This window comes from Bidens hawaiensis, unplaced genomic scaffold (assembly GCF_021521415.1).
Source record: "Bidens hawaiensis isolate Kalapana, Puna unplaced genomic scaffold, B.hawaiensis_p1.1 tig00072367_1, whole genome shotgun sequence".
Classification (NCBI taxonomy): domain Eukaryota; kingdom Viridiplantae; phylum Streptophyta; class Magnoliopsida; order Asterales; family Asteraceae; genus Bidens; species Bidens hawaiensis.
The window spans coordinates 1-58,075 of record NW_027502661.1 but is presented as its reverse complement, the minus strand read 5'-3'; the positions used below and the strand labels follow the sequence as shown (position 1 = coordinate 58,075).

General features: G+C 35.8%; 1 protein-coding gene and 5 pseudogenes across 1 annotated transcript; all 6 read left to right on the top strand.

Moving 5' to 3' along the window:
* Positions 1-4,296: 4,296 nt before the first annotated feature.
* On the top strand, positions 4,297-6,251 carry LOC143605991 (uncharacterized). Its single transcript, XM_077081912.1, has 4 exons — positions 4,297-4,812; positions 5,612-5,734; positions 5,827-5,973; positions 6,056-6,251. The coding sequence occupies exons 1-4, from the start codon at positions 4,300-4,302 to the stop codon at positions 6,206-6,208; spliced, it is 936 nt and encodes a 311-aa protein (XP_076938027.1). The 5' UTR covers positions 4,297-4,299; the 3' UTR covers positions 6,209-6,251.
* Positions 6,252-15,567: 9,316 nt separating this feature from the next.
* On the top strand, positions 15,568-17,139 carry LOC143605986 (cytochrome P450 89A2-like; annotated as a pseudogene).
* A 19,721-nt stretch (positions 17,140-36,860) lies between these two features.
* On the top strand, positions 36,861-38,464 carry LOC143605987 (cytochrome P450 89A2 pseudogene; annotated as a pseudogene).
* A 5,326-nt stretch (positions 38,465-43,790) lies between these two features.
* LOC143605990 (cytochrome P450 89A2 pseudogene) lies at positions 43,791-45,663 on the top strand (annotated as a pseudogene).
* A 3,275-nt stretch (positions 45,664-48,938) lies between these two features.
* LOC143605988 (cytochrome P450 89A9-like) lies at positions 48,939-49,975 on the top strand (annotated as a pseudogene).
* A 2,887-nt stretch (positions 49,976-52,862) lies between these two features.
* LOC143605989 (cytochrome P450 89A2 pseudogene) lies at positions 52,863-54,564 on the top strand (annotated as a pseudogene).
* Positions 54,565-58,075: the final 3,511 nt, after the last annotated feature.

Genomic DNA, 58,075 nt, shown 5'->3' with positions numbered 1-58,075 from the left:
GTTCAATCCATGCCATGTGCCATCCTCATGCTAGTTCTTTGGTCTGATCACCTGCGTGCATACTAAAAGTCAGCTACGCTGAGTGAGTTCTAGTTAATCAAGCAACTTATCATACGACCACTACATGCATCATATACGTATCCGCAGACACGTAGTCCACTATCTAACCTGCTTACCTTATCACTTAGCCTCTTATTTACACCTACCACCTTGCCACTTTGCCACTTTAATAACGTATAACGTTATGCCACTTTGCCACTTTAATAACGTAAAACGTTATGCCACTTTGCCACTTTAATAACGTATAACGTTATGCCACTTTGCCACTTTAATAACGTAAAACGTTATGCCACTTTGCCACTTTAATAACGAAGGCACGTATAGGCTTACCCTACCACGTACTATCGTTATGCCACTAACACTCTTACTAGACTCTTGCCACTTCTAACACGCTCTACCTCTACTTGTCTACAACACGCTTCATATCATTTACATAATAAGCAAGTCACATCAACAATCATACACACATAATAACGATGGCACGTACAGGCTTTCCCTATCACGCGCTCACGTTATGCCACTAACACCCTTACTAGACTCTTGCCACTTCTAACACACTCTACCTCTACCTGCCTATATCACACTTCATATCAGTTCAGTATTTACGTAATAAACAAGTCACATCATAACATTCATACACACTATCAACCACTTGGAATTTACTATCCTTGGCGATACGTGCAATATCCGAAGATCGTTCACGTACCGACAAGCATTATAAAATATATACCTCGTATAACATCTATAGCATACACTTACCACTTAAGGTAAGTGTATTCACACTTCACAACGAGTATGCACACAGCCCCGAAAACATAACAAGGAAATGGGGCTAGAAACTCACCTGAACACTGTTACGTTCACCGTTAATCGTAATCCCTTTCTTCAGTTGTGCACGGCTGACTGTATAATAATTACACGTATCAATTAACTACTACTACTCATGTTGTATTTCTATCTTTATATGACCCACAACGAACGGGGATCCGGGGGCAGCGCCCCTGGCAGCGGGGTCTAGGGGCGGCAGCTCCTAGCAGGGTCCAAGGGCAGAGCCCTTGACTGGGGTCGAGCTGCCAGGTCAGCTTGGAAAAATTTTATTTCCATTAACTGTCTTAACACGTTTTTCATTAGGTTTTTAATTTATTTTCTAAGCGAACTTAGCTTTAGGCGAAGTTAAACCTTAGGCGAACTTAGCTTTAGGCGAAGTTAAACCTTAGGCGAACTTAGTTTTAGGCGAAGTTGTCATCAGGCGAACTTAGCTTTAGGCGAAGTTGTCATCAGGCGAACTTAGCTTTGCAGGCGAAGTTCATCAGGCGAACTTAGCTTGCAGGCGAAGTTGTCGGCTGCAGCTACTGTTCGTCCTTAATCGTCTTCGTTTCTTAACCAAATAACTCGATTTAGGTATCCACGGAATCGTCTGACCAGCGCCTACAAACCCCAACCATCAAATCGACCTAACATCGATGTTTAAAGGGTGCGATTTAGGCATATAGGTTACGGGTTCTTTTATCAATCGATTAACCCATCAAATCGTAACCATTTTCAGTAAGTTTAGCTTTGTTGGATTCGTTTTTACCATACAAACACAGATCTGTCATTTCTATACTTATCCAAACCTAAACGAACAAGTTCTCGATATAAACGTACCGTAAATGAGTCGAACTAAGAACACGAGTTGGTCTTGTTGCTTTGGTTCGTCACGACGATCTAGCACCAACGAGCTCGGGTCCTCGCCTTTGGATCTTGGTTCGGGTTGTGTGTGTTTTGGAGTGTGTAGAGATTAGGATGGATAAATGGATGGAATGGAAATGATTGGGGTTTAAGGGGGTATTTATACTCCCTTAAGCCCATGGACCGAAGGCCCATATTTCCTTTTGGTCCATATCTAATCCCATCTAATTAATCCTACTAAGTCTTCATATTTTGCTATTATTATTATCGTTCCACTAACTCGTTTATTTCACTCGACAAAATAATATAATAAATATTACTTTAGAAATTTCGGGATGTTACACGGTGAGAGGTGGTGGTGGCCGACGGTTGTGGTGATGGCGGATGGTGGGTGGTAGTGGTGGTGGTGGTGGATGGTAGCCGACAGTGGGTGGTGGTGATGGTGGACATTGGATGTGGGTAGGATGTTAATAAATGTGAATATGATGGATATTAGTTTGTTTTTAAGGTCATATAAGCAATTTTCAGATCTTTTTATTTTATTTAAACAAACAGTCTTCAGAAGCTTATGTCTGCACGCTCGCAAACATAAGCCTCTTACAGATGTTTGAAGCAAAAACAAACACAACCTAAAACTAAAACTAAAAGAGTTGTCAAGTTTACGTAAAATTAACACTATACCCATCATGATTATATAAACGGAATAAAATAATAAGAATTAAAGATAATACGACCGTATAAAAATGAAGATTTAACAAGATCCATCCCACCATAATTTAACCCCAAAAGTTTTGGGGGTGCAAACGGCACGTTTAACTTATACAAAGCTCAAGCTCGCCTCGTTTCGAGCTCTATTTTTAAAGCTCGAGTTCGGCTTGGGCTTGGCTCGTTTACTATTTATCAGTTCTTTTTTATATAATTATTACTTTTTTTATATATTTTTTTTATTATATTATTTTATGTATAAAATAATATATATTATTTAGTTATTTTTATTTATATTTCATAATATTATATATATTAACTAATAGTTCTTATATATATATATTAAAAAAATATATAAATGACAGACTTTTTTAGGCTCGCGAGCACGCTCGAGTTCGATAAGTGAAGCTCGGGCTTGTTTAGTAAACGAGCATACTTTTAGGCTCGAGCTTAAGCTCGATTTAGCTCGGATCGATCGAGCTTTTTGACAAGCCGATATCGAGCAACTCGGCTCGTTTGCAACCCTAAAAATGTTTTTTATTATTATACATGTATTTTTTAAATCTATTTCGCAAATGCAATCCAAAATTTTCAAATTATAAAATCAAAACATTTCCCGCTCCCTCCAAAATGATATTAACATTTCAAAAACACATAAAAACCGTGTACGAAAATCTTTCGATGACGCAGACACAAAATCCATTTTGTATGCAAGTAATTTTTAATTATATTTCTACTACTTATTATTATTATTATTATTATTATTATTATTATTATCATTATTACTTATGTTATAATTACCGTTCAATTTCTCATTGTACGATGCAAGTTTCAGTAGAAAATTGTGTTTCTAAATCTGGGTTTTCGTACGATTTAAATTGTAAGCAGTATTCGTTAATTAGCAGCTGTTATTGTATTTGTTAGATAATGGGTTCATATAGATTTGTGGGTTTTGATTTGATTTTGATGATTTGTTTGTTTGAATGGTGTATGATATTGTTGATTGAAGAATTGACAGTAATTTTATAAGGGGATTTGTAGAATTGTAGTTAATTTTAACGTGTATTTTATTAATGTGATTTAGCTGAGTAATTTGTTTTGTTAAGTGGAATTTAAGTGGTTTTGTTAGTATATTAGTCAAATAGTTAATGAATCCACTTTAGTTTTTAGTAGGGGTGTAAACGAGCCGAGCCCGAGCTTGACATGCTTAACTAATAGAGAACTCGAACAGTCGAACTCTACTTTTAAAGCTATAGCTCAGCTTGTGAGGAGTGTTTCAACTTCGAGCTCAGCTCGGGCTCGACTTGTTATTAATTAACTAATTTTTATTTATAATTTACATCTCACCCTCGCCACACGCTGGGGTTTTTACTTTGGATGATTGATTGATATATTATTTAGTAAACTTTATTATAATTTTATATGTAACAATATTTTTTATATAAATATATATTAAATAGTCTCGTTTGGACGTGTTTGTTAAACAAGTTTATTTTTAGGCTTGAGCTCATTTTAGCTCAACTCGATTCGAGCTTTTTGCGAGCTAATCTCGATTAGTTTGTGAGCAACTTGGCTCGCTTACACGGTTACACCTCTAGTTTTTAGGAATGTGTCTTATGAACCAGCTTTTGAATCTGTTTACTAGCTTTATGATGCATATCACAACTTGGACCTCTGAATTAACTTGATAGAGACTGTATTTGTGTTATATACGTGTTAACCTTTGTGTTTAACTTGATAGGTCTTATTGACTTATTACTGTAATTAGTAGGTTGTATTTACTATTCTCACATATTAAAAATGTGACTTTTGCAGTGATAAACTAAAAGAGTGAGTCACGTTTTTCGTGCACATTTTTCTGAGATGACAACCACAAAAGGGTGCAAGAGTAACATGGAAGCGGAAAATGCGGTCATAATAGATGTGGACAATTACAGTTCCAGTAACATAAACACGAACAAACCTAAAAGCCGAGCAAAGAAACCACAAGGCTCAAAACGTCTAAAAAGTGACATGAGTTTTCCTATGAAAGCATACATATTCATCGATGATGATGATGTTGACAGCCCTGTGAATCACAGTTCTGTGACTCCGATGAGCTTATCAAAAAACAAAAGAATGTACCCCGGAAGAGGTCCCACCAGTCTTGATTTCAACATTCAGTTAGACGATGATGACGATGATAATAATAATTATAACAATAATAATAAAAGTGTTGTCGATGAGAATGAAGGTCAACAACACACTGATGCCACTGATGGGCCTCATGTTGAAAGCACGATAGTTGTTGAACGAGAGAAGATTAAGGAAACCGTTGAGTACAAGCAAGCACAAAAAGAAGAATTGGAAGCTAGACAGTTAGCCTTAAAACTTCAGGTACATTTCAGCTAGACAATTGTTAACAGACTTTTAAACGGAAGTTTGTTTTAGACCCTAAACTTGAACCATTTGTGCAATCATCTGTAGATTATAGTAGGGGTGGCATATGTGACCCATGGGTTGAATGGGTTGTATTAAAATATATATAATGGGTCAGAATGGGTCAAACTAAAAAATGAAAATGATTAAAACGGGTCAAAACGGGTTGACATATCTCGAGTTTATATTTTTTCATATAACGAGAAAAACGGAGGAAACTTTTTAGTATTTTTACTTTTTGATTTATATTTCGAGTTATAATTCTTTAATTATTTTTTTGAATTATTTAATGAGAGGTTTTTGAAATCTCAATCCATTTTGACCCATTTCAAAAATCCCTCATTAACAAAAAAAAAAGTTAAAAAGTCATAACTCGAAATATAAATCAAAAACTAAAAAAAATAAAAAAAATACTAAAAGGTTTCCTTCGTTTTCTCGTTCCATAAAAAAAAACCTTCAAAAATGTCAACCCATTTCAATCATTTTCATTAGTTTGACCCATTGTATACACTTTAATACAACCCATTCAACCCAATGGGTCACATTTGCCACCCCTAGATTATAGTATTACTTGTAATCATATTTATTACATGAATTGTTTTCAACTTTCAAGAAGTTTTTTTTTTAAAAAGACAACAAAAACTGAAAATTTGTGTTAACTCGAACCCATTTTGGCCCGTTAGCTAACCTGTTATGACCGGTTACTTGAAATTGAGTTAAAGGCGTAAACTTTTTATCTTTTTATTTACTTTTGCAGGCTGAAGAAGCTAAGGAGCAGCGACGTTTACTGAAAAGAAAAAAAGCTGAAGACTTACGTTTATTAGACATTCAAAAACGACAGCAACAACGCGTAGAAGAAATCAGGGAATCTCAAAAGCAGGTTCGCATAATTCTTGTCACGCTTTTATTTTTTCTTTACCATTTTTCAAGATTGTTCATTTTACATAAAATTTTGTTTTTGATGTTTAACAGGACGAGGAAAACATGAACATGAAAGAAATGTATCGTTTTGAAGTCCAACAAGACCTTAAGAAGCTGGAAATGACATGCCACGATATGGCTTCGTTGTTGCGTGGTTTAGGAATCCTCGTCAACAGCCTGTATGCCACATCAGACGAGGTTTGTTGTGTCTGATTATGTAGAACATATTTAAAAGGCTAATTTAAAGATCTAGATAGTAATAATATTGTTTTTGTTGCAGGTTCATGCAGCTTATAAACGAGCATTGCTAAGGTTTCATCCCGATCGAGCAAGCACTGGATCTGATATGCGCCAACAAGTCGAGGCTGAAGAAAAGTTCAAACTCATAGCGCGTATGAAGAAGAAAGTCGGTGACATTCCAAGCTTAAAGTAGCAAGACTACTGATATATTTCATATTTTTGTGGAAATTACTAGTGATAGATCCTAAACTTAAGACATATTAAGGTAAATTTGTGTTGGTTAATCTAATACGTTTGAAGTTACTTTATAATCTTGTTTTTTAAATTTTGTTATGTTACATGGTTAAAGAGTTGGTAACTAGATTATTTCTACTGTTTAAAGGATTTTGTAAAAAAAAAAAAAAATGCTAGCATGTGTAACCTTTTTCAAACTTTAAAAGTAAAAGCTAAAAAGTTTATAAAACCAAATTGGTCAAAATAGCTAAAAGAAATAAAAGTAACAAACTGACTTTGGATTTTGGCACAAGCAGTTCCTCAAGTTTCATCATCCCATCACTTAGCCAAAGTTTAAGTGTTAAAAACTTAAACGCGTGCTTATGACATCTTTAAGAAATGACAAAAAGATCCCTGAAACTTTGTTGGCCGCGTTGACTTATAATTTTGACTGTAACCACTAACATATCCTATTAACAATTTGATTAATTTTACATGCCTTTTTCATTTTAACATTTTTCTCTCTCTCATACATTTTGTTCATGACTTAATCTAGCAACCCATGAATCCTCAAGTATCTGTTATTAGGGGTGCTTAGATAACCGAAACTTTCAGATATTGAACTTTAATATCCGAATCAGAAAATTCAGATGTCTGTATTTTCATATATAAATAATTCGGATTTGGGCGCGGATTCAGATTATTTTAAACACCTTTATTCGGAATTTCAGATAACATGAGCTTTATTTTGAAACAACATGCCTAGAGATGTTCAAAACGGTTTGGGACTAGGAACCGGAACCGGTTCCTAACCGGTTCCTATATTCAAAACCCCCTTTTAAACCGGTTCCAGGCTTGAACCGGTTAGGGAACCGAACCGGTTCTCCCACCCTCGGACCCCTAACCTATCTAACCGGTTCTTACCGGTTCCTAACCCGGTTCCTGTACCGTAACCGGTCAAAAAACGGCTATTTTTGACCCCAACGGTCAAAAAACGGCCAAAGAAACGGTAAAGGAACCGGTTCCGGATGGTTCGGTTCCAAAACCGGTTCCGGTTCCTACCCGCCCCCACTCAGAAATGCAAGAACCGGTCACGGATCATCGGGTTGAATCAGATAGGGTCCGGTTCCTACAAAAAACGGGTAGGAACCGGTTCGGGTCCACCGGTTCGGTTCCAGGAACCGGTTTCGTTGAACATCTCTAAACATGCCTAACAAGAGCCAAGCCCAAGTATTATCGGGCTCGGGTTTGGTTTGTTTACGAAAAAATAATCAGAATATCAAACAAAGAGAGACTACCAAACACTCGACATAGATATATATATATGTGCAATGGTCAGACTAGTCCCATATCCTAAACAAAAGGTTTAGATATTCTAGATTCTATACCAGTAAGTAGTAAATGACTTTAGTTTGGCAATAAGTAATTTGAAAGTTACATGCTTATACAGCTACAGAAAATCTGGTTTCCGAACCCGAACCAACTTTTAACCAAAACCGGTTTCGGTTACTAACCAATACAAAAAAAAATCGGTCCCAACCCGATACTAACCTCAGGTTCGTAATTGTTTTTTTCTTTTTGGCCTACTGTAACCCTCCCCCTACTAGTATAAATAAGTATGTGTCTGGTTACACGAGCTATAAAAAACACAAAAAGTGCTCACAAATTATGTGAAGTTACAAGAAAAACAATTTACCTAAAAAACCAAAGAACGTCCAATATAAATGCATCTTTGGGGTCGGTATATCCTAGACGTGTGCAGTTGTCATTCTATTTTTTACGTTTACTAGTTTTTTTTTGTGTGATCAAATTAGATATTTTACTGATTCTATTTTATGGTAAGTTGGTAACTAGATGATGGTAAGAGCGGACGGGGCGGTGCGTGGTGGCCTCCCCGTCACGCGTTATGGGGTTGGCAACACCGCCGCCGGTCCTATGGTCACGCGCAAAAATCAAATTTGCGTGATGGCCATCACGCTTGGTGGGGGTGTTTTCCAAGAAAGAAAGAGCCGTTGGGGTGGGGGGGGGGTCTTTTAGCCGTTGGAATTGAATAAATAAAAAAAAACATTAAAACCAAACATTATAAATATATCTTCAAAACATACTCAAATCCAACTCAAAATCTTCTATTACACACACCATTTTTAACATATCAAATGGAGGGTTCTAAGAAATGTGGGTCGGTTCAAAGAAAACCCAAACCCGACCAAAGGTTCGACAAAATCTAGGCGAACCGACGAGATTTCGCTTACAAGACGAACCCGACACAAACCAACCTCCCGAACAACAACCTTATTATCCCTAACCTTTTCAACCGTCCCAAAACCAACAACAACCTTCCCAACAACAACGTTATTATCAACCGTCCCAAAACCAATCGTATGAAAACCGACCTTTTAATCCCCCTTTTTCTACCCAAAATTGCCCAAATAATGCTTTTCAAACTTTTGGATCTCAACCGTCTCAAATGTTTGGCTCTCAACCGTCTCAATTGTTTGGCTCTCAATCGTCTCAAATGTCCGTCGATCCCCTAGACAATAACGATGTTATACATCAATTTGCAAGTGCTTTTCGTCACGATGTGCAAACTTTGGATGAAGATGAATCCGAGGATGAGGAGCCGCATCAAAGAGGTGCTCGGCGTTGGTTGCCCGATGAGGAGGTCGCCTTGACCAAGGCTTATTTACATTGCTCCGAATAAAAAAAAACGTTCAAACTAACAAAAAAAGACGCGTTATGGAAACGTATTAAAGAACATTTCTCGCAACTTCCCGGCGCAACCGAACGAAACAAGGATCAAATGATTGGCAAGTGGGGAGATTTGAATCGAAAAATGTCAAAATTTAACGCTTGTTACGTCCAAGAGGTAACTATTTTAGTTTATTTATTTTATAATCTTGTACTTTATTTTTACAATTTGTTTTAAATATATTTTTTCTAAATGTTTTGTAGACCCGAACTCCACAAAGCGGAGCGAGCGAGGCGATTATGATAACGAACGCTTTGCGCGAATATGTCTCAGTTTACAAATGTAAGGATTTTCCCCACTTGGATGCGTGGCAGGTTGCGAGACGTCACGCGAAGTGGGTACCGATTCCGTTGGTCGATTTGAACGGACCAACGGCTCCAAGGAAGAAAGGATCTTGTTCAAAAAGATAAAAACTTCTGAGTCCGGGGACTACACGACGTCAACCGGCGGCCTGTCATGCAACATGCCGAACATGAACTTGACGAAGACATACCCAAACCCACACGGCTGAATTGCAAGAAAAGCGGGGAACCGTCAAGACTTGGAAAGGAAGCGGTGACCGAAAACTTCGCCGAATACAAGTCGGCTAGGATGGGGGAAATGGCCGAGAAGAAGGAGTTTAGGAAAGAGGCTCATATGTTAAAAATGAAGCGTGAGGAGGCGTATATCACTCATTTGAATGAAAAACAAAAAAACGCCGATCTACAAATCCTCCTACAACCGCACGACCATCTTGATGAACTCGTTAAATCGCTCATACTTCAACGAAAACGCGAGATATGTGACAAGTGGGGTTGGGAAGGGCCGTAGGTTTTTTTTGTCATTTTTTTTAATTTAGTTGTCTTTGTTTAATGTAATTTTGTTTTATTTTTTAGTTAATGTAAAATATTGTTTTCTTTTTATTTAATTTAGTATTTATTAAAAAAAACCATCACACACCATCACACCACACCACCACCCCTAGTAAAAAACCATCACATGTGATGGATTTAGGGTTGATGATGTGGCACCATTTGATTGGGTGGGGTGTGTGATGAGTGATCACACCAAATCCACCACCCCTCCTCCCTAATACTAATAAACATGTAGCACAGTAATTATAAATAAATTAATCCAAATTAATGCTAAGTACTAACACACACTACAAAGTGTTGTCGAAAATGATTTACAAATTTATTAAAAGAATGCCCATAAAAATGTACACATCAATAGTTCATTGTTCGTTGAGTTTTAGTTACATTTCATATTACTAGCTTTTGTTTGATATATGCTTTGTTAGTTTATCATGAGTTTGATTATTTGAAACATATTTCAATAAAAACATAATATCAATTATATTTATATCTCAATTTCATTTACAAATTTAATGTATGTAATACCCTTTTGAGTACTTTGACATGACGTTTGTAATCGCAAGTTCATAAAAGTACCACCAACAAAAAGGTTTTGGAGCTGAACACATGTTTTGACATTTTATTCAATTATAGTAAAAAGTAGTACCACCAACAAAAAAGGATTTCTAGAATAAAGGTTATTTTGCTAAAAAGTTTGTTACAAAACTATTTTGTTGATTGATTGATTTATTTAGTAAGGTTGTGTTGTAGATGCGTCATTCATGTCGCGTGCTGGTATGATGACGCCCTCCACACCGTTATGAGATATTCATCAAATGGCGCCATGGCCTATAACCACTTGAAACTTCCACCCCCGGTCCCCTGGTTATGAATTAATTGTATGCACAAATCAATAAAATATGTATCACCTTACGAAACTGCTTTTTTTTTTCTTATTTTAATATAGTTTAATTATATTTGAATAGGGTAGTGGTGGATGGTTAACCTAGGATCATCTTCAAGAATCCTTAAATTTTGGGGCCCCCGAACGAGCATAAAAACGAGTCTCTAAAATCACATTTTTAATTATGTGTTAAATAATTTGATAACTTTACCAATTGAGTTGCATTTCAAAAGTTCAATACAGGCCAAAGCAAAAAAGAAAAAAAAAAGAATGAATAAAAAGTTACTAAATAGCCAATAGAAAACGCAAAAGAAAAATATTTTCTATATAAATTAAAACACTACTAATAGGAATTAAATTTATGACAAGTTATCAGTGGCGAAGCTTGAACACGAATGTCGGGGGGGGGGGGGGGGCTCAAAATATACTTAAAAAATCATAAACGAGGGAGCCGTGCTCATTTTTTTTGGTCGAAAACGGTAAATTTAGACCACGCATAAAAAAATTTGGACAAAAAACGACTAAATTTACACTGGTGCGCGAAAAACAGGGGGCCAGGACCACCCCTGACCCTCAATATCCTTCGCCACTGCAAGTGATTCCACAAGCTACCACTATATGAGATGTATATAAATTTTTGTTTAACTATTATGCGTCTCTTGGGAGAAAGGGCCTGGGTCTGCCGATCTCCTTGACCCCCTTCGAGCAGGTCATAAGTTAACCAAAAACATTTAAATTAACCGATGTATAGTTATCCTATACGGTAGTGGCATGAGATGACACACACACACACACACACACACACACATATATATCTAGGGTAAGGTTAATGTAAAAAACAATAGTTTTGTGAGAAAAGTAAGAATAGATCTAGGCCCTTATATCTAAGATCTAGCGGTTGAGATTAGTGGTTTCTAAAAACCGTATAGTTTCCTATTTACATGGTATAGTTTCCTATTTAGGTGGTTTGCTTTATTTTAAAGCATTCTCACACTTCTCACAAAACAATTGTTTTTTATTTGAACCCTCTTATATATATATATATATGTTTAAGTTTAAGAGAGAAGTCAAGTTATTGTGAGAAGTGTGAGAAGTCATTCTAACCAATCAAGTTTTTTTATTTTGTTTTTCCTTTTATTTAAATCCAAGGGTATAATGGTAAGATTATAATTTTTTATATTTGGTAAGTATTAGTTTTATTGAAAGTTTCAATTTAACTATTTTATTAGTTTATGTTAACATTATTTTCCATTAATACATATACAATGATAGAATATACTAGATAGATCAGGTTAGTTGTTTTTTAATTTAATTTTGATTATTTATTATTTTGATCAAAAAACGTACATACTCATCAAGACATTTTTATTCTACATTCATATGTATAATTTTTTTATCAAATATGTTTACATATTTCTACTACAGTTTCAAAGCCAAAAATTAATTCAGATTCTCAACATTAGTAGTTACTTTTTCATTTGCCAACTAAATGTTAAAATAAACTTATAAATTCTCAACATGCAAATTATGCATGCTTTTGAAGATTTTTTTAACTATGAACCTCTAATTAAAATCGTTTCCATGCTATTAAAATTCACATCCAAATTATACATGCTTTTGAAGAATTTTTTTATATAATTTTACGATTAAGGTACCAAGTAATAAATACGAATTTCATGGTGTTCGCGATTACAAGATTGACAAAGTAATAATTACTACAAACAATCAACATAAAAATATCCACCTACATTTAACAGAAAACAACCTACACATAAAACTATTCACACACTACCATTAAATAACATATCACTACACAACCAACATATACCTACACAATTTTTTAACATCCTACACAATTTATAATATACGAAGAGCCAAATTAACATATACCTACACATAATTTTAATAGCCTACAAGATATACCTACACAAACCTTTAATAGCCTATACAACTAAATATTTTTCTACATACTTTGTTTGTTAAATCCAAATTAGTTTTTTTTTAAACTGTGTAAGATTTTATAATATGTGTATAACTAGCGGTTGTGTAGGAATTTATTCAATTTGTGTAGGATAATATTCATATGTAATACGAACCCAAACATGTTTACGAATGTGTGTAGGATTAATATCAAATTATGTAGGCATATCAAATAACGAAGTTTTTATGAATACAAAATAATGAAAACGAATGTCTTTACAAAGAGTGAAGACAAAGTTGTTTTCTTATGTTTTTTCTTAAAAAAAACAATTTTAAGTAATAAAGTCAATCACCGTTAAAAAAAAAAAGGTAATAAAATCAATCAAATGATGAATTAAAATTAATGACAGCTTCCTTATTTAATTCTATAAAGATAATACAAAACTACACTTGAATCATTAAATATAATTAAAATGAAGACTTAAAATTTACAATATTACTATTTTAGTTAATAACCATAGATTGAAGATGATCAATGAATCATATTAATTTCTTGCATTTCTCGCATTAAAATCATTTCTCTCATGAACCATCCCATATATATATATATATATATATATATATATATATATGGTAAAGATCTTAAGAGAACACTTTGCAAATTGAGATTGAGAACCATTTTGGACCACTAAAACACCTTTAAAAAATATTAAAAAAAATCAAAAAAAAAAAATTTTAAAAAAGTAAAAAAACCAAAATTCTTATATTTCATTCCGGTTTCATTAAAAAAATGTCGTATTATACACATATATATAATTTTATTTAATTTCTAGTTACCCAATATACACATATGTACAGTATCATTTATCTTAAATTATACACATGTGTATAAAAAATCATGTAAATGTACATATATGTATATAATATACATATGTGTATATAATTTGGCTAAACCGAGTTTTTTTATTAACCGGGATGTTAAAATAAGAATTTTGGTTTTTTTACTTTTTTCATTTTTATGTTTTCTTTATTTTATGATTTTTTTTTTATTTTTTGAGTTTTTTGTGGTCCAAAATGGTTCTCATAGTTCTCAATTTCAAAAAAATTTTCTCATGATTCTGATTATATATATATATATATATATATATAAGGTTTGGATCAAATACAAATGAAATTAACGTGCTAAACGTGAGAATCAAGTAGAGTAATTATATATACAAATAGAGTAATTATGTAATTACTTTATGATGTAATTACATAATTACTCTACTTGTATATATAATTACTTTATTTGATTTTCTTGTTTAGGACGATAATTTCATTTGTACGTTAACATTCCCATATATATATAGAGAGAGCAAGATTATAATAAGAAATAGGTTTTTTCTAAGAAGTGTAGGAAGTGTGTTTTCACCATTAGATCTTATTAAACACACCGCACAATAAACACACTTTCCATATCCACCATCAGATCAACATATTTAACGCACCAGATTAATTCTTACACTTATTATACACACTCCATTTTTTATTTTAACCCCACTCTCTCTCTCTATATATGAGTATAATTATTATTGAAAGGTGGTGGAACTTCTATGTACCCAATTCCCCCTTGTTGATTGGGGAACGTTGAACGCTTAGGACATGATCAAGCATCCCAAAAGAAGTTCTAAATTGTTCAATTTTCTTGTTCAATTCCACCACTTTTACTTATGCTATTTTCTTACGCTATAGATAAAATCAACTAACTTATGCTATTTTCTCGGGTTACCTTTAAATAATTTTATTAAAGATGTTACTTTGTAACCAACCATATTATACTTTTATGCTATTTGTTGGGTTACCTTTAAATAATTTTTATTAAAGATATTAACTTTGTAACTAACCATATTATACTTTTATTCCCGTGTGTTTACTATATAATTAACACACTGAAATGAAATTTAAAATGAACAGAGATCAAATTCGGTATTTGAAATTCCCAATTGAGCTAGCTAAAACTATTTACTTGTTTTATAAACGTGCATATACTACATATTTAACAGTAAAGTAACCTACTCACGTATACTGCTATAAACCGTATATAAAGTTAACTAGCCGAACTAAGGACAACTCTTTTAAATTTGAGTCCCCCCTAGCTTGTCTCGGGTCGGTTACAACCTTATTTTAAATCCTCAACCTGTAAGACAAATAAGAGATGCTCTGATATCATACCACAACATCATATCCCTTAAATATGTGGAGAACAATAATTTAGCTATATTTCGAACCCTCTAAAACCGTGCCCCAACACCACGCCTCTAGAACTAACGAGAAAATATCTATATGAAATTTAAGAGCATATGGTACTGAATTTGAAAACAAAATATAGATTTATAGGTTTTTTTTAAATCACTTTAAAATCATGATTTGTGGATTTTTGAAAATCGTTATAACTTATAAAAAATTAAATAAATAAACTTCTATGATAAACAAACATTTTTTTTTGAATTCACTAGCTTTTCAAAAAAAGCCAACAAGTTTGTTTTTAAACTCAACCCCAAACACGTTATAACTCGACATATACCAATCTTTTTAATAAAATTAAAAAAATATATTAAATTATTTTAGTTTCATGAATCGTAAAAACAGCTATTTAACTTATCAAAACATTAAAATAATATGCTTTTATGATAAACAAACATTTTTTTATAAATTTGTTGGCTTTCGAAAAAGGCAACAACTATGTTTCAAACTCAATCCCAAACACGCCGTAATTAGTCCTACAAGAAATGAAATAAAACATCAACATCTATAAACAAAATAATATTGAGAAAAGATGCTATGTATCTTCATTTCGTGTTCCACAAGATGCCAACATCTATAAGATAACATCAACAATACCATAAAAATCAAAAAACAAACACCTTGTCTCATTCACAAAATCTCATCACAACCAATGGAACTATGGTTCATAACCTTCGCCACCCTCTGCCTAGCCGCCTTAATCAAACCCTTACTCTTCCACACAACTCACCGCAAGTTAAACCTCCCACCGGGACCATCACGTCTCATTTCCACTCTTTACTTACTAACCAACTCGCTTACAGAACTCGAACCCATTCTTAAAAAACTTAAATCCAAATACGGACCACTTGTCACTCTTTCCATTGGTACCCGCTCTTCAATATTCATAGCCGACCATTCTCTCACCCACCAAATCCTCATCCAGAATGGGGCCGTCTTTTCAGACCGCCCCAGGACATTTGCTGTCCTTAATATATCCTCAGCTGCCTATGGCCCTACATGGCGGCTTCTTAGGCGGAATCTAGCGTCCGAGGTTCTTCACCCTTCGAGGGTTAGATCATACTCATGGTCACGTAAGTGGGTCCTACACGTCTTGATTGATAGGTTGAATAAAGGCGGAAAAGATGGCAATGGAGTTAAAGTGATTGATTACTTTCACCATGCAATGTTTTGTTTATTAGTGTTTATGTGTTTTGGAGAGAGGCTTGATGAGAATCGAATAAACGAGATAGCTAATGTACAACGTAGGTGGTTGTTGTTAGTAACTTCAGGAAAGCTTAACATGCTAGGAATATTTCCTAGGTTCGGGAAGTTGTTGTTTATAAATAGATGGAAAGAGCTTTTGCAAATTCGTGAGGACCAGGAACACACATTTGTTCCGCTTATTAAATCAAGAATTGAGTCGATTGAATCCGGATTAAAAAATGATGGGGTTGTGGCTTATGTTGACACGCTGGTGAATCTACAGCTTCCGGAAGGAGAAGATGATAATGGAAATGGCGGAAAGCTGACGCATAAAGACATGGTGAGTATGTGTGGTGAGTTTCTTAATGCTGGTACGGATACCACTGTTACTGCATTACAATGGATCATGGCTAATCTGGTAAAGCATTCAGACATTCAAAGAAAACTTTATGAGGAAATTGTTGCGGTGGTGGGACCCCACCTCCACCACCTCAGAATGGTGTGGAGATGGAGGGCGAACCGGTTATAAATGAAGAGGATGTGCAGAAAATGCCTTACCTGAAAGCGGTGGTTTTAGAGGGGCTGAGGAGACACCCTCCAGGGCATTTTGTGTTTCCCCATAGAGTCATGAAGGATGTGGAGGTGCAAGGGTACACGATCCCAGAGGGTGCCACCGTCAATTTTATGGTGGCTGAGATGGGTTTGGACCCGAAGGTCTAGGATGAACCTATGGAGTTTAAACCAGGGCGGTTTTTGGTGGATGATGGCCAGTTTGATATAACTGGAAGTAAAGGGATAAAGATGATGCCTTTTGGTGCTGGAAGAAGAATATGTCCTGGTTCAGATTTGGCTCTGCTTCATTTGGAATACTTTGTTGCTAACTTGATTTGGTATTTCGATTGGACTGCTCCTAATGGTTATCAAGTTGATTTTTCTGAAAAGTTTGAGTTCACTGTCGTTATGAAGAACCCTCTATGTGCACAAGTTTCCCCAAGAGTTGAAAGATAAATCATTTAAGTTAATATATGCATGTGTATCTACTAGTAGCGTTGCCGCGGGGCGCAATGGAAATTCGGTGAATCGCTGTTCAGTTGATTGGAATTTCATTTATGTTTATTTAATAACGGGTAAACATGAGCACGTGTCCTTCATTCATTTATATTCATAAACATTCACTTTTTTTAATTCTGTTTATTTCTGTTCGTTTACAATAACAAATAATATGCCACCGTAAACCTAAATAATTTGCTAGAGTTAGCATTAATGTAATATAAAATATTAAAATTCCGTTGACATAAATTCAAACAAATATGTTTAAGGCTACATATAAACATCTTAATAATCGGCAATGTCATATGGGGAAAACATATTCATATATTTAGAACTCCGCAATTGTGAGTCACGTAATAGAAAACTCAAAGAAAAGTATGAGGAAACTATTAAATTATCACAAGTGGATCAAGAATCACAACCAAATAAAAACAACAAGTATGCTTAACTCAAGCGACTCTTGGGTTTGATTTATTCGACTCATTAAAAACAAAACATAATACAATAAAAATAGAAAAAGATCCAAGGTTATATATAGCCATCAAATGTACTAACCTGTTACAAATCAAATACTAAATTTGAATTATACTCAAAATATAACAATTTGAATTCAAATAATAAACACATTATTGTAAGTAGTAGTCTCCCCACCGCGCACGAGACTCATTCATACCACCCTTATTTTTTAGTCAATGTTGCACAAGTTTAATTGAAACCTATTTCTCAGACAATTATACCTGATTTGAACTCAATCAAAATTTATGCCATATATTTACATTATGCATAGGGAGATCAAACAATTAACACCAAATAGAAAAAATTATATAAAATTCAGTTATGGTATAATATGATGGATGTTCAAATTCATCTTCAGACAGAAATATAAAACCGGATTTTTCTAGTAAAGATATCTTTTCTTGGTTGATTACTAATGGTATAAAATTCAATTATAGTATAATATGATTGACATTCCAAACTAAAAGAGTGTATGTATGAAAAACAATGAATAATTTATGTAGTTCATATCCATCTCCATTAAAGTATATTGTATAGATTATGGTTATAATTTGCATACCATAACATATCATTATAAAAGAAGACCACTGCACGGTGATTTACCTAATAACACCAAATTGATTAAAAGGCACACTTCTAATGCTAAGGGTAATGGGGCGCCAAGTCGCCAACAGGGGGCACGAGGGATGTGGCAGCGGGCGGTGATCACGAACACCACTACCACCTATCCACGATTAGGGGCGCGAAGCCTTGGGGCGAGCCGGACCGCGGGGCTAAAAATTGCCACTGGACATTGGGTTGCTCAAAAGGAGCGTTGGGCTTGAGTTAAAAAAAAAGTTTTTTTTTATTTTTAATTACAAACCCTACCACTACCGCTATAAATAACAACCCCATTTTATAAAAATAACACACCAACCTCTCTACTATTATTTACAAAACCTCTCTTAATCTTTCAAATTTATAACCATGTCGAGTTCGGATTCGGGTCCGGGTAATTTCAACATCAACGACCCTCAGTTGCATTTTAAATTTATGTTTTTACTTTCCTTTTTATTTATGTTTTAATGAAATGTTTTAATTTAGTATTTTTGTGTTTAACGAAATTTTTTTTTTTTTTTAAAAATCAATCAAGCCTCGTATCACCTGGATACTACACCCTCTGGGGCTTTATCATGTGCCACGTCAGCGCCTACGTTTCGGATTTGTATTGGATCACTTGGGGTGGGATTAAGCCCCATTACCCATAGCCTAATATAATCTAATCCAAGATGCATGAAACACAAGCTAGCAAAGATCTAATCATATATGGTATTAGTTTAGTCAATAAATTAAACTACAAAATAACTTAAATAATTTTTGTCAAATCTTTTATGGGAGTGGATCCGTGCTGCCTTCATTAGTTTACTAAGGACGTAAAGGCTTCTGCCTCGCTGCTTAGATCCTGGATTCTTTTGCTAATTCTCTGACAAATCAAATATTATGGTTATAAATTATAGCAAAACTTGAGTAAAGCAATAGTTTTGGTCAGCCTTTCTTTCGTGATTAAGGAATAGTTTTAACATTAACGGTTCTATAAACCTACATGAACCATGTATAATCATATAAGAAACCTACACAATACATTCATTTTTAACTCTGCTCAGCTGGTATGCTAATTTCTATACATAAAAGTTTATGTTATAGCATACTCACTATATATTGACAATATATGTCTCTTCCTTCATTCATGCATATGACATTTTTTACTATATATCATTTTAAGTTTTCTTTTGACTTCTGGATACTTATTTTTACTTGCAACCATTAAAGGGTACCATATTATAACTCAGACTATTTATTTACCATATTAATAACAATAATTTATTTGTCAGACAATTCTGTGTATTAATTAAATAGTAAAAAAGCTTTGATTTACATACAGTCATACATATAGAAAAATATTTACTATTAGTTACTTTCATATGTTAACATTAGTTTGTGACCAAGAGTTTATTATTAAGTATAAAAAATGTAGGGGTATGGTACTAAACCCGGTTTTACGACCCTAAATTTATTATGTTTGGCTTATTTTATTATATGGACTAATACAATGTTATTGGGCTGAGGGGGTTTTGTGGAGGTAACCCTAACTGGGCTAGGCCCATTAGGGTACCATGATGGTGGCCATGAGGCTCCCTATATAAGGAGGTCTCCATCTCCTTATTAGAGGTTGGTCATTCTCAATAAGAGCCACCACCATATTTTTGTGTCTGTGAACAAGAGATCCTGGAGATTTCTTAGCGGTCACCTCCACACCCCCAAAAAGTCATTGCAGATCCCAACCAGCCGGAGAAGAAGATCAAGACGTGGTTCATTCATCTCGAAATCCGTGGAAACATCGTCATGGATCAGGTCAGATTCATCTCGTGCTTCGACATTGGCGCCATCCGTGGGACGGCAATGAACCACGCTTCGCTTCTCGTCTCGGCCCTCCGATCTGTTCATCAATATCTCGGGTCTACGGTTTCTTCTTTCAGATATGTTCTATGGAAATCCAAAAATCCGTAGATCTAAAAAATACTTCCAGATCTGGAAATACACAGGAAGAAATACCACCGAACTTTTGGGGAAAACCCTTAGATCTGTGTTTTTTCTAAGTGAAATATACCAAATCTAGTTATGATTTTTTCAGATCTGGGTTCGTTTGAGCAACAGTCACACTTTATATTCATAGATCTATAAATCCTATTAGATCTGTTGGTTTTACATAAAACCTACCTGATGTGGATATTCAAAATCTCTAGATCGTGCGCGCCACCGCGGATCAAAATCGCTCCCTGTGGATCAACTTCGGATTCCGCATGCGCGCTCCCGGCGATCACTCTACGCCACAGCGGGTCGCATGCGCGCTCCCGGCGATCACTCTACGCCACAGCGGGTCGCATGCGCGCTCCCGGCGATCACTACACACCACAGCGGGCCGCATGCGCGCTCCCGGCGATCACTCTACGCCACAGCGGGCCGCATGCGCGCTCCCGGCGCGCGCCCCCGGCGATCACTCTACGCCACAGCGAATTGCATGCGCGCCCCCGGCGATCACTCTACGTCACAGCGGGTCGCATGCGCGCTCCCGGCGATCACTCTACGCCACAACGGGTCGCATGCGCGCTCCCGGCGATTACTCTACGCCACAGCGGATCGCATGCGCGCTCCCGGCGATTACTCTACGCCACAGCTCACGCATATCACATGCTCATGAAGACAGCCAAAACCTATGCTCGTGGCGCATATCACATGCTCACGCATCACGCATGCTCACGCGTATCACGTATGCTCACGCATACCACGTATGCTCACGCATCACGTATGCTCACGCATATCACATGCTCACGCATCACATATGTTATTGGGCTTCACGTATGCTCATGCATATTAGATGCTCACGCATCATGCACGCTCACGCACCACATCTGCGCGTGAGAATAAAGGAGACATTGCGCAGGCCGCGCGTAAGCGACATAACAAATGAACAGTCTAATCCAAATCAGGATAAGAACAACCATGATTGTACTCACATGGCTACGCGCCATACTTAAAGGTTGGGAATCCTCATAATATCCCATATGGCTACGCGCCATACTTAAAGGTTGGGAATCCTCATAATATCCCATATGGCTACGCGCCATACTTAAAGGTTGGGAATCCTCATAATATCCCATATGGCTACGCGCCAAACTTAAAGGTTGGGAATCCTCATAAACCCATAGGCCACGCGCCAAGCTTAAAGGTTGGGCACACATCATAATTTGCCCGAGGATGGGAACCATGCAATACATCCACTTTTAGTTGACATGTTTTTGCAGGTTCGGCTACGAGCCGCACAAACACCTATGACATCATTATTATTATCTGGCCATTTGTGCCTCCATTATTATTTTGAAAACAGGCCGGGATATTCATCCTGCGCGGAGGAGGCCCTTGTGGGCCAGTCATTATCATCATTTTATAGCTCGTAAGTCGCCTCGCGCGCAAGCTTTTATTATTCTTATAGCTCGTAAGACCTCGCGCGCAAGCTTTTATTATTCTTATAGCTCGTAAGACGCCACGCGCGCAGGCTTCATTATTCTCATAGATCCGTAATTCGCCTCGCGCGCAGGCTTCATTACTTTTACAGCTCGTAAGTCGCCTCACGCGCGCAAGCTTTATTATTCATATAGCTCGTAAGACGCCTCGCGCGCAAGCTTTTATTATTCGTATAGCTCGTAAGACGCCTCGCGCGCAAGCTTTTATTATTCTTATAGCTCGTAAGACGCCACGCGCGCAGGCTTCATTATTCTCATAGATCCGTAAGTCGCCTCGCGCGCAGGCTTCATTATTTTTACAGCTCGTAAGTCGCCTCACGCGCGCAAGCTTTATTATTCATATAGCTCGTAAGACGCCTCGCGCGCAAGCTTTTATTATTCTTATAGCTCGTAAGACGCCTCGCGCGCAAGCTTTTATTATTCTTATAGCTCGTAAGACGCCACGCGCGCAGGCTTCATTATTCTCATAGATCCATAAGTCGCCTCGCGCGCAGGCTTCATTATTTTTACAGCTCGTAAGTCGCCTCACGCGCGCAAGCTTTATTATTCTCATAGCTCGTAAGTCGCCTCGCGCGCAAGCTTTTATTATTCTCATAGCTCATAAGTCGCCTCGCGCGCAAGCTTTATTATTCTCATAGCTCGTAAGTCGCCTCGCGCGCAGGCTTTTATTATTCGGCGTGCTATATCTTATTCATGCTAGTGTACCATCATTATCATAAAAACCACAACACGTCACCATCATGAAGAAAACCTCCCAAAACTCAAAGACAATAAAGATAAGGCCGAAGAAAAGGGAAAAAACCGCCTCACGCCCTAACACACCTCATAAAGTCCAGCGCTCCATCTAAACGCTTGCGCGCCCAGGAGCAATGCTGGACTTGGGGGGCTTGTAGGGGTATGGTACTAAACCCGGTTTTACGACCCTAAATTTATTATGTTTGGCTTATTATATTATATGGACTAATACAATGTTATTGGGCTGAGGGGGTTTTGTGGAGGTAACCCTAACTGGGCTAGGCCCATTAGGGTACCATGATGGTGGCCATGAGGCTCCCTATATAAGGAGGTCTCCACCTCCTTATTAGAGGTTGGTCATTCTCAATAAGAGCCACTACCATATTTTTGTGTCTGTGAACAAGAGATCCTGGAGATTTCTTAGCGGTCACCTCCACACCCCCAAAAAGTCATTGCAGATCCCAACCAGCCGGAGAAGAAGATCAAGACGTGGTTCGTTCATCTCGAAATCCGTGGAAACATCGTCATGGATCAGGTCAGATTCATCTCGTGCTTCGACAAAAAACATACATACCTAGTTACCAATAGTTTAAGCATTTTTAAATTTCCAATTACAAGCATAAGTAATTTGTAATATGGAATTTGATCTGGTCGAATTGTCATTTTAAGAAACCAAATTCCATTTGACTTTTCTAAGTCAAGATTTAATGAAAAGTTACAACTAAAATTAGGTGTTCAAATTTGTTATAAAAATGAGTTTATTATGTTTCTACATGCACAATAGTATAATACTATAATATAACATCCACAATGCTTACAAAAAATATGTAAATTTAAATAATGCTTACAAAGTCTGCCAATGAACTTCAATAAAACCAGTAACACATTCGGGTGCCTACAACAGAAACAAATAATGCAGATGAACGTAGGTGACTTTTCAAAGGGAATAAAAAATGAAAAGTAAATCAACTATGAAAAGACAAAATGTAATCTAAATGTATGTTAATCAAAGACCAACATCAAAAACAAATATATCATTCAAAATATCATGTTTAATTCAAAGTCAAAACACCCAACATCAAACCGATATGATGATTAATGAAACATAAGAATGATTTTGTCTCTTAGCATTTGCATTTACTAAAAAGAACAAATAGATACTCATGTTTTTTATGTTGTTTTTGTTTTGGTGAGCAAAAACAGTCACTGTTACACACAATCATAACTGAAAGTAAACCAAGTAACAAACTACTCCTAACAAAGCACAACAAACTTACAAAGTGAACTCACCATTGATACAACCGACAACTGAAGGCAAAAAAAAATTGTAAGTCAATGGTGATGCACCTGCCCTGTGTAGCAATAATAACCAAAAACAAAAACCTTCAAATTATAATTAAACATTTACGATCTTGAATATATAAAATGAACACAAAAACAAGCGCATACGAAATAATTAATTATCAAAACACTCACAATTATACACAATCGCAACAATTTTCCTCCCATTCAATGGCCTCAGCCGTATGGATACAAAAGTCTTCTCATATGATATAGAAAGCATCTAACCTTCCCTTTTAACACATTGAATTGAATCCACCACCACCACTGCAATGGGTCGTTTGATTCGAAGCTTCAAAACTGTGACTGGAGATGCAAGATAATCTGGTTAATCTACACATTTAATTAACGAAATAAGTAAATCCGGAACCTATTGTGTATTTATTTCAAATCGAGGAAGAGTCGAAACAAGCATCGGATGATAGTGGAAACCAATTCAATTTGAGATAGCAACATATAATTACCTATAAGCAATGCGTTGAGATGCTCCGGCATTGTTACGGCTAAACCCTTCAACGCGTTGAGATGCTCCGGCAATGTAAGTCCGGTGTAGTCTATGCGAGCAATTAATATACAAGCATCTGTCTTATGGAGAGAGAAAGTAGATTTTAATGTAATATAGATATAGATAGGGTAAAAAAATAAGAAAGCCATGTATGATTATGCATGTTTTGAAGTAGATTCCTATTGCAAATCCATTTGATTTTAAATATACCTCAAGGTCTTGTTATAACTTATAAGCCAAGCTTTATTTTGAAACACTAACGGGGTGTTTGGAATGCTTATTTTCACCAACTTATAACTTATAAACTTTTTGAAAATGAATAAGGTGTTTGGGATTGCTTTTGATGTGAGAGAAAAAGTTTCATAAGTTACACTTTTGTAACTTATTAACTTATTGAAAAGTTATAAGGAGGTAAAATAAGGAATCCCAAACACCCCCTAAGCCCACATCGACCCAAACTCAAGTATTATCATGTTCGAGTTTGGCTCGTGTTGCTTCAATGTAGGATTTTGTAAAGATCATTTTGTATAGAACCCAAGCCGGTTGAGTTAAGCCTGATTAGAGGTAACCTCTACAAGTCCCTGTAGCGCGGATCACTTAGATTTTTAAATAAAGAGCGGCTATCAAACACTCAACATAAATATATCTAACGAATAGACTAGTCACCTATCCTAAACTAGTAGTAGTAGATGACATTAGTAAGGCACGAATTAATTTGCAAGCTACAAGAAGAAAAATTAATTTTCAATATAGAACAGCTCAAGAACGTGGGCGTAGGCAGGTAAAGGAGAACGGGTTTGGACGAACCGTACAAAATTTTTTTACGGAGTTTTATATTCGTGTTTTTCGACATTGCATCATGTTAAAAGGTAGTCAATTCACTAGCAAAGTTGAGTTTGGTTTGATAACCTGAAATATTGTTTGTAGAGTATACTTGAAGATGGAGGGTTGGATATAAAAGTTGATGTAAAGTTAAGGGGCTAAAATGTGAAGTTGCTGGATGATGAGGGACTGGAAGTGCAATACATGAAACAGTGAAAACGTTTAAACGGGCTGAGCTGTGGAATATTGATTGCGGTTATTTTTCCTCTCAGAGTTGTTTCTTTTAATCACCGAAACTAGGGTTCGTCCATATAGGTCTCTGGATTATTAGGTGAATCTTGTTTATCCAAGTGCTCGATTGAGAGATTGTTTTGTAACTTTTTCTTTGTTCTTTGACTCATTGTAATCTCATCGCTTTGGTGAAGATTTAGTTTAGAAATTAATCATAGATTCGGATTGAATCTGTAAGTTGTCAAATTCATGTTCTTGAGTCTAATTATATCCAATACATGTTTGTGACACATCCATAAAAATTTCGACATCAAACCCGTAGAAACCTTTGCAGCGAACCCTTTGAAACCTTGGCAACGAACCTTAATCCACATTTCAATAAAAAATACTAACTTGTTAAGCACATAACATTAATATTTTTGCGTTATAATATGATTTTTGCTATGAGTGATTCGACCCGAACCGCTTCACCGGACCATACATAAAAACCCGACACTTAGTGAGAGTACAATCGATCATTTGTCTCTCAGAAATTTTAACCCGAAGGAAAAAAAATCCGGCCTACGCCAAGAACTTCCAATTTCCTACTTAAATGCAGCCCAAAAATTTGGTTTCTTTCCGATAAGAGAAACCGAATAACCGAAAGTCCGGAACCGAGTCTGACCAAAACCGAATGAGATCTTTTAATTATTTTATTTTTTGGTAACTTGATGATGGTAATAAACTCACACATTCTTCACAAATGAATTAATCAGAAGTAGTGAAAAAGCACGGATCTAAATCTGTATGGGTTAGATCGATGGTTCCACAGAATACGGGTAAAGCAGCAGAGAACGCAACGATACTAGTAGAGCTCAACAAGTCCGGAGATGGAAACCTACAAAACAAAACACTGTGAGCTCGTTACGGGAATGACAAGAGTGGAGGTCTTTCCGTAACTACCCTCCGGCGTGAGAATAAGTACAATTCTTAGAGAGAGAAGATACTTTAAAGTGATTGATATAATATGTGAAGTGTGAATGAATACATGGAAAGGGTATTTATAGCCGGTGTTTTAGGGAATATTATTGGTACAACTGTTCTCTTCTAGAATATGCTTTTTGTAACAACCTGGACACATGTCCGCACATGATAGGACGAGATAATTGGCTATGTGCACGGTTATAAAAACCTCGCCTGATTGGCTGTTATATCACTTGTTTTGAAGAAAAAATCTTTATGAAAATCTTCTAGAAGGAAGTTAGTTACACCTGATTTACTGACATCACTCTTATGTCATCTCGCACGTGGCGGGAACATCCTGCGGATGACGGATGACTTCTGAGGGAGTCTTAAATAACTCGCGGACAGTCTTAGGAGTTTCTCATTGATCTTCCTCTGACTTAAGTTATGCGGGTGATAGGCATGTTTCGCGGGTGACTTCTGAGGAAACCCTGGATGACCCGCGGCTGATCCTTTATGGGTAATTGAGTCTTTTCACTATCATACCTCAATAAATAGCAATTTTTCAGTTTTCATACTCTCACACGCTATAAATTGTTGTTGAAAACGATGTACAAATTTATTAAAAGAATGTCATCAAAAAATGCGTTTGAATAGTTCATTGTTAGTTTATTTTCGATTACACCTCATATTACTAATATTTATACAATTGATGTTAGTTCATCAAAAACTTGATAAATTGAAACCCTTAGTAAATAGACGTCTTACTCTTCTTATAACTTCTATATTTAGGAGTTGTTTGGTTTATTCAGATATAAATGAGTCAGATCTGAATGAATCTTTGTTTCATTCAGCGCCAACAATGGATGTTTGGTTCATTCAGATATGAATGAGTCTCCGTCTCATTCAGCAACAACAATGAGTTTGAATGATTCAGACCTAATTTTAACCATTCTGATGTTTTTTTTCTTTTAGAACCAAACAGTCTGAAGTAAACAAACAGATGATTACATCTGAATGGTTCCATTCAAATGTAAACAAACAACCAGAGGCTGATCTACCCTTACGGTAGGGGGGTCGGCCGTCTCCTGTGAAAAAAAAATATATCATTGTAGAGTTAAAATCCTGATCGACCCCTGTGAAATTTTGACACCGACCTCTATGGAATTTCAAAAACAACCCTATGAATGAAAGTTCGAGACCAAGTATAATTCCAGAAAGTTGGCTAGCTTGTTTTCCGGTCATGCTCAACAGCACAGGGGTTAAACGTTGATGAAGAAAGATGACCTAATAATTGTATATCATTATATTGAGCATTTTTACTTGTCGAGTAGAGGCCCAATAAAAAAGAATGGGTCCTTTGATCACACAGTCATGGTATCACACTCAGAAGTAAATAAATAAGAGTTCATTATAAAATTTAAACTCAAGAGGAAAAGCTTAAATTCATATTTAATAATAAAAATCTTAAAGAGTACTTTTAACCACTTAATTTCTACTAATTTTATTACATTAAACCACATTATATGCTACATCGTACATGAACGATCTAAACTGCGTCAATTTTTAGAATCTAACAAATTATGATCCCGTTCAATATTATGAATTACATAATCAAATGAGTGATGAAAATTTATGCGATAGTCATGTTCACGTGAAATACGACAGTTATATTTTAATTATACATTTAATGATGTCACGCACATTTTTTTTGGTTATATGATATTTTGTTTGATTATTTTTATATGACGCGGCCCTATTGAACTCAACTTAAACGGCCGAACCTAACCGAAAAAATATATACCGATTTGACCCGACCCGAAAAACCAAACTAGGCTAAATTAAAAACTTTTTATATAAACAAGTACCGGTCTAAAAAGTTTCCGACCCCTGTGAGAAAATTTTCTGGATTCGTCACTGCAAACAACCCCTGAGTTTGAATGATTCAAACCTAATTTTAACTATTCAGATGTTTTTCTGTTTGGAACCAAACATACTGAAGTCTGAATGAATTAGATGTTTACATCTGAAATGGTTCAATTCATATGTAAACAAACATCCCCTAGTCTAATAAATAGATATAATGAAAGACGTGTGTCAGCTTTATATACTACCTAAAATATGGTTTTTCCATTTTGTTCTGTTTCCTATAAACCCATTGGTTTTATAATTAAGAATTATTGAATTAACATTTAACACCAACCAAACTACATCTGGATAATGGGTAAGCGAGCAACAAGCTGCGCCGTTATCTCCTTTTGGATCGCAAAGCCTATTCTACTGAAATCTAAACTTCTATTTTTCGTCTCTATCGTATTACATAGAAATGATATTATAAAATTGTAAATAATATGATTGCATAATAAGTCATGTTCTTTAAATTTTAGTAAGATGTTTTTGAAAATATATAATATTTTATTTATTATAAATATTAAAAAAACATTTGTTTAACATGTGTATTACAGAAGTTTCTAATCTCGTTTGTAAGGGTGGGAGGGATACTCTCATTTGAACTTAAATGAACTCACATGACTAACCAATTAGCAACATGTTCACGAACCTGGAAATGAACTTAAAAGAGAAACTTGGGCACGAGTGGGAAGGGGGGGGGGGGGGGGTACTTCATGAACCCATGCGAGTTTGGAAGGTCCAAGTTGAATACCCCGCCCAACCTAAGATAAAAAAAACTTATGCGTGTAGTTAATGCAAACGTAGAAAGCCATGCCACCTCGAAATGGACAGTTCTATATGGTAACTGGTTGAGGTAGGGGCTGTTTGGGATTCCTTATTTTATTTTTGCTCCTTATAGCTTATAACTTATGGGTTATAAGTTATAAGGTGTTTGAGAAAGTTGGGTTTTGTGAGTGTATAAGGTATAAGTTACAACATTGTAACTTATACCTTATGCCTTAAATAAGGTATAAAGAGGTAAAATAAGGAATCCCAAACACCCTCGTAGTCATGTAGTAGAATAGTAGTGTGTTAAGTCATGCATATAAGTCATTTTCTTTTGGTATTTACTCACATACTTTGTTGCTTGTTTATTAGTAGCATTCTGTATGACTGTATCCAGTATTCCTATATGATATAGATGGAAAAAATAAAGAAAATAACTAAAACACTACTACAGTCTACATTATCATTATCATAATCCAGTTTCGTTAATAATGCATACATAAATGTTTGAAGATTTTACCAAAACCTATTTCTCTATAATTATTGTATTGTTTCAAATACACAACAAAAACATAATTATTGTATTGCCGGGACTCAAGTATCGTCATGACTGGGTTAGAGATGTTTTATGGGATGTGCTTAATTAGGCTTGCCGGGATCTCAGCCAAGAAAGAGGCACCTGTTAACTTTTTGACTGATCCGCGAGAGGGAAGATCTACCCTGCGTCATGCGGACGTTTTTGTGTTTGGCTGGGCAGGGGGTAAGCATGCATGTGTTGACCTCACTGGGGTGTCCCCGTTGGTGGGGCTGAGAGACAGCGGCTTCGTACCGGGACAGGCGGTTTTGAGAGCGGAATCTAGGAAGGTTGCTAAGCATGAGGCAGCGTGTTTGGAGAATCAGCACGTGTTCATTCTGTTTGCCTTCGACACAATTGGATCCCTAGCTCCCGATGCAGTTCGCTTCTTGGAGCGGGTGCAGAAGAGCCCGAGGAACCAAGGATTTATATTCATTAGAATAGGCTTTGCGATTCAAAAGGAATATCGACGCAACTTGTTGCTTGCTTACTCATTATCCAGATGTAGCTCGGTTTGTGTTATATATAAAATATTATTTTTGTGAAAAAAAAATAATATATTTATATCTCAATTTGGTTTATAATTACATACTATAGATAATTATCGGTTTGTCGGTGCCACAAACATTGAAAGCTACTTGTCAGTTTTATTGTTATGGTCCAATGGGCAATGGGTGTTCCTTTATTTCAATAAACTTTGGGCAACTATGCTCGAAACCTTGCTACATCTATATCTAACTTTTTTCTTAAGTTTTCTCTCTATATTATATTTGTTTGAAAACATTTTTATTAAGTTTTCTCTCTATATTAATTTTGATATGACGTTTGCACTTTGTCATTGCAAGATTCGAAAAAAAGGAAGAAGTAATAAAAGTACGAGTAAAGTGTCATTTTCGTAATTATGGTTTGTCAAATAATGCGAATTTAATCCAAAAAGTTTATATTTTGCATATAGACTCTCCATGTTTCTTAGTTCTTGCCAATTACATCCAAATCACCAACTCCGTTAAATTTGATCGTTAAGTCAGGGATAGATATGTCTTTTCACTCTTTCTTTATTTTAATACTTATTTTAGTGAACTGCGGTTTTCGTCCTTGTGGGTTGTCCAAATCTGCGGTTTAGTCCAATAGTTTCAAGTTTGCAATTTCCGTACTTGTAGTTTCATTTCACTTGCAATTAAATCCGAATTTATTAACCTCGTTAATTTTGGTCGTTAACTCATTTGTGTGCCCCTCACGTGACGACCAGTTTTGTCATTTCTCTCCCTAAATAAACTTCATTCCTAATTCGCAAGCCCCCTTACGTGAGGGGCTGGGGTGTATTTGGAGGAAAAGTAAAAAAAACATGAAACAAAACTGCCCCTCAGATGTGTTTACGACCAGACTAAACGATATTAAGGATTTCAGGTTTAATTACAAGTGAAATGAAACCATAAGAAAGAAAAATGCAAATTTGAAACTACTGGACTAAGGTGCTGTTTGTTTTTCAGAGGTAAAATGTCAGAAGACTGCGAAACCACATCTGCCAACATCTGTAGCAGAAGAGGTGGACCAAAACTCTGCAGTCTGCAACAAGAAGACTGTTTGTTTTTTAACATCTGCAGACTGCTAAAATAAGCTGAAATTTAAATAATTAAAGAAAAATAAGTAGTATAAACGATGATGGTTCGGGTGAAATATATGACTCAAAAATCTTCAAATACCATCATCTATAAATATCAAAAGAAACTAAAACTTGAAATTCATCAATGATTTAATAATCACTATAAAGAGGCTCAGACCTATCGAAACATTGGTGCAAAAGGTTCAAAGTGCCATGGCTGCAAGGGTACCTGCCATCCTGCATTTTTGCCACGCCAGGCACATATCCTGAGCTGATGTTAACTCGAACAACATTAGATATCACAGCCACAAACCTGATTTCATATTTCAAACAACCATCCAAAAAACCCAAATCAAATGTCAATCGACATCGACAGAGGCGGCAACCGGCGTCAGAAACCGTGGATTTAAAAGCCATCACTTCCCCACACCGGAGTACAGCCACCACACCGAATCCGGTAACAATCAGAGGTCATAAACCCTAGATTTAACAACCGTAATTTCCCAACATCGGAGAGCTGCCACCACCACACGATCGCTGCCTAGGGTTCGTAAATCAAACCCGGTAACAATCGGCGATGATGGCGGCAATCGATAGAAAAACACAGCCATAAACAAAGATTATGGTGACAACAAATGAAAAGAATAAAATGAAGAGTGAAGAATTGCTGGTGGAGTCATCAGTAGCAACTTGGCTCATCACTTCTGGGAGAAGAGGTTAAAGAAGTAATAATACCAACACTTCTGGGAGAAGAGGGCGCGCAGACGTTTTTTAATGAAACGTCTTCGAAAAAACAAACACACTGCAGAGCCCAACGTCTGCGCGCCCTCTTCTCAGTGCAGACAAAAGAGGTGGAGAAGTCCTTCTTGTGACATCTGCCCGATCCGACCCGACCCAGGTACCCGTTTCTCTGACCCGATCTCTTTCTTTTATTATTTAATATTTATACTTATATTTTATTTTTAATAATAATAATATATATTTCCTTCCCGCCTCTTTCTCTCTCTTTCTTTCCGCCGTCCCCTCCCTCTTCCTTCTCTCTTTCCGCCTTCTTTTCCCTCTTGTCGCCGTCCCGCCCTTACGCCTTGTTTCCCTCTTTCTTCTAACTCTTTGCTTGTCCTTTGGTTCTTCCCGCCTAAGGATGTCTGCAGCTCCACGCGCCAGACTCCTTACATGGAAGCCTGCGTGAAGACATCTTGTTCCTGCGATGCGTGAAGAGAACTCTTCTCGCAGCGCGCTAAGAATGCATGTTCTTCCCGCAATGCGCTAAGAATGCATGTTCTTCCCGCAATGCGCTAAGAATGTATGTTCTTCCCGCGATGCGCTTAGAATTCTAGTTCTTCACGCAGCACGCTAAGGATTTGTGATTCTTCCCGCAGTGCGCTAAGGATTGTTGTGCCAGCCTTCGCGCTCGCGCACTCAGCCTTCCCGCGCTTAACCCTTGTATCTTCTGTTTATTCTAGCCGTTTGCTTTTGTAAATGTCTTTTCTTCTGAGCTGTTGACCTAACCTATCTAATGTCTGAATAGTTACTTTCGGCGCAGCATGCGTACCAACCCCATTGGTTGGTAGAAAAAGTGACTGACATTATCTTTTGAGATCTGCTTTTTCCATGCTTGACCAGTAACTTTATCTGTCCTCTCCCATGCCTTTTTCTGAATCCTGTCAGCCTTTTTCTCTTTTTCCCTATCTTTTGATATCTTTACTTTTCAGAACTTTTTACTGTTGATATCTTTTCTTTTACTTTTGGAGATCTTTTCTAGGGTTTGTGTCCCCTAGGGTTTGCCTATATATAGTACTATTTTCTTAACACTTCACACACTACACTTATTCTCTTCCTCCCTTTTTGCTCTCTGCCGTTGTTCTTCAGCCGCCTCCCTCCTCTCTTGCCTCCGTCTTCCTCCCTGTTCTGCCCTGCTTTTCCGGTAATATATATATATAATAATTTACTTATTAATTATGCTAACTTATAATCAAGACTTAAAACCGATCGTTAAAACAATAATCTTATTTATAGGTTAACTTGTGCTTGTTTAAAGTTGGTTCTTGCTTTATCTTACACCGCATCGTTTATCAAGTGAGTAATCTCGTACCTAATCCCTTTTTGCTTTTAATGTTTTGGGATGTTCATGTGTTCATACAAACTTAGAGTCTTAAACTGTTTATGAACTTTAGTCGCGCAGTATCCCATGTGTTGAGGACGTAGACTTGGCTGTTTATTTGTATGTGTGGATCATTAACCGTCTTGTCGGTCTATTCCGCAGTTTTCATGGTACCATTAGATGAACACGGGAGAACTATCGTTTATGATTTTCTCTTTTGTTACACTTGCACAGTTAGTCTTGTTTGTGAGCTCAATTGTGAGCACTGACAGTCTTGTCTCTTAGAGTTGGTCCCGATCAGATTACACCCTTGTTGAAAACCAGACATACACATGTTGCGCGCAGATTTATGGTTATCTATGTATTGTATTAAGCTTGATTTCTCACCAACACGCAAGTGTTTGACGTTTATTTTAACACATGTTCAGGTTTGCAGTAGCTGTTTTGGAGCTTGTGGACACATAGGAAGTTTTCTTTATTTTGGACCTAGATTAAAATGTATCAAGACAAGTTATTGCTGTTTTATTATTATGATTTATAATATATTGATTTATGATGATTTATATTATTTGTGTTTACCCTGCGCGTGCGCGAATGAATGTATTTATTAAATATTGACACCCAATAGTGTCACGAGTAATGAAACAATATGTGGCGCCCCGATGTATAATCCGCCTTTGGTCGGGGTGTTACACTTCTGAGGAAAAACAAACAGCACCTAAAACTACGGATTTGGACAAACTAGATGGACGAAAACCACAGTTCACTAAAATAAGTATTATAATAAAGAAATGGTGAAAATACATGTCTACCCCTGATTTAACGATTAAATTTAACGAGGTTAGTCATTTGGATGTAATTGGTAAGAACAGAGAAACGTGAAGGGTCCATATGCAAAAAATAAACTTTTTGGACTAAATTCGCATTATTTATCAAACCATAATGACGAAAATAACACTTTATTCTAAAAGTATAGATCATGATAGTAAAAGGCCGGGACGTGAGGTCGTTAAAAAGTTATAATATAGTAGGTAGGGGCAATTGCTTGTGTTTGTCCTTATAAACTTTATTAATAGCATATTTATCTTATCTTATTTTTTATTTTTTTTCTTAATGACTAGAATAAAACACGGTTACTCGAGATAACTCAATGTTAAAAGACAACCTCACACATTCATGATTGCAAACGGTGGCAGGCAGATTAAGCTCATCATCTTATGTTTCATGGAGAACCCGTCGCCTAAAGGGCTACTGCGGTAAAACCCGGTTGGTTGCAGATTCGAACTTGAAACCTTACGACTTTCATTCAAAATCTTCACTTCCCCTTAATGCTGGTTGATCTATAGGTCACTGGCAATTGCAAACACAAACGAGAAGGATGAAAGCGAGTTTGTACCATGCTAATTCATCATCTTCAAATAAGCCCTTTTTGTGGGTTATATTCTCAACGGATAACTAATTCTAAGAATGAAATCATTGTATAATTCGGAAAAACCAATCAAAAGTCCAGTGCAATAAAATATTAAAAAAATATTTTTCATATTTATAATATTAAACATAAGAAATATTAAATCCTTAATCAAAATTGCATATATCCTTTTTATGAAAATAAAAAATCAAATTTATCTTTGATTTATTTTATTGAAAATAAATTCAAGATTTTAATGGCGAAGCCGCTCAAGACTTTGAGTTGTTTGTTTGCAAAAGAAAATTAAAAAGAAAAACTTGTTAATTATTTCGTGTTTGAATTCTCTTTGCATTAATCATTTATACATCATGTCCTAACAACTTGACGTTACTTTTTATTTAAGTTTGAAAACTTCACTATATATATTTTTTGCTATTATTTTTATTACTTTATATAATACTTTAATATATCTATCTAACTGGGAGAGGATCATGAGAGAACTCTATTTTATGGAGAGAACTGGAGAACTAATAATGAAGTATTTTTAATTTAATTAAAAAAATATTTTTAAATTTTTTTTTCTTTCATACTTCTTATATGTTGTTATTCTTCACTACAAAAAAATATAAAAATAAAAAAAATTAACGAGTAATGCATATATGCAATACACCGACTTTTTTTATAATGCATATGTGCAATAGTGTGCATTTTGATATTTGAAATAGTGTTGAATAACATTATTTAGTTGTTTGTATTGTATATTTGCAACAGTGTTATATTATAAACAAAAATTAAAAAAAATCGATATAGTGCATATGTGCATTAGTGTTGTATTGCATATGCGATAATGTGTTTTGCATACAATTATTAGTGTCATATTTGCATATATTCAATAGTGTGTATTGGATAATGCAATTGTGTTGTATTATATGCAATAAAACACTATTGTATATATGAAATAGGCATCAGTGCACATATGCACTACAGTACTACACCGACAAGGTGGTTTGTTTTTTATATTTTTTTTAGTATCAATCATCTTATTAGAAGGAAGAAAGAAAAAAAAATCATAAAATATTTTTTTAAAAATAGTTAAAAATAATTCTTTAGTAGTTCTCTAGTTCTCTCTTTAAAACGAGTTCTCTCTAGATCCCACCCCCTATCTAACTATCTATATAATTTCCTACCATAAAATCCTACGTGTCGCTCTCAAGTTGTCCCCCACATTCTCTAGAGCCACCAGATTGCTTGATTTTTAATTGGAGGCTTCTCATGCATTTGATCCAAAATTGCGGGTATGGGTCTTACCAAACCCAGATAGTCTTTAAATGGATTATAATATCTCATTTATTTGTGAAATAACCCCTTAATCATCAAAGAATAATTTCTACGGGTTATGGGTCTTACCAAACCCTAATAGCTCTCAAATGGGTTATAAGATCTTATTTATTGGTAAATATTTTCATCCTTAAACCCTAATTTAATTTATCTTCTTTGCATGTTCTCTATTGCTGGTCTATTATCTACATCGTCGGTTAACTTCCGATACTACCCGACATCGTCAACTACATCAACGTCCTCTTTTGCATTAGACAAATATCTGTGTTCATGTTTGTTCATTTAAAAAAATCAACATGTTCGTGCTCGTGTATTTTTATTCATTAAAAATCTAAAAAACCTACACATCTCAATTGAAAATACCCAAACGCAAAAAAAAATATAATAACAAACTAATATATATATATATATATATATATATATATATATATATGTATTAAATTAAAACAAACAACGTTAAAAAATAAAATAAATCATCATAAAATTACAAAACGATTAAAACAAACACTTAAATAAACTCCCGTAACACGGGAGGATCAAACTAGTATTGTATATATGTATATCTGACCGACTATTTGTTTAATTATTACGTTAACCAAATTTTTTCAATATAATTACTATAATTTTTTATAAAAGATAAATATTAAAAAATACAATCTCATGAATTACACTTTCACCTAATTCATGAAAATTTGATGTCCGAATTATTCCACGTTGATAATGCGTTTATGGTTGTTTTCGACACGATATTGACAGTAACCTTTATTCCACAATGTTAATGCGTTAATGTATGTCTTTAACATGACATTGACAGTGACTATCTACCTTATGGACAATATCATGAAGTGTCAAATATATACTCCAACAATGTTACACATTTTCACCATCAGCAATGGAGATTTGGTTCATGCTCACAATTGTCTCCCTTTGCATCGCCGCGCTACTCTTCCGCTGGAGTGGCCGCAACAACCTACCACCAGGACCGTCACGTCTCTCATCCGCCCTCATGTTACTAACCAACTCCCTTTCAGAACTCGAACCCATCCTTAAAAAACTTAAATCCAAATACGGACCACTTATCACTCTTTCCATGGGTACCCGCTCTTCTATATTCGTCGCCACCCATTCGCTCGCCCACCAAATCCTCATCCAAAATGGGGCGGTCTTCTCTGATCGCCCTAGAACATTTTTTGTCCGCAATATCTCTTCAGCTGCCTATGGCCCCACATGGCGCCTCCTACGCCGAAAACTTGCATCCGAGGTTCCTCACCCTTCGAGTGTTAAATCCTACTCGTGGGCACGTAAGTCGGTCCTACACATCTTGATTAATCGGTTGAACAACTCTAATGATGCTAAAGGAGTTAAAGTGATTGATCACTTTAACCATGCAGTTTTCAGCTTGTTGGTGTGTATGTGTTTTGGAGAGATGATTGACGAGCATCATGTTAATGAGATTGCTAGCGTCCAACGTCGAGTATTGTTGTTACTTGGTTCAGGGCGGTTTCATATACTTAGTATATTTCCATTGGTGGGGAAATTGTTGTTAATGACTAGATGGAAAGAGCTTTTGCAAATTCGTGAGGATCAAGAACGAACGCTGATTCCTCTAATCAAGGCTTGTATTGAATCGATAAAATTAGGGTTACATAAAGAGGTAATTGTGACGTATGTTGACACGCTGGTGAATCTACAGCTTCCGGAAGAAGATGATAATAATGGAAATGGTGGAAAGCTGACATATGAAGAGATGGCTAGCATGTGTGGTGAGTTTCTTAAAGCCGGTGGGGAAACCACCTCTACCGCGTTACAATGGATCATGGCTAATTTGGTAAAGCATCCTCATATTCAGAGGAAGCTTTATGATGAGATAGTTGCGGTTGTGGGGCCACCACGTCCACCCCATGAAAATGGGGTGGAGGTGGGGGGAGGACTAGTAATAAACGAAGAGGATTTAAAGAAAATGAGATACCTGAAAGCGGTGGTTTTGGAGGGGTTGAGGAGACACCCGCCAGGGCATTTTGTGTTGCCCCATCGGGTATCGAAAGGGGTGGAAGTACAAGGGTACACGATCCCACAGGGTGCCACCATCAATTTCATGGTGGGTGAGATGGGTCTAGACGATAAGGTTTGGGATGAGCCAATGGAGTTCAAACCAGAGCGGTTCTTGGTGAATGATGGTGTGTTTGATGTAACTGGAGGCAAAGGGATAAAGATGATGCCTTTTGGTGCTGGAAGGAGGATATGTCCTGGTTCTGATTTGGCTTTGCTTCATTTGGAGTATTTTGTTGCCAATTTGATTTGGTATTTCAAATGGTCTGTTTCCGATGGTTGTCATGTTGATCTTTCTAATAAGTATGAGTTCACCGTTGTTATGAAGAATCCTCTAAGAGCACGAGTTTCTTCAAGAGCCGACAAGATAAACTATTTGATTTGATACATGTGATTATGCATGTGTATCTATAGATTTACATAGTACAAAAATAAGAAAGCCCCTTTGAATGTGCACTGTTTGAGGTAGTCCACTAGACCACAAACGCAAATATATTTGATTTTAGATATATTGTATGAATCCATTAATATAGAGAGACGATAATGATCAAATGTTGCTTAGATATGACATGAAACAGAAGCGATTAAAGCTAGACGGGTTTTAGCCAACAATTGGATAAGAGCACCTCCAATGCAGCCTGCCTGGCATCGTCTGGAAGTTACAAACCCAAACAAATAACACAAGTGTCGTTACCACCTTCTGTTATTACCTTTCTTGTTTCGTTCTCTTCACCGTTCTTTCCTTGATTTATTACTCTAAACCATGCTAACATGCATCTTTTGTCACCTCCAATATTATGGTTGGATTTTCTTTATGTTTGTTGTCAACCTAGATATCTTGATGTAACACATCATCATCGTTGCAAGATTCATTGGTAGAAACATTAAAAATTATTATCAACATAAACATACCTCTCGACTCTCGTCACGTAAGAATAAGGCATGGACATCTTCATGTTGACAATATGTCTGTAGCTACGACTAGTTCTACCATCATCTCTTTTGCTCACAACGATATGTCACTCAATATCATAGTAACCACCCTCATTATTTTTGTCGACCATAACATGTACTTCTTCAAATATTTTGTCGAGTTTCTTGGCCTTAGTAGAATGATACTCCAACCCACGCCATAAACATCAACCTCGCGATTATGTGGAGGTTGATTTTTACACATCGTGAACTCAGATACTAAAGAGCTTTGATATCACTTGACGCACAACAAAATGGCAAATGATTAGTTTAAACCGATATAGGAGAAATTGCATTGTAAGATCAAAAGTTCTTTTAAGCATTGCAAATGACCATTTACTTAATAGATACTCTAGTTGCATATACTATATATTCAGTTAAAAGTAACCAATAAATAACTAAATAAATAAATGATAAAGACAACAACCGGAATATTAATTTCGGGTTGATATTCTAAACTTTTGTTTTTTAAGTAATACAAAGGAAATTCAAATTAAACTCAATATTATTAATAAAAATGATATCGTTATTGTTTTTATTGTTTTGAGTTATTGAAATATCGTAATATGATGTGTTGTGTAATAATAAAATGTGGTTTACTCTTGTCATTTTGATTATGATTTTAAACTATTGTTGGCAAACCAATATTTTATTAAAAGTATTAGTGAAACATCAGATGGCATGCCCGGTAGTAAGGCGTCTAAATGATATTCAAAGGGTCTCAATGTAAGTCGTTAAAAAATATATAACCGAGCAACTATCTTTAGAGCATTCATAATAAAGGATTCTGGGTTTGCTTTTGAGAAAAAAAAATGATGATATGGAGGAGAGATAGTATAGAGAGATTTTTGTGGAAGAATGGATGAAGAATTTGTTTGTGAGGGGAGAGACGAGAGAGGAGAAAGATGATGTTTTGTGGGGTTAAAACCATCCGTAGTCAGCCATCGTTGTGGCGCTTTGGAGTGAAAACGCTCCCCCCCGGGCCTTTTTGGGTCAAGTGTTTCCCAAAAAACGCGGTCATGGCACGAATTCTGATAATTTTTTGAATGTTAACATGTTACCGTTTGATAAAAAAAATTATTTACTTTTTTTAATACAATTCCAACAATACATCCTATAAATAATACAATTCAACTTCATTTTTAAAACACTTTCTCCACTCATTCTCTACAACAATTATTCAAAATATATATTTCAATCATCAACCAATACGTTTCCGTTCGACAGTCAAATTCTCGGTTTTGCTTAATATGCCCGACAAGGAAACCTAAACAATCCCGACCCAAATAATCCACAACCGAACCCATCTACACCGATCCCTCAAATCCCGTATGCGTTCGACCCGCAAATGACCGCGTACATACAATATCTAGGTTCTGGATTCCCTAACACAAATATGATGTCCGGTTTCCAAAACCCAAACATGATAGCCTGTTCTGATTCCCAACCCGATGACGAGACGGTGCCGGAGACACAAACCGACCCGGAGCCACAACCTGTCCCGGAGACTCGTGGCGGTTCGTGCCAACATGGAGGCGGGCGTGGGAGAAAACACTCAAAGAAACCAGACGGCGAACATCGGACTAAAAAGACAACTATATTGTGGAAAACCGACGAGTATGAACAACTTGCACTGGTGTGGTGCTTGGTATCGGAAGATCCCAAATGTTGTAAGTTTTTAAAAAATATATGTTTTTTTTTTAATTTTTTAGAATAAACATTAAACTAGTAATATTTTTATTTTTTTAGCGAAATATCAAGAAATGAGCGCATTTTGGAACAAAAATAAAGATTTGTTCCATGAAATTGGCGGGGACTCGCGTAGGGAAAAAGATTCTGTAATGTCCAGATGGATCGATATAAACTCCAAATGCATGGTTTTCCATACGGTTCACTCTCGAATGGTTGAAACATGGGGTAGTGGTGTCTCTGACGCGGATATCACTGAAAGGGCGTTGGTAGAATTTCAACAGAGGTCGGGGAACTTCCATTACATGAACTGTTGGAAACGACTAAGGTTTCACCCTAAGTGGTGCCCCGTTAAGCTCGCCAACATTGGAAGTTTTAGGCCTACCAAAAGGTCTAAAACATAGTCTTCGGTTGATTCAGAAACGCCAAGGTCCGATGTTCTAAACTTCAACTTAAGTAATAATGAAGACGAGCATGCCCATGCAGATGTTTTCGAGATCCTTTGACCTTCGGGTAGAAGAAGCAAGGGAAAGGGGTCGCGTCGTAGGCGTCAAAGGGTACAAATGCCATATTGAAAAGTCATTTCAAAGAAATGAACATTCGACTCAAAGGTATACAAGACCAAAGAATAAACCAAAGAAATATAAAAGTGAATGGGCGCCACATGTCACAAAATGCCCAAGGGTAAGGCATTTTGACTACACCCTATTTTTTCAAAAAGAGAAAATTCCAGTTTTTGCCTCCATGGAAAATATCGTCGCGAGATGGAATAACCACTGAAAAAGAATTTGCGCATGTTGTGCCATTGTATTTATCGGGCGGGTTTTTTTGGCTCCTACCGTCAGTTAACTGTTGGATGGTAAGGGTATTTTAGTAATCTTCTTCTAATAATAATAATAATAATAATAATAATAATAATAATCATCGTAGCACCATATTAACAACATAATAAAAAGGAGTTCAAAGATTAATAATAATAATAATAATAATAATAATAATAATAATACTATTATCATATAACAATAACAGCAGCAGCTCATCATATTAATAGCAGATCATCATCATCAGCTCATCTTCATCATCATCAACCTCAAACATACTTGATCCTCAAACCCTAGATTTCATCCCTCAAACCCTCAAATCTTTCAAATTCCACCACCAATCACTTCAGTAATTCAACCACTGCACCCATAAATCATTCCGCTCAAAACCCCTAACCTCCGGCACCACGCCGCCGCCACGACAGCCACCGCCGCCATTGATTCCGACCATCTCGTTTTTCCGGTCATCTCGTTTTTTCGATCATCAGTGTCACGGCAACCACCGCCATCTCGTTTTTCCGGTCATCTCGTCAGCACAGCGGCCATATGCGGCCGATTTTCCGGCGAAATTCGTTGGCCAAAGAAGTATGTTTCTTGGCCATACGCAGCGGCCGATTTTATCTTCCCCAATACATTGTTACTTTTGTAACAATTCTCATCGGGATCTAGCCTTCAAAACTGTTAACAGTAACATCAAAAACTTCTAATCTTTCACTACAAGTTTCAATATTTATAACCTATGGATCAAACCGTTACCGAAATTTGATGGTGTATGGGTGGTGCAGATGATATATTGGTGATCATTAGTGATGTCAATTTTATGGAATTAAAACTTAGAAACCCTAATTATAATTGGAGAAGATGAAGTGATAAAAGTGATAATATATAGTCTATGTTGTATAGCTATACTAAACACTAACTTAGTTCAAGTGGTAGTTTTGGTGGGATGTTAAACTGGAGGTCTCGGGTTCGAATCCCGGCATTCACATGGTTTTGGCTGATTATTTTTAAAATGAATTAAAGGCTTAGGAGTAAAAACGTAATTTCAACATCTTTTAACAGGTCAATGCTTGGTCAACTGACATAAGGAGCCAAAAAACCCGCCCGAGAAATCCAATGGTACAACATGCGCAAATTCTTTTTCAGTGGTTATTTCATCTCGCGACGATATTTTCCAGGGAGGCAAATTGGAATTTTCTGTTTCAAAAAACTAAAACTTTAAATACGCGTCACATGACACCAAGAATGAGATATTTTTACTTGACATAGCCTAAGTGGCGTGTAGACACTAAAAAAACCATTTATTGATGATGGTCGGTTAGATTCCATTTTAGTCCTATTCAAATTAATGTGATTCTTGACGCAAAACGTAAGCGATAAAATGGCTAGACACCTTTCTAGCAAATTATAATGAGAAATTGCATTATAAGATCAAAAGTTATTTAAAGCATTGCAAATGACCATTTATTTATTGGATACTTTAGTAGGCATATACAATAAATTTGGTTAAAGTAGCCTATAAGTAACTAAACAAATAAATGAACAACTATCTTAAGGTTAGATTCCAATTTACTTGTCCTATTCGATTGTGATACTCTTCGATTATTGCATATCACAATCACATCATTTGGTATTAGTCTTTCATTAAAGTTACAAAAACATGGGTCAATGTCATGAGCTATTCATCTATATGATTTCTTGAAATTTGATCAACTCCGGCCCATTTAGTTTCGGCATTCTCCAAGCCCATATTTTATTTTGTCAAAACAAATATCATGCAACTATATAGTCTATGTGTTATGTGTTGGTTTAACTTAAAAGTGAAAACAACAGTATAGTACCGTCACAGTGTCACGTAGTTACTGAGGCTCTTATTAACTTTTTCATAATAAAGCACGTAATATTTTAACTAAAAACACGATTATTATTTATTATTTAACATATATTATATGATAATATGAGTGTATGAATATGATTGGTTGGAAAAAATTTTACGCCATTGACCAATCAGCATCCAAAGGCTTTTTCCATTTTCACGCCTATGCTTAAGGACTATGAAACGGTTTGACGAATAAAATGTGGGTGAGATGGCGGTGGCGCGACGCCATTACGCTATAGTCCAATAGTCAGATTTTAAAATTAGCAATTATAATAGTTCTTATCTTAGCTAAAAATAAGAGTTCGCGCAGAATATTTTATCGCTTTATTACATAAAAATAAAAAAAAAACCTTTAGTGATCCAAAGTCCAAACTAGCAACTATGCATATTATATTATATTTTCCCATCAAGGCTAGAAATGATAACGTTAAATAATAGTTTGAACATTTTTCAATATATGCATACGAAAGCAACTTTGTCTAAAACAATTATAAACACACAAACACTACGATCCAATCCACCATTCAACTTCAACTATGGAGACATGGTTCATAATAATCGTTACCCTTTGCATCACCACCCTTATCAAATCCATAATATCCAATCGAAGCAACAACAACAACAACAAGAAGCTACCACCCGGGCCACCGCTCCTTACCACCATCTTCCTACTACTAACCAACTCGCCCTTAAAGTTCGAACCTGTTCTCATAAACCTTAAGGCCAAATACGGACCAATCTTCTTTCATTCGGTTTTAAACCGAACATCTTTGTTAGTGACCATTCTCTAGCCCATGAAGTCCTAATTCAAAAGGGTGCAATATTCTCTGACAGACATAAGTCTCTTATCACGCGCACTATCTCCTCGTCATCATATGGTCCTACCTGGAGGACCCTTCGCAGGAATCTGGCATCTGAGATGATGCATCCTGCGCGCATTAAATCATTCTCGTGGGCACGCAAGTGGGTGCTTCGAATATTGATTGACCGGATTGGAGATAGTCAAGAGAGTGATGGGGTCAAGGTAGTTGACCATTTTGGGCACGCTATGTTTTGTTTGTTGGTGTTTATGTGCTTTGGAGAAAAGGTTGACGAGAGTAAAGTCAACGAGATCGCTAAAGTGCATCGTGATCTTTTGTTGAAAATTTCCTCAGGGCGTTTTAATGTGTTCACGATTTTTCCAAATTTGGGGAGAATATTGTTTAGAAATCTATGGAAAGAGTTGATGAAGTTTCGTAGTGACAGAGACGACGTTGTCATTCCACTTATTAAGTCTCGAATTGGATCTACGAGTTCTGAGAAAATTGTGGCGTATGGTGACACACTGGTGAATCTACAGCTTCCGGAAGAAGAAGGTAGTGGATGTGGTAGAGGGTTGACCGACAAAGAGATGGCGACCATATGTAGTGAGTTTCTTAATGCGGGTACTGACACCACATCTACTGCGTTGCAGTGGATCATGGCTAATCTGGTGAAGCACCCTGAAATTCAGAGCAAGTTATATGATGAGATCGTTTCGGTTGTGGGGCCACCCCCTCCGCTGCCACAAAAGGGGGTGGATCTAGATGAGAAATCGGTTATAAACGAAGAAGATTTGCAATACATGCCGTTCTTGAAAGCAGTGGTTTTGGAGGGTTTAAGGAGGCACCCACCTGGACATCTTGTGTTGCCCCATCGGGTTATGAAGGAGGTAGAAGTGCAAGGCTACACGATTCCAGAGGATGCTAGCATCAATTTCATGGTGAATGAGATGAGTTTGGACGTGAAGGTCTGGGATGAGCCCATGGAGTTTAAACCAGAGCGGTTCTTGGTGAATGATGGGGTGTTTGATGTAAGTGGAAGTAAAGGGATAAAGATGATGCCTTTTGGTGTCGGAAGGAGGATATGTCCTGGTTTAGATTTAGCTCTACTTCATTTGGAGTATTTTGTTGCCAATTTGGTTTGGTATTTTAAGTGGACTGTTCCCGATGACTATTATGTTGATCTTTCTGAGAAGCTTGAGTTTACCGTTGTTATGAAGAATCCTCTAAGAGCACAAGTTTCTTCTCGGGCTCAAGAACAAACCACCTAGTAAATATACACATATAGGCACGATAGCACGTCTACAATGTATGAATATATGAACACCTTTTAATACGTGTGGACATGGTGTTGTAAATGAAGGATTAAAGAGGGATGTTGGCTATCCTTTTTTGCTATATGTATCATTGGATACTTTTTAATGCAAAACTATATTAAAACTAATTAATCTCAACCTCATCATATGTATATTTGTTTGTGTAAAAGATATCAAATCATGTAATTTGTTCGCTTGATCTTTTTATCTTAACGATTAAACGAGTTTGTGGAAAGTAATGAAGTTGCAAATACTGTCTACAAGTGGTGGTTTATAAATCATCGTAATAAGTTGCTTATAGAATGTATTTCTTTTTTATTTTATATAAGTTAGGCACGCCGACTTTTATACAACCCGAACATTATCAATTTATTAAACTAAACAAATCAAAGAGAGTCTTTAACTATTTAAAATATTAAATACAAAACTATAAATCTATTAACAAAACTAGCAACATATCTTAACTAATATGAAGTTTAGTATCATGTTATTTTCATGTATCTCATTATGTTATTCGTTCTGATAGAATTTTGACACGTATATTATATTTTCTCATAGAATATTATTATATTTAGTTTTAATATTTTTTTATTAAAAAATTAACATGACATGACACTTTCTTCTTTTCCAAGTAATAGACCAATGGAGTTGTAAAATATATTAGTTAGACTGTTGAATAAGTGCTACAATTATCTTAATTAAAAATCGATTTAAATACTTCTAAAACGAAAACAAATATTACATTTTTAGTTTACTTTCACAAAAACAAAGGCCAGATACGAACCAATCTTTGTTCTTTCCTTCGGATTTGCACCTAGCATCTTTATCGATGACCGTTATTAGATCCACCAAATCCTCATTCAAAGGGTGCAGCCGTGCAGTCTTCTTCGACTGTCCTAAATACATCATCATTCATCACACATACAATAACCACTAAATACATCATCATTCATCACACATACAAGATCCACCAAATCCTCATTCAAAGGGTGCAGTCGTGCAGTCTTCTTCGACTGCCACCAAGATCTTTAATTTGGTGAAGCGTCCTCACATTCAAAAGAAACTCTATGATGTAATTGTTGCAGATGTGGGGCCGCCATCTCTGCCGCCCCAAAAAAGGGCGGAGGTGGCCTTAACTGGTTATAAGGTAGGCCCAGACAATAGTTTAAAAAACTTGTTCATAGTACTTTTCAAGTATTATTTTAAGTATATAATACTTGAAAAGTATTATATATTATGCATTATGAACTTTTCCATACTTAAAAACAGGATATGTGTGATTGTTGATATTAATTAAAAGGGATATATAGAAAATTTTGAAGGTTACTATTTTGATGTCGTGTCAGTAATATTACAGCATCTATGAGAATTGAAAATTTTCAACTTAACTTGTACTTGTTAGGATTTAAAATTTTAAACTCACAACCTTTTTTGTGTGAGAGAAACAACATACTACTAGACCAATGTCATAAATTATAGATGGACCGACTCTCATTTTATATGTTCTTTTAAATGGGCCAGTTGTCATTTTATACCTAAAAAACGGCTTTTATATTTGTGCATTGAAATGGATTTTCAACTTTAGTTTGAATAGGTTGTAAACCAACATGATCTTTGTTCCCTCTGTGCAATATGCTAGATTTTGGGGTAAATTAGGTCGGTTTTAATCTTATTCAGATATGGTCAAAAGAAGTCAAAATTGGTTCCGTCCAAAGCGGTTTGGCTTTGAAACATTTTTTAAAGAAATTTAATTTGGTTTGGTTTGATTTTAACTGGTTTAAATTTGTTTTCAACGCATATATCTCAAACCAACTTGTATTTTGTGAAGCTTTCACTATTAGACAATAAAAAGAATATAGAAGCTAATGTTGGGTTTGATTCGTAAATTCTTTTCAAATTATAATAATAGGTTACAGAAGAGTGAGATTCAATTCTGGCCGTCCGATAAGATTCACGATTGAATATTGGCCGTTCGATAAGGATGGATTAAAAAGCGGTTACTTTTCATCACATTTAACTGCCCCATTACACCTATTAACTACCCCCACCAACCCCACTACACCTATTTACATTGGTAACCACTCAATACTAGACAAATATTTATATAAAAGTTGAAGCTTTTTGTACGCATACATCAACCATTGCATAAAAAATGAAAGAAAACCGAAGTGATAAACATGTCCAAGTAATTTGCAATACATACGTAAGTTATTTTTGTCTTACCTTCATCATTTAATCATATTATTTGAAAGATGATTATGTTGTATTTTTAGTTGCAATGATAATGTACACTTTATATGTTTTCTTTTGTTACTTGTGGTCTTGCTTATTTTTAGACATGCTGTGAGAGTGTTGAAGTTGTATTATCCAGACCCTACAGTCCATACAAATCACTACTTTCTCGTGAGTTCAACGACGAGGTAGTTTGGATGAAGGTCTTCTATTCGACTTTTAATGTATTTATGTCATTGAGTTTATGAACTTCCAACAAACAAGTTATTTATGTTGTGTAGATCCGTCGTATAGAGAAGAAAAGAAAAAGAACCGGAGCCTTTCTAGAATGGAAATGAAATGACATTGTCAAAATCTTACGATTAACATATTCATACTATTGAATTATGTAGTCACATTCTCGTGTGGGAAAAAATACTAGTTTGAAGAGGTAACTGAAACATGAGGAAGTTGAGTTTAATTGATTACACAAGGACACCAAAATGCCATAAATAAATTGATTAGAAAAATAGATATTGACTAGCCTAATACGATGCCGTTACGGTGTTTCTAACGAAAGTTTAATATTAGATAAAAAATACATAAAAAGGATAAATTCAATTAATTACAATGTTATCTAATGATAATGATCAGAAAACACAAACTAATTTACTAAAAATAAAAATTTATTTGAACCGAAACAAAGGATTTGAGCAAAATCATGAACTACAAAGATAAAAATAGGTAGTTCGAATTCATTAAACTTATCCAATCAACTTTTCATTGATGAGTTGTTTTATCGAGATCTAATCCAAATCACGATGTCATGATTTTCTTGTTTTTAAATGGACCTCTTTAATCTATTTAGGTTCTTACTCTACTCCGAGTAAAGATCCGTCACAAGATTGACGGATCTATGCATAGATCATGATTCACGTGCTCATATAAATCCAAATTCACTCCTTTAAAATAAATGTGGACAAATACAACATTACAAGTGTATATAATAATACCCACGTTTCGATATAGTATCAAGGGCCTGATTTGGTAAATTAATTTTTAAGAGAGCGTGAACTATGAGTTTAAAATTTTATAATTCATGTGTGAATTATGTGAACTATTAATTTAATATAAGTAATCAACACTTAAATAATGGATTTTATCAAACACAATCAACCTTGCAAAATTAGATCATGGAGACATGGTTCATCATAGTCGTTTCCCTCTGCATCGCGGCGGTCATCAGATGGGTACTAGCCCGCTCGAGAGACGGCAAGAAGCTACCGTTACCCCCGGGGCCACCGTTCCTCTACTCCACCTCCCTACTACTAACCAACTCTCGTTTTATCGAATCCCTTCTCATAAAACTCAAGGCCAAATATGGACCGATCTTCACCCTTCGGTTCGAAAGAGTTGGAGAAATTGTTTAGAAACAGATCGAAAGAGTTGGAGAAATTGTTGAGAGATAGAGATGACGTCGTTATTCCACTCATCGAGTCTCGAATAGGGTCGCCGATTAGAGAAGGACAATATTGTGGCTTATGCTGATACGTTGGTGAATTTACAGCTTACGAAAGAAGAAGCTAATAATGGAAATGGCGGAGGGTTGACCCTGAAAGAGATGTCAACTATTTGTGGCGAGTTTATTAACGGGGGCACGGACACCACATCTACTATGTTGATGTGGATCATGGCTAATCTCGTGAAGCATCCTCATATTCAGAGCAAACTCTATAACGAGAGTGTTGCAATCGTGGGACCACCACCTCCACTGAGTCGAGAAGGGGTGGAGGTGGGGCCCGAAACAGTTATAAATGAAGATGATATATAGAAAATGCCGCAGGGTGCCATCGTCAATTTTATGGTGGGTGAAATGGGTTTGGATCCGAAGGTCTGTGATGAACCCTTGGAGTTCAAACCAGAGCGGTTCTTGGTGGATGGCGGCGTGTTTGATGTAACAGGAAGGAAAGAGATTACGATGATGCCTTTTGGTGCAGGAAGGAGAACATGTCTTGGTTATGATTTGGCTCTGCTTCATTTGGAGTATTTTGTTGCCAATCTGATTTGGTTATTCAAATGGTCTGTTCCTGAAGGCTATCATGTTGATCTTTCTGAAAAGGTTGAGTTTACCGTTGTCATGAAGAATCCTCTTAGAGCACAAAGTCGAGGGTTGTCACTCCAATATCGTGTGTTTGTTTGTTTGATAAGTTCGTTTGATTCGATTGTTTGATCCATCAAACTAACATACCAAACGAACTTCACGAACTTATCAAACGTAGATGGAGATGAGACTCCTTGACTCTCTCTCAACTCTCTCTCAACCCTCACACAAATAAAACTAATAAACTAAACCCTATTTATAGATCTACTTAACTTGCTCTCCAATACATGGCTTTCCTAAACCTATTATAATTCAAATACCTAAATTAAAACATAAATAAATAAACCTTTAACTTTACTAATAATTCAAGATTAATCCTTCATTCACCCCCTTAATCTTGAATTGTTCATCTCTTTTGTACCACCAAGATCTTTAATTCCCAATATTTCTTTCTCAGCGGCTTCTTGAGCTGCTTTTTCATCTTCCTCCTTTCGTACATAATCAATTCCTAGAAATCGAATCTTCAAAGCAAGCCATGCTTCCTTAGCATTCATGAGCATGCCAACTTGTACCAAGATGTCTTCCGATAGTGTTTGACATATGAACCCCAACGCTGTGTACATCTTCCTTTCATCTACAGCTACGCCGACTGTAGGTTCAACAACTTCCCAAAGACCATACTCTTTCAGAAATCCCTCCATCTTGATCGACCATACTTTGTAGTTCGATTTCGTCAATACTGGAAGTCCTCCACTCACCATCGTTTCTTTCCTATCTTTACTTTCTAATTTTGTTCGTTCTTTCAGTTGGAATTGATTCCCGATCTCGAAACCAGTCTCCAATAAATAACCAAACCTCACAAACTTTTCTTTTCTTAATAATCAAAACCACACATTCCCTTTGATTCTTCACAAATTCAAACTCAACCACGGCTTTCACAACCTTTTTTGTGAAAGAGAAATAATAAAAATTCTCATTAATTGTGTGCACATCAAGTCACTAATTAAATTCAATCAACCAAGCTATTTGCTTTCTTTAAAAATTCAACCTGATCACACAGGTTTCCGATCGATCCTCCCACGAAACTAAAAAAATATCACTACCTTTTTTGTTTTTGTTGCACGCAATCCACAGCCACATAAAATCTTTTGTGGTACCAAATAATTTGATGGCTCCAAGGTATATCCAAAGTCAAAACATCAAGGTTTAAAAATAATTTGCCTTTTCTTTTGTTGCAAGTAACGACAAAACAAAATAAATAAATTGCAATTCCTTGACCAACAAATTAATAGCCAAGGTTAATCTTTATTGCATTCCGCACGACAAACCTTTTCTTGCTTACGTGACCTCTTAACCGAACAAAACCTTCAACGAGAAATAAAGCGCTACTTTAATGCGAGTCGTAGCTCTGATACCAATTGTTGGCCCAAATGGATCAAATAATCGAATCGAACGAACTTATCAAACAAACAAACACACAATATTGGGGTGACAATTGGATCAATCGTGGTGTTGCGTGGAGAAATATTGGGAATTAAAGATCTTGGTGGTACAAAAGAGATGAACAATTCAAGATTAAAGGGGTGAATGAAGGATTAATCTTGAATTATTAATAAAGTTAAAGGTTTATATATTTATGTTTTAATTTAGGTATTTGAATTATAATAGGTTTAGGAAAGGTATGTCTTGAAGAACAAGTTAAATAGATCTATAAATAGGGTTTAGTTTATTAGTTTTATTTGTGTGAGGGTTGAGAGAGAGCCAAGGAGTCTCATCTCCATCTACGTTTGATAAGTTCGTGAAGTTCGTTTGGTATGCTAGTTTGATATATGAAAAGAGTCGAGGGTTGTCACCCTAATATCGTGTGTTTGTTTGTTTGATAAGTTCGTTTGATTCGATTGTTTGATCCATCTGGGCCAACACAAATTTCTTCTCTGACTCAAGTATGAATCACCTAGTGGTCGGATATCTTTTTCGTTTTTTTTTCTTTCTATTTTTATGTTTGTATTATTTCTATTTAAAACTATCATGTTGTGTTAATGGATTAAAATTAGTTGATGGAATATAACTAGTATCTTTATTAATGTTAAATATATCCTAGTTGGTATAGAGAGAGATATATTAAAATTAATGTAACTTACTTAACCCATTTAGCTTAACTAGTACATCAAGATGTAAACAAACTGCGGAAGTGGGCGACTACTAAACCGATTCCAGCATGGCATCGTGACAAACTGGTGCCAATACTCGTCAAAATTGGTTTTGTCCAAAACGGTTTGGATTTGAAACAGGTTTTAAAGAAAATTTAGGCTGGTTTAATTTTAACCAGTTTAAACATGTTTCCAACATATATTCTCAAATCGATTTTAAACGAGCGGATCGAATTGAATATGGACCAGGTTCACCCGAAGCGGTTAAGAATCAATTAAATATTTATTCCATTAAACTAGTTTGTTTTATATTTAACGCCTTTTGCTGCCTGATTATTTGTATCAAGACTTCAATAAAGATTTTTTTCTTTTATCTTGAATTGTAATATTAGATAAGAGTAATTTATGATACAGAAGATGTTGTAGCCATTGTTGGATTTGGTTAAGGGAATTGGGTTCAATTTTTAATTTTAGTTTTCTTTAAAATAGAAATGTCAATATTAAAAAAAAGGGATCAAATTATTACCTAATATCGAGGTCTTTGTCACATTCTTCTTTGTATGTTAGTACTATTTTATTTTATCCATCGTCTAATAAAAATTTGACACGAAATATCTTATTCATTAATTATATAATAATGAAATATTATTAATTTCAGTTTTAATATTTTTTTTGTATAAAAAGGTTAACGTGGAACGGAACTAATCTGAAAATTAACAAATTCTTTACATGCACTATAATATATTTCTCTTTTCTTCCTAGCTAATCTATCTTATTCATGTTACTTATCAATGAAGTTGTATAAAATACAATATTGTAGTTGACCGTTGAATGAGTGCTACAATTATTTAGTTAAACATTGATTTAAATATTTCTAACACGAAAGCAAATGTTGACCTTTTACTTTCACAAAATTAAGAACCTATATACACATCAAGCTGCACTAATCAACAATATAACTTATAACTTCATTAGTTGATCATGGAGACATGGTTCATCATAGTCTTTTCCCTTTGCATCACCACCATCATCAAGTTCATATTAATCCGTCGGAGAGACGGTAAGCGGCTACCGCCAGGGCCACCGCTCCTTTCGGCCGCTTATCTAATGCTAACTAAGCCCCCTATAAAGTTCAAACCAGTTCTCATAAACCTCAAGGCGAGATACGGGTCAATTTTCGCTCTTTCCTTTGGTTTTGCACCTAACATCTTTGTCAGCGACCGCTCTCTAGCCTACCAAATCCTCATTCAAAAGGGTGCAGTCTTCTCTGACCGCCCTAAATCCATCATCACACGTACAATATCCACTACCTCCTACAGCCCTGCATGGCGTATCCTTCGTAGGAACCTTGCCACTGAGATAATGCATCCAACACGTGTCAAGTCCTACTCGTGGGTTCGCAAGTGGGTGCTTCGAATATTGATTGACCAACTTCAAGAATGTCAAGAGAGTGATGGAGTCAAAGTGGTTGACCATTTTCGGTATGCTATGTTCTCCCTGTTGGTGTTTATGTGCTTTGGAGAGAAGGTTGATGATAGTAAGATCAACGAGCTTGCTAAAATACAACGTAACCAGCTGTTAAGTTTCGCTTCAGGGCGGTTTGCAGTGCTCACTCTTTTCCCAACTTTGGGGAAAATATTGTTGTAGAAACCTATGGAAAGAGTTTGAGAAATCACGTCGTGATAGAGACGAAGTTATTGTTCCACTCATCAAGTCTAGAGTCAGATCGACTAATCAGGAGGCAGAATTAGGACACGAAGGCATCGTGGCTTATGTTGACACGCTAGTGAATCTACAGTATCCGAGAGAAGATAATAATAATAATAGTAATAATAATAGTGGAAATGGCAGAAGGTTGACTGACACGGAGATCGCAAGCTTGTGTAGTGAGTTTCTTAACGCCGGTATTGACACCACTACTAATGCGCTACAATGGATCATGGCTAATATCATTAAGCATCCACATATTAAAAGCAAGCTCTATGATGAAATTGTAAAAGTGGTCGGACCACCGCCTCTAACGCCACGAAAAAGGGGTGGAGCTAGAGTCAGAACCAGTTATAAACGAAGAGGATCTACAGAAAATGTCGTACTTGGAAGCGGTGGTTTTAAAAGGGTTGAGAAGACACCCACCGACGCATTTTTTGTTGCCCCATAAGGTTACGAAGGAGGTAGACGTGCAAGGATACACGATCCCACAAGGTTCCACCATTAATTTCATGGTGAGTGAGATGGGTCTTGACCCAAACGTCTGGGATGAGCCCATGGAGTTCAAACCAGAGCGGTTTTTGGTGCATGATGGTGTGTTTGATATAAGCGGAAGGAAAGGGATAAAGATGATGCCTTTTGGTGCTGGAAGAAGGATTTGTCCTGGTTCTGATTTGGCTATGCTACATTTGGAATATTTTGTTGCTAATTTGATTTGGTATTTCAAGTGGACGGTTCCTGATGGTTGTGAAGTTGATCTTTCTGAAAAGACCGAGTTTGGTGTCATCATGAAGAATCCTCTGACAGCGCAACTTTCTTCCCGGGCTTAGAAATGAACCAGCTCATACAATATACACATATATGCATATACACTAGTGTTTAAAATGTCCAATTATATGGACACTTAAATGCGCGAGGATAGATGGAGTTGTAAATGAAATGAAACAATAAGGAGGTGGATCACTGTGGACGTTGGATCCCTTTGTTTTCTTTTCTTTTTTTCTTGTTCTTTGTATTTTTGATTTTTTTTATCTTTAGATTATTTGTATACAAAATTATCATGTCGTGTTGATCAATATAAGTTAGTTTATTCAAATAAAACCAGTATTTTTTTTTATTAATGTTAGAAATATTAGAAGTTGATATGGGCATAATTAAAATTCATGTAACTTACTTTAAATACCATACTTGAAACCGAACTGGACTCACTGGAACCGGTTTCACCTCGACCCTACCAAAACCCGAACCTAACTCGACCAAAATATGGTAAAAGCTCAGCATAAACGGTCAAAAACCTTACTATACCTGAAACCAGTTACTACCTACCCAGGTTCTTGATTTTATTGACCAAACCCGAAACTGGGTTCCTACAATCCTGATACGTGACTAGAGTTGCACAAAAGACCCTGTTCCAGACCGACCTGAAACCGCTTCCTACATGTACCCGACCGCGCAGGTGCGAACAGGTATAGGATTTCTCCCCAAAAGTGTACCCGGAACTGAAAATTCCCGGTCAAAACCCGACCCTACCCGAAACCCGTAAAAACCCTGAAAACTCATTCAAATACCCGACTATACCCAAAACCGATTTCTACCCGACCTGATTTTGACTTTTGTTGACCATATCATCCGGTTCCTGAAAATACCCGGTTTCGATATGTGAACATTGTGTTGGGCTAAAGAATTGAAGCCTTTTTATTTTTCTTTTTTTTCTTAAATCAAACTATTTAGCCCGTGATATTATCATTCCCCTTTTCTTCCATTTCATCAATCAATCAACCAAAGATGCCCTAATTTCTCTTTTCAATTTTAATCTCGTTCTCACTATATACGGTGCGTCATTTCATTTTATAATTAATTACATCAATCATATAACATATATATTGTATGATTTCATTTTCAGCTCAATTGCTTCTTATTATCTCAATTTTAGGTTCTATACAAATATCATGATATAATTATTAATTACTAGGCGATGATACTTGTTTTGTATGCAAGATGTTTACTTTTTACTTAGTTAAACACTATTATGTATCTTAGTAACATGGTTATAAAAATCCCGACTAGGCGCTGATTAATCCCATGTTAGTCGTTAGTTGCTACTCCACCGATTAATCACTATTTGGTCCAAATCGGTCAAAATTGAAAATTTTTGTTTTAACACATTCTTGGTATTGAAAAATTGTTTTATAAATTTATTATAAAAATTTTAATAGCAGAAACAGAGTAGGTTTGTATTTTTTATTTTTTTTTTGTGATTATGTAGGGTTGTAAACGAACCGAATGAAGTCTTTAGTCTTGTTCATGTCCGTTTGTTTAGCACTAAACTTGTTCACGAACTGTTCATGAACACTAACCGAATGGAAAATCTTGTCCGTGCTCGTTTGTTAAGCAATTTAACTTGTTCATGAACGCGAACGAACATATACTATTTAAGAAGAAAAAAAGGCAACATTTTATTACAATACATTAGACATAATCTCCTTAATTAAATATAAAGTTAAGCACTTGAGATAATAATAACCATAAAGATAATCATCCCCCAATCTGCGGTTTTATTCTGATAATGACAATGAAGCACAAGTTGCATTTGTTACATAAACAGTAAAGTTACAAAATTTAAATGTTAGGTTGGTTATTACAAATAAAATATTATAAGAATATAACACAAACCTTTAACTAACGAACATAAATAAACAAGCGTAAACGAACTTCCCGCCGAACCGTTCACGAACTGTTCGTTGTACGTTCGGTTCGTTAACAGACCTATGATTCTGTTCAGACTTTAGGTATATGTTTACTTTAACATTTGTTTTGGCTCATTAGACAGATTTTAATGGCATCCGAGATTGAACCAGAAGATATTATTAGCACCTTGCCTCATAATGTGGTAACCAATATTCTGCATCGACTGCCATTACAAGATGCAGTGAGGACTGCTATGCTGTCGAGACACTGGAGGTTTAAATGGACTATGCTTAATGAGCTCAAGTTTGACTCGAACTTCTTTGCGTATTTAATAGAACGAAAAGGCGAAAATAGTTTCGGGACAATTATAAGTAGACTTTTACTTCATATTCATGGTTCCGTAACAAAATCTGTCCTTATCCTCACCCTATTGGAGGCTGAAGATATACATCACTATTTATTGTTCTTGTCCAAAAGAGGAATTAAGGACCTCACTCTTACATACTGGTCTAAACCACGAGTGAAGTTGCCTACCCATTTTTTCTCTTGTTTAGAGTTGACACATTTGAATATTTGCGGATGTTCTTTCAATCCTCCACCTGGCTTTCATGGTTTTCCAAACCTAACGAGCGTAGATTTCTCATATGACGTACAGTTTGGAGGCAGTGACCTTGGGGAGTTTGTTACTCGGTGTCCGTTACTTGAGATTTTGAAGTTGGGTTATCTTTGTTATACTGGTACCGTGAAACTAGTTGAGATTGCAAAACTTGAAAATCTCAAAATATTATCTTTCTCATTGTGTCATCTTGAGAATAACGTCTTTGAGCTTGTGGGTTATTTTCCAAAAGTTCAAGAGCTTGGTTTGGATTTTCAAGACTGCACGGTGAGGCTAAGTTGTATTTTTTTTTTTCAAAATAATATTTACTGCATATTCATTATATTGAAACAAAACTTTTAGAGTGTGTTCGTTTCATAGAATTCGTGGGAATTCAAAGGAATTGGAATTAAAATCCCATGACATGGCGTGTTCGTTTCGTTGGAATTAGAATCTTAATTCCATTTTGGTGTGTTCGGTTCAAAGAATTGGAATTGGAATTTAATTCCTTTAAATACAGGGATTTCAAATCCTTCCAAAATGTGGAGGAATTCAAGGAAATTCATTGAAATCTTATCTCGAGTTTTTTTGTTTTTTTTTGTTTTTTGTTTTTTTTAACGAGTATAACGAATAAAACATTTTAGTTTTTTTACTTTTTTTTTTTGATTTATATTTTGAGTTATGAATTATTTATTATTATTTTTGAATATTTTTTTGAGTGGTTTTTGATCTTAAGAGAAAACCCAAAAAAAATTCAAAAAAATAATAAAAAAATCATGACGCAAAATATAAAAAAAAACAATAAATCTAAAAAAACTAAAATGTTTCCGTCCTTATTCTCGCAAAAAAAGTTAAAAAGGAAACATCTATTCCAATTCATATGTGGTTTACTATTAATTTGTCTAACGAACACATCAAGAATGGAAATGGATTTCAATTCCAATTCACATTCCAATTCCTATTGGAATGTTCACATACCAAATCCAGTTTCTTCCAGTTCCAAATCCTATGCTAATTCCAATCCATTCTGTGAAACGAACGCGTACTTATTACTTTTTTTACCAATTTCTTATAGCTGACAGAAGTTGG

What these genes read in the sequence shown, in the direction of transcription:
- LOC143605991 (XM_077081912.1), top strand. Translation starts at nt 4,300, where the DNA reads ATGACAACCACAAAAGGGTGCAAGAGTAACATGGAAGCGGAAAATGCG. An exon ending in TCAGGGAATCTCAAAAGCAG is followed by an intron (nt 5,735 to 5,826) that starts GTTCGCATAATT and finishes GATGTTTAACAG; the next exon opens with GACGAGGAAAACATGAACAT. An exon ending in TGTATGCCACATCAGACGAG is followed by an intron (nt 5,974 to 6,055) that starts GTTTGTTGTGTC and finishes TTTTTGTTGCAG; the next exon opens with GTTCATGCAGCTTATAAACG.